General features: G+C 42.0%; 4 protein-coding genes across 4 annotated transcripts in view; 3 read left to right on the top strand and 1 right to left on the bottom strand.

Annotated features, from left to right (window-relative positions):
• Positions 1 to 1563: 1563 nt before the first annotated feature.
• ankrd33aa (ankyrin repeat domain 33Aa) lies at positions 1564 to 23985 on the top strand (the record flags this gene model as incomplete). The annotated part of the gene is made up of 5 exons (XM_080732689.1): positions 1564 to 1821; positions 3863 to 3995; positions 4434 to 4574; positions 6325 to 7138; positions 23901 to 23985. The coding sequence occupies 5 exons, from the start codon at positions 1564 to 1566 to the stop codon at positions 23983 to 23985; spliced, it is 1431 nt and encodes a 476-aa protein (XP_080588815.1).
• Positions 23986 to 26282: 2297 nt separating this feature from the next.
• Positions 26283 to 37625, top strand: acvrl1 (activin A receptor like type 1; the record flags this gene model as incomplete). The annotated part of the gene is made up of 8 exons (XM_080733091.1): positions 26283 to 26480; positions 30148 to 30347; positions 30546 to 30645; positions 30889 to 31035; positions 31550 to 31825; positions 32432 to 32629; positions 35003 to 35133; positions 37479 to 37625. The coding sequence occupies exons 1-8, from the start codon at positions 26408 to 26410 to the stop codon at positions 37623 to 37625; spliced, it is 1272 nt and encodes a 423-aa protein (XP_080589217.1). The 5' UTR covers positions 26283 to 26407.
• Positions 37626 to 45047: 7422 nt separating this feature from the next.
• On the top strand, positions 45048 to 64629 carry acvr1ba (activin A receptor type 1Ba). The gene is made up of 9 exons (XM_080733548.1): positions 45048 to 45170; positions 59876 to 60112; positions 60244 to 60498; positions 61210 to 61440; positions 62129 to 62296; positions 62727 to 62883; positions 63543 to 63667; positions 63988 to 64118; positions 64492 to 64629. The coding sequence occupies exons 1-9, from the start codon at positions 45107 to 45109 to the stop codon at positions 64615 to 64617; spliced, it is 1494 nt and encodes a 497-aa protein (XP_080589674.1). The 5' UTR covers positions 45048 to 45106; the 3' UTR covers positions 64618 to 64629.
• Positions 64630 to 69250: 4621 nt separating this feature from the next.
• The window catches only part of kmt2d (lysine (K)-specific methyltransferase 2D), a 42174-nt gene continuing 39335 nt past the window's right edge, over positions 69251 to 72089 (bottom strand). The window contains exon 55 of the mRNA XM_080733821.1: positions 69251 to 72089. This exon is cut by the window's right edge and continues 416 nt beyond it. The gene's annotated coding sequence lies outside the window, so the exon portion shown is untranslated.

Here is a 72089-nt window from a genome sequence, read left to right on the forward strand (position 1 = left end):
GTCTGCAAAGACCGAGATGCATAAGATCAAACCAAGAATCATAATATTTAGCCATTCCCTGGAATACAATATTCATCCTTTCTTGTCTGCGTAATTTCTTAACCCCTGTTTATACTTCGACTTCAACCAAAGATTTAGGTCAAGAGGTCCTTTTTGACCATAAAATTATATCCCTCGCGACTTCTGAAAAGCATTGGACCGAATGAGAGTTGGGAAATTTGCACGTCGGAAAACACAACTCACCGAACCGAACCGAAGTATAGGCAGGCCTTTAGGTTTCTGGTATTCTGGTTTAAGAGTTATGTTTCATGCTACTTGTTTGCTGAAGTCCTGTTTTATAATACATTGTGCTGTATATACAGACAATGGAAAAGGTGTGAAATTGCACACAACTGGACACTTCAGTGGACTTGCAAAGCAGTCCACTGTGTTATGGTGAAATAATGCCACAACAGATGCCCTCACCAGCCTGGCCTCACCAGCACCATATGGCCTCATCTCACCCATTACAATCACCCTGCTATTTCTCAGGTTCCTCTGTGAAATAGATTCACACAATCTTCATGGACTTTCTCTCCATGTGTTAATCTAAAAAATGGTTTGTTTATTAAAAAATCTCAATCCTAGGCTGCAGTTATCATGAAAAACCTTCTTCAGGTAGATTGCACAGTGCACAATCTCTCCCAGTGTTGCATAATGGGCTTACCTAACCTGTCAATCATAGGTGTTGCTCAGATCAGCCTCTTTGACAGGCAGGCTGGCCGTGAAACACCCTCATCCTCTTTAGTCATCATGGGTTATGGACCAGGCCTTCTCAGCTCATCTGGGCTATTTAAAATGCTGATATAAGTGGCAGCCACGATATGCTACTTTGATGGTTTCCTGCTCATGGCTAGATGAGGGTAATGTTCTTTAAAAAAAAATAAAAAAAATAAGAAAGAAAAAAAAAAATACCGTATAGCAGTGGTTCTCAACCTGTGGGTCAGGACCCCCAGGGGGGTCCCCCAAATTATTTTGGGGGGTCCCTAGATGAGTAACTTAATGTGCAACATTGTTTTGTCTCTCAACAGTAAACAAACCAACATAAAGTTTAAGTGTATACAGGGTATATGCACATTTCTAAAGTGACAATTTAAGGACTTTTTAATACCTCTAAAATGACATATTAAACATTGGACAAATTGTCAAATGTTACAAGCAGAAATTGTGAAAATAGCCGATCTACATGCTCACAACGCCTCGCGTTATGTAGATCTGCTATTTTCACTATAGAACGTGTTATACAAAATGTAATGCCTCAGCTCTTAGTGCTTGCCAGGGTGGGGGGGTCTCCAGTTAAAATATTATTATTTTGGGGGTCGCAGCCTGAAAAGGTTGAGAACCACTGCTGTATAGTAGTATTTCTGTGACTGATGTTTTTGAGACTGAAATTTGACGTAAAACCTCTGCTTGTGTCAGTGATGACACACGTGTCTCTGCAGAGCGCCAGCAGGATGTGGTTGAGGCCCAGGAGCCCCGTCCCACAGCAGGTGTGATCTCTGGCCAGGAGGGGGGAGGGGCTCCATGGCGCACGCACGCCATGACCCCGTATTGGGCGCCGGCCCGTCCGACGACTCCGAGATCTCGCTGGACGACTCCGACTCGGGGAGCGTGCTCTCAGATGACTCCGTGCTGCCCGACTACGAGCGGATCGAGAGGGATGCGGGCACGGCCAAAACGCTGTACGAGGCCTGCCTCAGGAACGAAGCCTACACCCTGCGCACCGTCCTGGAGAGAGGCGTCACCAGGGCAGAGGCCATGGAGCTGGACATCAATGGCAGGGTGAGAAACTAGACTGGCATTCTACATTTTAGCAGGGGTTTTCAAAGTGGGTGACGGGGAACCCTGAGATGCCATGACGGCAGTCCAGGGGTGCCGCGAGATAAATCGATAATATTTGGAATTTATTTGGACACGGTTTTCAGTCAGTTCTAACCAAAATGGCTATTATCTCAATGTTTTCCTCACAACATAATCTCTAAAATATGCTATAAATATAAGGTGCTGGGAGTGAAAATTATGAATATCACTGTCAGGCAAAAACCTTGTATCTCCAAGTTTCAAAAAGCCCTACTTCATCATACAAAAGTGTCACAACGCCTCGCGATGCGAGGCGTTGTGAAAGAGAAGATTTTGGACATACAAGGTTTCCACCCGATATAATGTAGGGGTGCCTCGGATGAAAAAAATATTCATGGGGTGTCCTGAGACAAAAAGGTTTGGGAACCCCTGAACTAGAGGTCACCAGGGTCAGAAAAGCCTCTGGTTTTGACACCCCCCCCTCTGGTGATTGGTTTATAATCGTCAGTGGGGAAGTGTTTCATTGCTGCTTCTGGTCAGACTGTATTAAACACATGCATTTCCTTTGGGGAAATGCTGTTTGATAATATCACAGATAACAACTACATTATAAAAGTCTAAAATAACCAATCTACAAGGTCACTGTGCATTGAAATGCGACATGTGTGCGCGCTTGTGGATGGGTTATTTTATTTTATGTCGAACAAGGATGTTTATAGGGTTTAAGTAGTTAAGAAAATACCCCCAGTTTTCTTTTCTTTTTTTTTTCAAATAAAATCCTAGAGGTCACAATGACATACTGTATCTCTGGACATCCAGAAGAGGCATCTGAAGTGCTCCTATGCCTCCATATCCCCCGTGGCGCCTCTGGCTTGGCCGGACGCCCCAACAAACACAATCAGCTGTGTTGCGTCAATGTCGCTTTACTAGCAACTCCTTCAAGTTGGATTGGGTGACTTCAGCAGGGAATGGAACTTACTGGAAGACATTAGGAAACCCCAGTTCCCTCCACTGGAGGGCGCCAGACTGAGTTCAGGTTCCCAGCCTGATCTCCTGTCCTCACCATTCTCCCTGATTTCCATTCCCTCACAGGGGGTCCTCGAAATCTTTGAGTGATAGAAACTTTGTTTCCTTCTTTTTTATGTTAACCACTTGAAACCTAGCGTCCATTTTCTGAGAACTTTAGCCCAAAATAGCAGATCTACAAGCTCACAATGCCACGCGCTGCGAGGCGTTGTGAGCTTGTAGATCGGCTATTTTTGGCAAAGAGCTTTGGTGTAGAGGGGTAAAAAGAGCAGACTAAATACAGAGTGAAAGGTCAAGTTTATTAAGTATTGACGGTTCAAGTCAAAAATACACTGATGATTGTGCTGTCAAACAATGACACTATATGGAATCTATGAAAAGGTTGTGGGGGTCCTTGCTTCATCTAACTCTCAACTAAGGGGTCCTTGGCCTGAGAACGCTGAAGACCCCTGTTGTAAACAACAAGTTAGAAGGACAGAGAGGGGTGATGAAAGGAGGGATATTAACCACTTCAACCCCAGCATCCGTATTGTGGGGAAAGCTGTCTGTGAAGCTCAACCAATACTCCAGCTAACACCACTCCAACCCTAACCCAGATGTTTTTCTGCCAATTTCCAATTGCACCTCATTGTCTAAGGGCCCTGCCTTTATACTGTCGGGCGGACCTTGATAGATAAATAAATAATGAAGATAACATAGTGTTCTCGCCTTTCAGGCGAGCCCACAATAACATTGTTGAAGTTGTTTAAAGCATTTGACATGATTTGTTTTGGGCCAATTATTGTCCTCTTGTGGAGAAATGATCACATCTCCCCACAAGAGGACACTTTAACCAAATTTTGGTTGAAGTTGTTGGTCATTTCTTCCCAACTTCACAACATCACAACAAGTCTTCTTCCATGTCAATAAATGCAGTCTATTTGAAACCACTATAACAATAGTACATTGTAGCCTCATCATGAAGGTCTTGTTTTGTTTCTAACTTTCTCTCCATCAGAATGGCCTGATGGTGGCTGTGAGCAAGGGCTTCGTAGACATCGTCGGTGGTGGGCTTCACACGTGTCCATTCATAGACGTCAACCACCAGGACAATGATGGCAATACTGCCACGATGATTGCTGCCCAGGCTGGTATGTTACAATCTACATCAGTTCCCAAACCTTTTCAGCTGTGAACCAAAAGATACATTTGGTGTCTTCTCCAGGAACCAAACTTAAATAAAAATAAAATAATATATTATGAATTAACCAGAACTATTTAATAGTGAAATTGTCTGATCTACAACTAAGTTCATTTTATTTTTATTGATGGATTTTTCTTTCTTTCTTTCTGAAATTCTTTTGAATATGGATGTGATTTTTTTTATATTTTGAAAGAATGAAGAAAAAAGTAGGTAACAGAAAAAAATGCTATTTACTAGCCACCAGATTCACGGCCCAAAAATGCCAGAGTCCCATTGTTTGGGAAACACTGATCTATTCTACACAGCCACCACATAATCACATAATATCTAGCTCGCCAAACTAATTCCAGTCAGCCAAGCTAACGCATCATTTTCCCCAACTCAGGATACATCACCATTCTAAACTTGCTCCTCAACTACTACCCTGAGGTGGACACGGAGATGAGAGATCCCCGTGGGTTCACAGCACTCATCAAGGCCGGGCTACAGGGCCGTGAAGAATGTGTGGCTGCTCTGCTAATGCATGGTAAGTGCTCAAGCTCGCCATGTTCTGACTGGCAGCCCGTGTCTGAGTTTTGGCCTCACAGATTGTGATCCGATTGCTTTTATGAACAAAAACACACTGCATTTTATGGATCAGATTTGAACCACATTCCTGTGTTTTGAAATCAAATTCAAATCTGATTTCTAAATATTTCCAATCCAATCCACTTTATTTGTGGAGCACATTTAATACAACAGCATTGAAGTGCTGTACATTCAGTATACAAATATAATAAAATAAATATTTGTCTCACACATTCTGGACACTGTTCAGACTGGCAGCCCAAATCCAGACCAAATCAGAAATGGTCCATTTCAGTCTGCCTCAAACTGAAAGTGTGTGGGTTTACACACGTTCCACGATGGTTTGACAAGGGTGGCTGGCAGTTCATGAACCTACATAGTTCCTACTGACCAAGATATCGCAGCAAGCACGGTCAGGAGGACCTGGACCAATCAGTGACATTTCGATTGGGGCCAGATCAAGTCAAACCATGACTAGTCAGATCTGGCCTAGAAAATCACCTGATTTCAACCAACATAAATCCTGCCCACGAAAACGGACATCCTGGATTAATCAGAGAGGGTCTGATCGAGGCCAGATAAATATCATAACTAGTCAGATACCGTCCGTATGTCCCAGAATATAACCTTATATGCTCATATTTCAACTAACATTACAAACAATAACAATAATATGTCAAACAAACAAGTCCATATGACGTCCTGGTAATGTCAAGATCAGATCTGGCCTAGTTCTGAACATCACCGGAGTCACGGGAGGACGTTATCAAAACGTAATCATTATGTCATTTGGCTTGCAGGGATGACTACCATGCACACATACATACCTTGATCATAAGTTCTCACGTTTTTGTTATTTCATTATTTATATAACCCTGGTTTATCTGGCTGTGATCCTAGTCTCACTAAATGTTCTCTCTGCATTCTTTGTATGTGATAACCTTGCTTATTGTAAGTTGCTCTGAATACGATTGTTTGAATACTTTATTAGTTAAAAACAACGGAGGTACAGTAAAACACTTAAGCTAAAAGGAGAACACAAAGTTCTGGGGACTCGTTTCCGTTGTGGTCCAATAATATTCAAGAAATAGCATACCTGCTAAATGCCTAAATTGTAAATGTAATTATCTGCACATTATAAGCCAGTAAAGCCACTGCTAACAAGCTGTGTGTATACATTTGTGTGTCGTTTCCTTAGTATACCCTGAGCCTTGATTGTTAATAAAGCTCTGAATTAAACATTATTGAGTCCCATATAACCAATAAGCGCTTCAGTTAAACAATTTACAGACATAGTCTGGGCTGGTTCAGTATACTGTTTTCACCCACCTAACAATTCTATGTTATGCTGTGAAAGGTTTGAATTAATCTCTATAATCACATGAACCCTAGCATCCCTATTCTGGGGGACATTCACTGAAGCGGGTCTACAAGCTCACAATATGTCTTGTTGCGATGCGTTGTGAGCTTGCAGATCCTCCGTTTTAGGTGAAAAGATTGGGTGTAATGGGAAAAAAGTAGAAGGAAAAGTATGGACCCCTGGGGGACACGAAATATATAGTGGATGAGTGGTATCATGCTATTCATGTGTTCCAACAATGACCACATGATGGTCATATATTGAGTTCTGATTTAATTATGTCACAGGAAATCAAGGAATCTTCTCTCATTCCTTATTTTCTCTTTTGTTCTTCATATTTCATGTCCAGGCGCAGACATAAATGCAATGGACCACGTCCGAGGGAGAGGCATAAAGGAGTGGTGCCTTAAAACAGGAAGGTATGAGACTCTGAATAGGATGCGGCGCATAGAAGCACATCCTATCGCCCTGCAGTTCTGCGACAGCTACGCTCCAGAGTGGCCTGATCTGAAGCATCTGGTTGCCAAAGCCACTGCCACCAAATCAGCCACCCAGAAGATCGCCCAGCGCATCAAAGACAGGCTCTCCTTCACGTTACCCCACGACCCCGTAGACAACGGCGTGTTCGACCACATGGTGCGAATCACCTCGAGCATCCACAGCCCCCTGGTGTCCACCGGCTGCCGTCCGCTCTGTCCGACCAGCCCCCCAGAGATCGGCAAGCGGCGGCTGGCCGTTCCCGAGATAGTGGCAAAGCACAGCGCCAAGGAGTTGGATTTGATTTCCGTGAGCCACGGTAACGGCTCCGTCAGCGCCGCCAGCCCCTCGGGGATGTCAACCGCCTCCGTGTCTCTGATGTCTTGCTGCCAGCAGCAGGAGCGCAGGGAGAGCGTGGCTCCCGGAGGAGGCTTCATGTCCCGGAAGAACACCGTCTTCCCCTCCGGCCGTATCCCCAAGATTGAGTTGACAAAGGCTACGGAGCCGACGCCGAAGAAGGAGAAAAAGAAGAAGAGGAAAAAGGAAAAGGGCTACCTGGAGCCACCCATCTGGAAGTATAAGGAGGAAAGGCAGGAGAAGAAGAAGGAGAAGAAGAAGCTGGAAAAGGAAAAGGAAGAGCAGGAGAAGAAATTAAAGGAGGCTAAGAAGAAATCAAGCAAGACAAAGTAAGGTTATCTGTAATCTACAAAGCGAGAGTGGAAGGTGGGGAAGCCGGTACATGGATTATAAGAGATGCGGGTCATATACAATACCTCACCATTATGGAGGTCTCTGGCTCTCTAATAACTAAATAATCATTTCTGAAGATGAGCCAACGACATCTGAGACGAATAAATGGATTTGGACTCTGGGATACAAAGAAGAAAGAAACTGTGATGGCTTGAACTTCACTGGGAATGCTGCTATGCTATTTTTTCCAGCATCTTCAGAAAGCCAAGACAATTTGTCCATTTGAATGAACATTTATTTGGGTTTCAGGGATCTACTGGGATGTCTCATGTGGATGTTCATCCAACTGTGGATTTGTAGATTAATTTATGTCAAAGTGGAATTTCCAAATATTTTGTGGAAAGATAATATTTCTGGGGCCATGAATTCTACACAATTTTCCATTAGAGTGCCATCATGGTATGTTCTCTCACAGACAATGAAACCAAAGCAATGGCGAAAGAATAGTTAATTTCTTATGAGTATCACTTTAAGTGAATAACTTAGATTCCAGGAATGGAGGCAAACTACCTCTAAATTCTACAAACTGTTAAAGGATATTATCACTCAAAACGGTGAACTGGCTTTTTGGCAGCAACTGTTTTATTTATTTTTACCTCTGTTTTTGTGAGGCTCAGGTGCATTTGCACTACAGAGAAATCAACTATATAATAATATAATAGTATACAATGCAACTTCTTGCTCAGGACTAACATGGGTAATAACACAGGACATTCTGTGTCAAGATGCTGTAAATTGAGCATCTAACTAAGCAAAAAGGTTCTTCTGCTGTGCAGTTTGCCTTTTGCACTGTGAAAGGTGACATTCATAGGAATCATCTAGTCATGAATAATTAGAATGATTAATATGCAAATGTGACTCTCCATAGATATTTGAAATATCTTACATGAAAATATTAAATGGATTAGAAGTATAGTCTAAAATAAATTAAACATTTCACTAACCACAATCGATGTGGCTTACAGTATGTGCTTTTCGTCTTTTATGTAACCTTGATAATGTAGAATCTGCTTCCATGATAAAGTTCCTGCTGAGCTTCTTAGTGAAGGTTGTAAAGAGTACTTGAAGCTTGACATGGGAGGGTTAAAGACCATGGCTTAATCTCTTAAGCCAACGCAGTGTACTTACATAATGACTTATTTCACCTGTACTGCGGTCAAAAGGGGGCAGAATAGATATCAATGTGTCAGAACTATGACGGAAGAAAGGAATGAGGATCGTAGAGGATACTTTGATGGGAAAGTTACGAATACACTTGGAAGTAATACATTTGCCTTCCGTCAAGATTATCTAATGCAAATAATAAATAAACAAATAATTATCAAGAAAATCTGTTCTTGCCTTTTAAAGATTTTAAAGAGTGATGCCATCTGGTAATTTATCCCTCTAATCACTAGGCCTGTCACGATTTACTAAACCCACGATTCACGATTCAAATCACGATCACGATTCAAGGTTGAAGATTCACGATGTCACGATTTTTTCACGATTTTTTCAACAAATTTATTTTCCAGAGAAATTACCCAAAAAATCCACAATTCTTACAATTCCAGTATTTTTTTTTGCTTTTAACAATACTGTTTTCTCTTATGCTCTTTTCAATACAGTAGAACTGTCAAATGACAAAAAACAACAATAACATTTCAGTTCACTTGTCTTCTCTTACAAGGAATCCTGTATGTTTTAGATGTTCTCTTATCCTCTATACAGTAGCAAATAGCAAATGACAGATAGTGTAAACTTATCAATTCTTAAATGTCAAATCCTGTTCTTTTTTTAAACAACACTCTTACACTTTTTTCAATACTGTATCAAAGAATGCATTTATTTTGTGGTACATATCAAGCCAACTGTACTGTAAGCCAGGCACAAACTAAGGCATAATAACAACTCTTACCCTCTTTTCAAAATCAATAATTCATCAAAGTCAAGACCTAGTGTCTCATTGTGGATAGACTGTTCAAAGTCCCTGACTTTCTAACACACCATTCCACCAGCTTATATATTGAATGTGTCAATTCTTGTTTACCATTCCACCGGCTTATATATTGACTGTGTCAATTCTTGTTTACCATTCCACCGGCTTATATATTGACTGTGTCAATTCTTGTTTTCACTAGAAACGTTGTTTCCACATTGTAACCAGTGGCAGAGACATGCATCTGTACGTAGCATTGTTGTTGTTAGCCCTTAGCACTGATTAGTGCTATGCTCTGTAGCAGCAAAGTAATGACACAGCGCACTCAACTAACTGCTCTCTTTGTCAATCGAAATCGCGGAGCTCTTCTCTGCAGCCCAATGGAGGCACGCTGGCAGCTGTGCGTGGGTGAGCCTTCCTACTGTAGCTGCCGCTGCCTGTGTCTGCCTGACGTTAGCAGAGACGTTGAAGACAGAATGGAGATTAAGTCGAGGGCGACCTCTGGTGGTCGAATCGCGATTCGTTTTTTAAAAAATCGATTTTCACCGTCCCCCAATAAAATCGATTTAAATCGATTTTTTCGTAAATCGTGACAGGCCTACTAATCACGAGAGTATACATGTAAAAGACAGAATGCCTGACAACTGTTAAGCTTGTTCATGTTCAGCTTATTATGAATATAATATGTTGTTCAGTATTTCAGTAGCCTACAGTATTTCACTTCCCATTGTTTTAAGGTGGGGAACTTGTCTTTATAAGGTCAATGCCAATATAAACACTCAAAACAATCCTTAAAAGGTCAATGATGGGACATGCTAACTCATGATTGTGAGGCCTCATCCTCATTCTACAATAGACTGGATCAGATGTTACATGCTTACCTTTAAACAAAGGTAAAAGTCTCAGCAATCAATTCATTTCTTACTATCCTCATGTAGGGCAACAGGTAAGGGTCAACTTCAGATATTTAGGCCTACCTACCAGTAAGACTCCCTAATCGGGAGATAAGCGACCGTCAGGTTGGCAACCTCATGGTGGCGCTAGAAGAGGGGCATGTGAGAAATCAGGGGCGGAGGTTGTGGAGATTTGCCAGCCAAGGAGTGAGTGTGCAAAGTTTGGCATGGATAGGGTCAATGGTGCCGGAAGTAAGAGTAGGGCCAAAAGTGTGACGTGACGGACAGACTGACAGCCAGTGGAGCTTTTCATAGTAACTTGCGACCGTCCTAGCCCATATTTAGATTATATCAGTTGCTTTTGAAAGAAATAATAATTACATGGAAATGACTTCAAAATGAGAAACTTTCACCATAACTGCTGAGAAAGCAGCTGTCCAGGTATTTAGAATCATGACATAACGTGGTGGAAGTAGCCTGATTTCAGACTCTACGCTGGAGCTTGAGTCTGAAGTTGTCCCCATTCTATTTGATTGAAAAGGGGAGGGGATTTAAAATTTGAAATTCCCAATCACAAGAGATCTGGTGGGAGGGGTTGTGTTTGACTTTTGCAAACAAAACATTCCCTCCTCCCCCTCCCCTCAATGACATGCACCAAACAGGTCATTGTCTTTGATGTTTCATTGATTAGAGAGAATCACTAACGAGCTATCGACACTTGTAATTGTAGCTCTTTTGAAGTTCAAAGGAGGCAATTAAGAACTCTGGTGAGCCACCCCTCCCTCCACTGTTTCTGTTGATTTTCAAAAGTTAGACGCACCCCTCCTCCGTATTGCATTGATTTCATTGGTCGGTTTCGGTCGGTTTCGGTAGAAAGAGACGCTTCATATGACAAATCCAGACCAAGAGAAGCAGTTCACTCAGAGAGTGGGCGGGTCTATTGGCTGGAGCCAGGCTATGGTGGAAGTGCCAGTTGTACTATACAGTATAGTAGTATATTGGATGTACTTGCTATAATTTAACAATAATTGAGGGTATGCGCGTGACATCATCATACCCGGAAATTATGTGGGAACGGCTACTGAGTGGCAAAAAACTACTTTCTGGCCTTGACAGCCCATACATCCAAACAGAAAAGTCTGATTGCATTAAACAATGTTAAATGACATTAAACTCATTTTGCCACTCGATTTGCCATTCACTTTATGCATGCGCATACCCTCTATATACATTTTAAGTTGTGATGGTGTCTGTGCCTGACTTTAACGTGGACACAAAATATAGTCAACCTGCCTGACAAAGTCAGAGTAAATCAGCTTTCTTAGTCCACGGGGAGCTCGCTCAGTGAGGGAGAGAGGGAGGAGAGTTGAAGCCCCTCAAATGTTAACTGTGAAATTAAATGTATATTAATACAAGTATTCTTGTATTTGTTTATATGGGGCTTGTGGGAGCTTTGGGGGCAGACAGGTTTAGCTGTTCAAACAGCTTCCCAAAATGTATATAGGCTACTGTATCGTAACATTTATTGTTTATGAGAATGCCAGATATAACATTATTTGAATTTCCAGCAATTCATATTATCTGTTGTTAAGGGTAGGTCTGTGAATGTGGCAGAGATAAGATATGCAACACTGCAACTAATATTTCAAGCACACTGCTCTTCTTCAGACTATCACTATGCCTCAGCCCAACACAAATTACATTCGTTCTGTCTCTTTTCACAACCAGAAGCATGCACTGGTGGCAACATTCTCAAAGCTGACAGAATACACAGTAGTATTGTCTGTCTACACATTTGCCAAAACATATCCATGCATTTTAAGACTGCTTATTATGCATGACATAACCACTTAAACCATTGTTGACCCGACCCGAGTCCCACAGGGGACTATACTTGGTCCGCTCCTTTTTCCCCTCAGCCTCCACAATATCTTTTCACAGAAAATAGCCGATCTACAAGCTCACAACAACACGTCTTGGCGATGTGTTGTGGGCTTGTAAATTCTGCTATTTTAGCTGAATGTTCACAACAGAATAGGGACACTATGGTTCATGTAAATAAGGGTTCTCTTTCTTTATCAATATTTTTCTTTTGAATAATAAATGCCAAATAATGGCTTCATTGAAACAGCGGTTTATCCTCTGTTTGATTACACAATAATAAACAGAAGAAAAGAGGGGGGAAAGCCTTAAAGCGAATAGGCTGGTGCTGCTGAAAGAACACAGAGAAAAAAAAACAGCTGTTTTAAGTCACAGATTAATGAGGAAGGAAATTTTAATGCTGATCAAGAAAAAACAAAAATGAACAATTTTGCTCTCTTCTCTACAAGAGAGAGCTGATGTGAAAACTCCCAGCTGTGTCTTCTTTGCACCCACGGGCCAAGAGCAGAGATTACAAGCCTGAGAACAAGGAGGGGGATTTTATACCACAGACATGAGGACGATCTCACTCAGTCTCTGGTGAATTTTGACAAAGAAGAAATCTCTCTGGCGGGGTAAACAGACAGTACCATATTTTGCTGCCGTCAGGCAGAAACCACTTATCTTCATATTTTTCCTTTTTGTGTTTTTTGGTAAACATGTATGCCCTACAGTACTTGATCATACTACAACGACGTCACACAAAAGCATCAGAAGTAGCAGATCCGCAAGCTCTAAACGTGGCGCTTTGCACGGTGCACCCCGTGATTTGAGCTTGTAAATCTGCTACTTTTGCTATTTTTGAATTGGAATCCTGAAGAATAACAGTTGTGTAGGACATATTCACCCGACAGAGACGATTTGTACCATTTAAATAGAAGGGACAATGCATTTTCAATGCACTCAATGATATGAGAGAGAGAGAGAGAGAGAGAGAGAGAGAGAGAGAGAGAGACAGCGAGAGCATTGGAGTATCACTGACCACAGATCTGTGTCATCCTCCATCACACAGTTGTCTGTTGTCTGGGTGTTTGTCCAACGCTGTCGAGAGGCGTCATGTTCTCTGGGAACAGTGTTCTGATCCATTCCCTGTGGGCATGGCAAGTACAGGTCAGCCTCCTTTTTGCCATTGTCCATATTCTGAGTTCTAACAGACAATTAGACCGTGCTACAAGAACCCAGCAGCACATTGTTAAAAGCACACTAGAGACACTGACAGTATATGGAGTACATTGGAGGGAATTTACAAGTAGGCCTAACAGTAGAGACAGTAAAGTTTTAGCAGATGAAAAAGGTTTAAAATAACTTTCATAACCAGCTGTAGCCTACCCCTATGGTACTGACACTGGAGACAATTTATTCATTAAAGTATACAAATATTTGTAGGGGATTTTTCTATTTTTAGGGGAAATAAGCTTATTCTTTTCTAGGATCTCCTTTTAGTAGACCTTGTAACAGTGAACTGTACCGTCATGAAACTGTACCTTTTTCTATGCAAACTTCTAATAAAGTCTTCAATCAATCAATCTATCAATCAATCAATCTGGATGTGGAATATTATATCCATCGTGCCTTTTCTAAAAGTTTTATCATTTGACATCATGGCATAGCCTCAAAGAGTGCATTCTTCCACATGAAGTGTGCTGTAGGGGTAGGCACCAGTCTGCAAGGGGAAGAGGAAAATGAGAGGTTTGTAAGCAACAGGAAAGCCGCTATGAGAACACACACATTCCAGCCAGACCCCGCAAGAGACAATAAGGGGTGGGACTGAAATCCTATTTAAAATCTTGTAATCTCGCCTCTGGATCGGGGAGCAGGCCAGAGTTTGTGCGTAGTTTATCGAAAATGGGACTTACGAGGAGCCGCAATTTGTGAAAGTTCTCAAAGCGGAAGAAGTCTGGTCATGTTCCAAACTTCTGTTTCGTGTTCTCGGGGTTTATCAGTGCAGATTTTTGGCACAGATACACACACACACTGCAGGCTGCTCGCACAGTGCGCCTTCCAGCCCCGGCGATATGGTCGCGACTCCCCGGTTTAACTCGAGTCATCTCGGACTGCTTTGAACTTGTCGCAGATGTCATGGATTAATGAGTCAACGTCTGTTTTATCCGAGAAATTAAAGACGAACTCCTCTGCCTGCCAGGACGTTGTTGGGAGCGCCGTGTGCGTAAAAACACTGGTTGATCCGCAGCTAAGAGGGAAAGGATGTGAGATTTCTGTATTTTTTTTAAACAGCTGTTTAGTTGAAGGCTTTTTGTCTCTTTTCTTTGGCTAAACTAAATGGTTCGGTCGTAAAATGCTGACGCGTGTAGGCTAAAAAGTGTTGTTCTTTTCCTTGGAAAGAATTAGGATACAAAAGGAGGATACGTCGAGACTTTTGACTGTCATGGGAGACCTACATTTGTCAACTTGAAAACGCGACTGGAAAAATAGGTAATGTAGCCACTTGTAGGCAAACGTGATTTGTATGTGTTTTATTTATAATAAGTTATAATACACAAAGTACTTTGTTCAATTTAATGTAAAATTACCTTTGGCAAAATGACTCGACCGTCGACGTCCACGTGTTTCCAGTTCAGAATGTGTGAGCAGTGCACACAGGTGATAATTAGTGAGTCAAATGGTGCTGAAGTGAGGTCTACCTCTAGTCCTCTACCTGGCCTGTCTGGAAGAGGCGCCAACCAAAGCAAGCTGAATGTCTTTGAGAATCGGATTAGAACAGAACTATATACCGGTAGGCCTATATTATATTATATTATATTATATTATATTATATTATATTATATTATATTATGTAGGTCTATATGTATATTGCATAATTCAGAAATTCTCTTCTCCTCTTAAAATGTTGTTTTAAAACCCTTCAGGAGGAAAATGTTAACATTAAGAGTAAGACAAGCCACTTGAAGCCAGGCATGATGCACTTGAATGGATATTTTATTATAATGTAATATCCTGTGTTCTTATTATTACCACCTGCTGTAAGAGGAATGATGATGATGATGATGATGATGATGACCTGGTTTGCTGGACAAACATTCATTTAATTGAAATATTTGCCAAGATGGCTAAGGCTGTTGCAAGGCTCAGGTTGCTTTAAATCTAAGCTTGCACACAAAATGTGTGTGTGTGTGTGTGTGTGTGTGTGTGTGTGTGTGTGTGTGTGTGTGTGTGTGTGTGAGTGACAAGCAAGGCATGGTGTTTGAGGAATATTAATAATAACATTATTGCATCAAAACACTCTATACATACCCCATGTATGTATGTACTGTACTTAGGCCGTTGTTACATAGGCCTACATACATATTTCATACGGAGATATGGTCTTCCTGCTAGGCCTTGGGCATGTCGCACCTCCAACAACGGTGCCCATGGTGGAATATGGGGGAAATCTCGCTTTTTGCCCATCATATCGACCGGAGGGTTAGCAACTCACTCCACGGAGGTTAAGTTTAGGGTGAGGGTTAGAGTCGGGTGTCGAAAAGATGACATGTAGTAACAGCGACACGCTCCCGGAATATGCATGGCAGGGGTGTCCTCTTTCCTGAGCCAGGCCTAAACCTGACCGCCTCAATATGCATGGCAGGGGTGTCCTCTTTCCTGAGCCAGGCCTAAACCTGACCGCCTCTGACTTCTGTGACATCAGATCTTCTCTCAGGTTAGCCCCATATAGAACCTCACGCGTCGCTGCATACCGTTGTGCTCCGAGATGAGGTCCTATAAAGGTGGCACAGCGATGGCCCGGACCGCCTCCACATCAAGTTGGAAAACACTCGAAACGAAATCTTATCCAAAAAGTAAAGGTAGTTCCGAGCTCCCAGACTATGGTTTTCCAACACACGGTACATAAAACATGCACCACAGCGTTGGGAAAACGGTTTAAAGCGCTTATTTAGTCTCATTAAATTCAGAAAAGCCCCCAGACTGTTGCCTAACACGATTTGCAAATGCTCTCTGGCTACGCGAGACTACAGTACTGGCAACAGTTCCGCTTGAATGGGAAAACATTACAAAACTAACAATTTAAGCAGTTGTTTCATGCCCTGGTTCATGTTTTATGTACCGTGGGATGGAAAACCATAGTCTGGGAGCTCGGAACTACCTTTACTTTTTGGATAAAATTTCATTTTGGGAGTTTTCCAACTTGATGTGAAGGCGGTCCGGGCCATCGCTGCGCCACCTTATAGGACCTCATCTCGGAGCACAACAGTATGCAGCGACGGGTGAGGTTCTATATGGGGCTACTCTCAGGTCTGATTTCAACACAGCAAGCAAAACCAAACAGCTAAATAAATCATCTAGATCCATTTGGGATGTTTTATTTTTTAACAATCAAAGCATGTTCATTAATCATTATCTTCTGCAAGTCTGACTTTCACAGCTGTAACGGGCTGCACAAAAACAAATGGACTTGTACAGAAAACATCAGTCCTCCTGTGTCTCTCAGACTGAACTTCCAGTGCATGTGAGAGCATGCTCGCAGTAGCTGAGGCATAAAACTAAAAGCCCAGCTTTGTCTATGCAATGAAGATGCAATCGGACATACCGGTCTGTCATCACAACAAAGCAGCCAGTCACAACAGTCAGAGGATTAAAGATTTAACTTGTATTTGACTAAACAATATACATGCTGTAAAATGCACAATAAATTAGAATGTTTTTGGAAGCCTTGCCACCTGAGACTAGAGATGGGATTCATGGTTCTTTGAAGTGAGCCGGATTCATTCGCGAACGTCCCACCTCTACCTGTGACGCACGATTGTGCAATTTACATGATTTGCTAAACCACATGAACCTATTCTGGGGTGAACATTTGGCAAAAATAGCAGATCTACAACCTCCCAGCTTGCGGATCAGCTATTTTCAGCAAAGAGATGTGGTGTTAAAGAACGCTCGCCCCCAAACACGCTCGCCCCGGGCCAAATCCAGCAACCTCGGAACAGTCGCCACCAGGTAATTCTAAATGTTACGTCAGTAGAACTATGACTACTAACTAACTATTCCTAACCTTAACCTCAGTAAAACGAATACAAGAATACAGGAACCGCTGGGGCGAGCAGGCCGCGAGAGATATTGGGGGAAGGTGTGATTTGGAGCAAGCGTTCGTTTTGTATTTGGTGTAGCGGGGGAAAAAAGAGGGAGTCTAGTATATTATATACAGTATATTAAATGTCATATTATATATCATTATAGATTGTAGAACGGCTATTTGGGGAAAGGGGTTTGGTGTGTAGAGGGGGAAAATGAGGGGGCCTAGTATGACCCCCGGGGTACTTGTTTCCAGAGAAGGAGCCAGATGAGGCCCCCCTCCCACCACCACTAAAACACCACACATCATCCAGATGGAATGAGAGATCTTTCCCCCCAAAGTCAGACCTATGTAGATGAGAGGAAGAGATGACAATGCTTCTCTTCCATGATGGGTCAGCCTCTTTTCCCATGGGTCAGGCAAGTGTAGCATTGACAGATAGGAGACAAACAGGAGAAGGCAGAGAAGGGAGGAAGTGTGTTGGAGACTAAAGTTGTCAGTGTATGATATAGGATGCGATTACGGCCCCGCTCTGCCCCCAGGATCCTAACGGAAGATAGCGTGGAAAATTTAGAGCCGTTATGCTCCTCCATTGAGAATAAGGCAATTGTGTGGGAGGAGCTGTGTTTATGTTACTGCTCCGCTGGGCCCACAGATTAACCACCGCTGACATGAACGCTACATGATACAGGAAATAGCCTACTTAGTCTTTCTTGCTTGGTAAAAATATGTCTTGTGGTTTTAGTATGTTAAAAGCTGACTCAGTTTGATCTGTTCTCATAAGCTTAGCTGACTGTGGTTGCCCGATAGTCGACCTTTCATTCTATACTATCTTTGTGCTATACTATAGTAGATGTTGCAAGTAAAATAATATGCACATGTGATCTTAAATTCACCTAAGGCCTACTTACCTAGATAAACGTAACTCAGCAAGCACATGGTGATATGATATCTTGATTTGACACCTTGATGTAAAAATGGGAAATTTGATTCGATTGTCAGCACATTCTCACCAAAAGTAGAACATAAAATATTTTTTGTCATCAAACATTTGTCCTCTGCGTGTATCTACCCTTCAACTAGTAAGCTACTGACGTAAGTTGTGAGTGACTAAATATATTTCTGTAATAATAGCTTCCGTTAGTTCGTTCTATTTTTTTCCAGGCACATAAAAGTCAAAGGCGGACCTTCCTGATTCTCTGCTGATGTGTGGAATTTCAGACAAATACCCTTGTGTGTTTCATGAGTTAATATGCACTGTAGGAAACGTGTGTTTATGGTAGTTTCTATGGGAGCTGTTGACGGATATACATAATGATAGGGTACAGAAGACCCACACACCATTGAAGATGCACATGAATATGCCCAGATGGAAAATTTGCATAGCAACAACTATGTTATTATTATTATTATTATTATTTTATTTTTTTAATATTAGTTTTTGGGCTTTTATGCCTTTATTGATAGGACAGTAGACTGACAGGAAATGGGGGGAGAGATGGGGTAAATGTGTCGTCAGAATCAGGAATTGAACCGGCAACGCCGCCAGGCAGCCATGCCTATGTGGCAATGCCAATGTGGTATGCGCCTGGACCAGTAGGCCAGCGGGCGCCCCAGCAACAACTATGTTTTAATAATTGTATAAACCCTATGATGCTTATTGTGACCAGTGCTCAAGTGGCAAAAAAAAGAAGGGAAAAAAATACTGGGCCATATTGTCTCAATACTGGGCCATATTGATACCAGGTGTTGATAATAAGGTCATCAGTCAGTAAACTGATTAGCCCATAATAATACATCACTACATACTGTCATCTATTACCACAACCACATACACACGCAATAAACAGATCCGATCATAAGAGCAAGCACTACAGTAGAATCCAGGAATGTCGTAATAGGGCTTAGCAGTGGGTGTGGTTTAAGGCAGCATAGAATCAAGCCACCCAGGATCCTGGTGAATCATGACCATAAAACCTTTGATTCTGTAAAAAGAAAAAAATTGAATATTTAATTATATGATTTTCTACATTTAATAAATAATACCCTTTGTTTATAGTGGTTTAGATAGAGGGGTTTTATAGAGGGGTAAAAAGAGCAGACTAAGTACAGAGTGAAAGGTCAAGTTTATTAAGTAGTGATTGACATGAATCCAAAATACTATGATGATTGGGTAACATGTCCTTAGGTCGAACACCCTTTGGTCCGACCACCAAAACCTAACCTTAATCGTAACCCTAACCTCAGTAAAACTATGCCTAAACCTAACCCTAACCCTAACCTCAGTAACCGTGACGTGGGTGACCTGCCGACGCTGGTGAGTAGCTAACCTGCCGACGCGGGTGATTATCTAACCTGCCGATCCAACGGGAGTTCAACCTATGGGGCAGTCCCCGATTATTGTGCTGTTAAACGATGAAACTATATGGAATCTATGAAAAGGTTGTGGGGGGGAGGGGGCACGGTGGCGCAGTGGTTAGCGCTTCGCCTCACAGCTAGAAGGTCCTGGGTTCGATACGATTCCCGCCGGGGGACGCTGTGGGAGCTGGGGGCGTGTTTCTCCCTCTGCGTCATCAGTGCCCACACCCTAGGTGGGGTCGGCGATAGGGCCTTTCTGTGTGGAGTTTGCATGTTCTCCCCGTGTCTCCTAGGGTTGATACCCTCACAAAAACATGCAGTAATCCTGGTCTCAATAATGCCTCCCCCTGGCAAGGCGGGGTGCTTGATGGAGGGGAAAATAACTGGTTGGAATAACGTGTTCCTTCCACGCGCTACGTCCATCCCGGGGAAATCCCCCCTGTCAGGTGAAAAGAAACAACTTGGACTACTCATGCATTGAAGGAAGCATGAGGTCAGTCCGTTGTCTCCCCAGGCGTGGCAGAGGGAGAGCAGAGCCCAGGATTACATAGGCAATTGGCACTGGGTGAAAAATGGGTTGCAAAATCGTGGGATAAAGATTATAAAAAAAAAAAAAAAAGAAAAGGTTGTGGGGGTCCCTGCTTCATCCCTCTCTCAACTAAGGGGTCCTTGGCCTGAAAACGTTGAAGACCCCTGGCTTAAACCCTATATACTTCAGTTGACCGGAGTCCCCCAGGGGTCTACACAAGTATTCATGCTCCTGTTTTCCCCTCTAAACCAAATCTCTTAGCCTATTCACAGAATGTGTTCACCTGTTATGGTAGGGATGCTCGGGTTCATGTGGTTAACTGTTGACTATTTGCTCACATCCAGGGGCGTCACAAGGGGGGGAAAAGTGGGACTGAGTTACTAGGGCCCAAGGTGGAGGGGCCTTAATTATTTCATACTTTAGCTATTGAAAAATAGCAGATATACAAGCTCACAGCGCGGCACTCGTGCGAGCTTGAAGATCTGCTATTTTTGAAAAGTCATGAAAATGTGTGCAAATCTGTTATGTATTTTTTAAGCATTTGTAACTCAAATTATGCTTCTGGTTCCCTGGAAGTAAATATTTTGAGATGGGGGTCCGTGTTCAAATACATATCATTTTGGGGGTCCTTCACATGAAAAGGTTTGAGCACCACTGACATAGAAACATAGGTTTTTCAAAAAACCTTAGAAGGATTTTTCAAAAATAGATCTACAAGCTTGTCTGAGTGCCGCACTGTGAGCTTGTATATCTGCTATTTTTCAATAGTTAAAGCACAAAGTAATGCGTTCCCAGTCTAAAATGGGTCCCCCTATAGACGGGTTTCTGGTCCACGTTACACTGATAAAACTAGATGCGTGCGCAGGGTCCGTACCAAAATTAGCCAATGAAACCAGCGCTCCCCAAAACAACAGGTTTGGCGATTGGACGGAATTGATTACATGATACAGTCAGCTGTGCATTTAGTCTCAATGTTTGTAAACAAGAAACCCGTCTATAAAGAACATTCATGGGGAGCCCGCAGTGAATCCTTGTACCCAGGGCCCAGAATTTGGTGCGACACCCCTGCTCACATCAACGTACGTTGTCCGTATAAAAGTGAGTAAGGATCATTATTCAGGATGCACACTTGAAAAGATCAAAGATAGAAGCTAATTTGTCCTCGAGTATCAAGAAAAAAGTTTGACAGAGGTGATATCAATCTATAGCATCATGGTTTCAAAAGTTGAAAACCAATCTTCCTTCCTCTCTGCTCTCACTTCCTCTGTGTCTTCATTGTCAACTCAAGGTGATATAAAAAATAATGCACTCAGAATTGAATGTACATTGCTAGGATCTAATAATGTACAGCATAGTAGATTGTTGTATTCCGTTGATTGTTGTATAACCACAAAACAAACAAAAAAAAACATTTTTTTAAAAATTCTATTCACTTTATCAGTTAAACCACACTAGATTATGTGATAGTTTGTTATCAAGTTTGGATTTTGAAAGCCGTACGTGACTTGAATATGCTATTTACTTGCAGAGTTTACAGTAGGCTATGTCATTATGTGATTATCACAAAAATAACACTCACCCCACATACCATTGTGATTACTCAGCTATTTCATATTGCACAGATTACTGTGTTTTGCCATGTTATCATGCATGAGTTGAGAAACTACATTTTCCCTTTTGACAAGTCCTAGATCACCAATGTTTCTTTTAAACGATATTTTGTCAAACGCTACGTCATTTTCCAATCATTTGATTTAAGTTTAACCTGTAAGCAAGCAAATATGCAAAAGATATGGATAAAACGTTTAAATTAAGCATTTTAAACTTCAATATGAAATGAACATTTAACTTTAATCATACAATGAACAAGCAAACAATAGAAAATACACAAACTGAACTTCATTTTATTTAGCCCTATTCCAAAGTTTTCAAAAAACGGCTGATCTACAAGCTCATAACATGTCATAATGTGATGCGTTGTGATCGTGTGGATGTGCTATTTTGGAAAACACATCGGCTGCATAATTACCAATATAATCTCCATATTTAAACTTTTTATGTTTTGTTGTAAATTATTGTCCTACTTGGTCATACTACAGCGTCACACAAAAATAGCAGATCCACAAGCTCAAAACCCAGCGTGAAGCAATGCGGTGTGAGCTTGTAGAACTGCTACTTTTGCACCAAAACAAAAAGTTACAATCCTGAAAAGTAACAATTTTGGTTTATGAGGTTTCCAACCAACAGAGACGATATACTTTATGGTATGCGCTGCCTGCAATGTGTCAAATAATGCATGTGCAGAGTTAGAATTGGGCTTTCTGTCATTGTACTTTGTCACGTGAAAACACCCATGGCTTTAGATGTTTCTGTAATCAATTAAGTTCCTATCATTCCTGTGAATACGACACCACTTCCACCCCCACCAACCCCATTCTATTCACATTTTTATCTGAATGAACATTATGATTATGCAACATAGCACATCGCTGTGTCGAGTCGCAGCATACAGTTAGGGCTGTCACAATTATTACATAATCGTCTAATCGCAATTATTTGACATAATCGTCATAATCGTTTCCATGTTGAAAAATGTTCATATATCTTTTTTTTTAAGTCAAAAATAGTGGAAATAGCCGATCTACCTTGTAGATCGGCTATTTCCACTATCAATGTTCTATTTTAAGTATAAAGTTGTCAAATATGTCAGTAATTTCTTTGTATATTTAGATTATGTGTAATGTGCAACTTCAAAGCCTAAAAGCCAAACAGAAATCTATTTGTCAGCGACAAAAACACAATTAAATCCTTAATCGCAATTATTTGAGTGACTGTAAAATTAAAATTAATCGTCATGTAAAATGTCATAATCGTGACAGCCCTACACACAGTGCACTGTGAGTCCACCGCTCTCCCAAATCCCTCCTGCTCGTGTGACCCTTGGCAGCCGGGGCCCAAACAATGTGCAGACCTGAGTCTCGCTAGCCAGCCAGCGAGGGTGCGGCCCCTCAATGGCAGGAAACATATCCATCAATATTTACTCTGTGAGCTGGGCAGCCTAGGATCAGACAGGCCTGGAGCCTGGGTTGCATGGGGCTACAATATACACTCTCTCTCTCTCTCTCACACACACACACACACACACACACACACACACACACACACACACACACACACACACACACACACACACACACACACACACTCTCACACTCACACTCACACAATCAACATAAACTCTAAGTGGCTGCTTGGGAAGAGTGCTGTTACAACTTAGAGCGGCCTTTCCCCAAAGCCTTCTCCCACCCACCGCAATTACAGTGCAGGCAGACAGGCGGGACCCTGGTAGAGTGTTGTTCTAGCCCTCATAGCGCCCTCCGCTGGACTGTCATGGTGCTACTGGGTGCCTGCTGCTGTCTGTGTCTATTGAGTTCTACATTCCAAGTCCAATATGACACAGACACCCTGACCCCGCCACCACCCCTTACTAATATACCGGTAAACCACACACGGTAGGTTATACGTTGACAATTCAGATAGATTGCCCCTAATGACTTCTTAAATATTTTAAAACTAGTGTCTTTTTTTGGGGGTACAATACTGTGTAGGTGAACATTTTCCAAGGAATTCAAAAACATCACACCCAGTGTGAAGTGAGCAGTGCTTTTTAATGTTAATTTCATTAAGTGTCCGACAAAGCTTGGCCAATGAGCCAAGTGTACTGTAGGTCATACTTGTACTTATATACAAACAGACTGAGCCAGGTGTGGGAGCGGATAGCAACGCTCAAAAATGGATCTAAAAGCTTGAAGCCTGTCGATTGGCTATTGATTGATTGATTGATTGATTGAAGACTTTATTAGAAGTTTGCATAGGAAAAGGTACAGTTTCATGACGGTACAGTTTCATCGCAGCACAACACCACCATGCGACGAAGCATGCAATAGGGCTGCTTAAAAGTGGTTAATGTCTTCTGACATCGGGTCTTGGCATGTTCTTTGTACTTGTCATCTCTTGTGTAATGGCGGTTTTGTGTCCTGCTGTGTTACAGACTGAGATGGGGAGCTCCACGCTGGTTGGAGTACTGCTGGCAGGAGCACTGCTGTGGAACTCTGCTGTCCATGCAGGTGAATTAAAACACATGTACTGTACACACGCGCGCACACACACACACACACACACACACACACACACACACACACACACACACACACACACACACACACACACACACACACACACACACACACACACAGGTGTAAAGACAAGAAGATGTGTGCAACGCACCCAGACAGCAGAGATGGCAGTTGCATAAAGGCAGCCACTTAACCGTAAATAAATACTGTGGCATTCCACCCATTCCTGTTAACCTTTAATTATGCATTTCAGACAAGTATGCAGCTGTCTGTTTGAAAGGCTGTATCCCTTTTTGTGTGTGCTACAAAGTTACATACATAAAGGTTTTTGTTAGCACGTATCTACGTACGTGTGTGATGTGTGACAGTGTTGCTAGTATTACTTGTTTGTGACAAGTAATACATGATTGACTAGGTGTGACCACTTTTGTCTGTGTGCGTACCGTACACGCTTTTTCCCTACTGTGGGTACATAAGAGAGACAGGCTGGCACACATCTGCTAGCAGAAAGGAAGTGTGATTCTTCCTGCTGTGCCAGCTGCTGAGTTCAGACATTCCTAATTCTTCATTTCCACCCAAAAGCACCTTGATATTCCTGTTGATATCTCAGTCAGGTTCCTCGTTAAGTCGACAAGACTAAAGGGATCTTAGTACCTTAGATGCTTCTGAGAAAAAGGGTATTCTACAAAGCGGGATGATGAAAGGAAGACAAGAAAATATATTCACACGGTGGACATTTTGCTTTTACCTCACAGTCGAGGGTGGTGGGGGTGGGTGGGTGGCCATCGCTCTCTCATTCTATCTTTCCTGTCACACACTCTCTACCTCTATCTTTTCACTTTTGTTTCTTGCTGAAACCTTATTTTCTTTCTTTCTTTCTACACACACACACGCACGCACGCACGAACGCACGCATGCACACACGGACGCGCGCGCGCACACGACACCACACAAATTCACCAAAAATACCTTTCCTGGCTATTGTGGCTAACCAAACAGCCGCTGTAGCCTTGTCTTTCTCTGAGATATCATGCAGCTGGCAGGAAATGTAGTGAACATATCTCTCTCTATTACACTGGGGTTTCCCCTCCAGGAAGTCAAAGGTCCCATTACTTGTACAGTGTATTATACGCCTGATCCATGTAAGAAAGCTGTGTAAAGGAACTGTTTTGACTTTTGAACTCATCTCTTTGTAACACCATTTTTCTTGACTTCACCAGATCAGTCATCATTGGTGTCATCGTCAGAAGGTAGGCACTGTGTTTGTGTGTGTGAGAGAGAGAGAGAGAGAGAGAGAGAGAGAATTGTGCCTAGCTGTTAAAGGTAGCTACTAGTTAAAGGTGTTGTAAGTGATATCTTTTCTTGTTACAGATACAGGGTTCTGTTCAGTTACAGGGTTCTCTTCAACTCTTTAGTAAACATAACTTTTATTTAAAAAATAGAGCTATTTATCACTTATAAATAAAAATAAAAAGACTCTTACAGCACTTTTAACTTAAGTCAAATGTATTTATACAGCACATTCCATAAACTAAATAAAATAAAATACACTGAATAGGCAAAGATCAAACATGACAAAATATATTAAATAGGAACATATAAAATAGAAGATACGTTAAAAGAAGAATGCATTTCAATAAAATAACACTAAAATATGAAATAAATGAATGACCATATATGGAGATCTCTGTGTCAGTCCTTGTCCCTTTGATGCCCATACAGTAGATTGAGCTCCCTGATGTCATCAATATTAAGCCCATATCTTGATGCCCATATATAGACATACTGTGTCAGTCTCATGTGGTCTATGATGTCTGTCATCTCCATATTTTGGAAAAGTTTAATGTATAATTAAAGTTAATGGAGAATATTAATTCACAAATAAATGTATATAAATTAAACTATAACGTTGTATCTCTTAGCAAAATGCACCCCTAGGTGTCCCAATGAAGCCGGTCGATTTGACATATGGCCCAGGTACGTGCCACCTGGGCCAAAACTGTGGGAGGAGTAGCGCGGCAAAAAAAGGTTTATTTGGAAATTGGAAAGATGGGTGGGAAATAAAGTCTGACAAGTACTATACAGTCAGTACAGGGGCAACCACACTAATAAGATGACAACACACTTTAAGCACGTACAACAATATGTTTTAGTCTGCTTTTAAAACCCTAATTTAAGTGGTAGAGAACTCTACGTATTTTGCTCCGAGTGCAAACACTGAGGGTTCACATTGTCCCCATCATGTCTTCCAGTCCCCGGAGACGATGACAGCGACAAGCTGCTGTGCACGTGCGAAAACGAGAAAAGAACGTGCGTCAATGGGACCTGCCGGGGAGACATCTGCTTCTACACCAGGGTGCACGGCTATGAGGAGCGGGGCTGTTTCTCCCAGGACAATTACAGGGAGCAGTGCTTCACGTCCATGGCCAATTTCTACGTCCACTGTTGCAAAAAAGACCATTGCAATGCCTTCACCACAGCGCCTCCAGATCCAGGTCAGTGCCTAAAGCAGTGGTTCTTTTTCCACCATATAATGTTTCATCCATGTTGCATCAGAACCCTAGTCACATTCTAACTCGCTATCTAGCGAATGGCTGGTCCTTCTGGTTCCTCGTGCCAAATCTGAACTGGGAAAGCCTTCCAGTCCAGGCGCATACACACATAGACTCTGATGCCTGACAGCGTGTCGCGGGTTCGAATCCCAATCCCAATGAACTTTGCTGCATGTCACTCGGCATGCAGCAGTGGCTATGGGTTAGAGTTACCGTCATAGAACACGGGAGGTTCCCGAAGGGTTCCCAGTTTGATCCCGGATTCCCCCAGAGTTAGTGTTGAAGATCCTTGAGCAAGACTCTTAACCCCTAGTTGCTCCTGGTGAGCAGGTTGGTGCCTTGCATGGTTTCCTCTGCCATCGGTGTATGAATGTGTGTGTGAATGGGTGAATGTAATGCACAATCTCTGTAAAGCACCTTGGATAAAGGCGCTATATAAATGCACCATTTACCACTCCCATGTTGAATGAATGAATGAACTTTAAAATCTTGAAAGCGTTTGAATTGCAGCCCACCTATCTGACTGTTATGCAATGTTGCAATATCCTCACGGACCCGGCCCACACATTGAGGATCACTGACCTAAAGCCTCTCATTTAGATAAGAGATGCCTTCAATTTGTAGAGCTGAATTAGTACCATTGTGGGCCCCATTAGAATGGACCATGTGCATAAATCAGCATCCTGGATATGTACCATTAGGTCTACCAGGGCCATCATCCCATTCCGAGCATGCAGACTTGTTGTGTTCCTGATTGGAGGAGAAAGAATGATGTTAGTCTTCTGCACCTATTTATTTTTTTAATCAAAATGTGGCACACAGGCCCGGCCAGCTGGCATATAGCGGTCCGGGCACCTAGGCTCAATTTAACCTGACAGCGCGTTGTAGGTTTGATCTCGATGGCAATTGCTGCGTGTCACTTCCCATCTGTTAAACTACTGTCCTATCAATAGAAATCCACCAAATAAAAAAAAAAAAACACAGTTTTTCAAAACATATTTCAGGATTTGTCAAAATGTTTGAACATAAAAATGCTGATCTACAAGCTCACAACTTCCTCACACTATTTTGCCAAGTGGAAAATAGGGCATAAGTGATTGTGTTTTCTCATCACTCCTCTATGAAAAATCAGTAAATGGTGCCCCCTTGTGATCAGTTGCTGTAAATGTCATTTCAAGCCCACTTTTTGGACTGAAGCCCAGTCTATAATGTTATACCACTCTGTTGTCCAGTTCTAAAACAAGATTACTCCCTACAGCTTCCTCGAGATAAAAAAGAGGAAATGTTTAAAAGCGTTGTGTTTGCTTGGCCCTAGCCTTTTAGTAACACTAGACAAGATCTATTAGATGGTGTCCTATGTTTGGGTGCACCACAAGTGTTCTTGTGCATTTATAATTTATAATTTAGTCCCCTTGAGTTTTTATATCTGTATTTATCACTGAAGATGTGTCCTCTGCATTTAACCCATCAAAACCGGGAAAGCATCTGTGTCATTTTAGCATTGGCTGTTCAAAAATAGCAGATGTACAAGCTCACAGTACGTCACTTTGTGCCACGCTGCGACCTTGTACACCTGCTATTTCTAATGTTGAAAGTGTGAGAACTACTGATTTAGAAGGCATTTGTGGAATCGGCCTCATGTGTTAATGGGTTTTTAAGCGAACCATTGGGAGCAGTGGGGAAGTGCCCTTACGGTGTCCGGGGAGCAGTTAGGGGTTAAGTGTCTTGCACAGGGACACTTGGACACACAGACTGGCGACCTTCTGATTGCCAGACATTCTCTCTACCCACTCAGCTAGATTTGCCATCGATTTGAGTGTAATTGGTGTGCAATTCTTCCAGTCATTTATTCCTGCACTGATTAGTCTTTCTGGAAGAACAGCATACAGGATTGACTGGTTTCCTATGTTGTGGTGGTGGTGGCGACTTCTCCCATCATCTCTTTTTCGGAAAAAAACATTCTTATTCTATCTGATAGGGCAGAGGTCTTCAACCTTTTCAGGACAAGGAACCCCTTAGTTGAGAGAGAGATGAAGCAGGGACCCCCACAACCTTTTCGTAGATTCAGTATAGTTTCATTGTTTGACAGCACAATCATCAGTGTATTTTGGATTCATGTCAATTTGTGTTTTCAGATATTTAACCACTTGAACCGTCAATACTTAATAAACTTGACCTTTCACTCTGTACTTAGTTTGCTCTTTTTCCCCTCTACAAACCTCTTTACCGAAAATAGCTGATCTACAAGCTTTAGATCTGCTCTTTTTGGCTAAAGTTCTCAGAATATGGACCCAAAAAATGCTAGGGCTTAAAGAAAAAAGGTTTCTATCACACAAAGATTTGGAGGACCCCCTGTAGTAACTTTGAGGACCAGTACATGAGTAGAGGTGGATGAGCTGGATGTCTTTACAACAGTATAATTGTAGGTAAACTTGAGACTTGAGTTGTTGTGCTTTCACCTGCAGACAATCAAACATGCATGCATATAGTTGTGTGTTGTTTAGACCTGTCAAGTTAATAGAAATAAAAGTTTACTGTACTGTTGCAGTAGAAAGCTGTGTGAATGTGTATATAAATTAACACCTACCTACCACTAACCTACTCCAGGACCATTCGGCAAACAATTACCTGTACTTAATCAACCATGCCTCGTTATACTAATAAAATACAATGTTCGATAACAAACTCAACATGTAATTTCACACAAACAAACTTGATTAAACTACTCACCTGCTGCAGGTGATTCAATTATAGCAGGGTATATTCCTTGACCTTGACTCCTTTCCCCAGTAGTAGGGTCGGGTTGACTGTCCCAGAAATATTTCATTAGTGCACCTGGATTTATGTAGGTCTCAAGCTGCAATGATACTGAGCAGCCTGACTATTTTTTTTTTTTTTTTTTTTACTAATTGCCTAATAGAGCATTTTTGCAAAACACTTTATATTTCTAAGTGGTTTTGTTTTTGTCTAACCTAGCCTCATTTCATAAAGTAACTCATCCTGCAGTGCACACACAGTCATTTTATGTACACTAGCATTTGAGATTTGCGGGTCAGATGGAACAAAAAAAGATAATAATTTATCAAGCTAACTAACAATGCTCTAATTAAGCATTTGAGGGATGGGGGGTATATTTATGTTTTGTGTTCTACCAAATCATACCTTCCCCCAAAAAGAAGGGATAAAAAAGAAACACATTTTTGCACCATCGCGCAGCGCCCCTTCATTTGGTGCCAGAGGTGATCGGCTATATGAGTTATTCTGGACTTTTTCAATTTCGAGGACCCCCAGTTTGATATCCATTATGCCCCATGGACCCCCATTTAAAAAAAATCTTTGGGACCTCAGTCTATACTGTCAAATCCTCAGTGTTAATTTAACTCTGAGAACAAATGGAACAGGTCAGTTTGGTTCCATATGTCCTCTATAGTAATTAGTTACAGACCTGTAAGGAACCATTTGGTTCCACTATGAATCATTTAGCTAGGGACATCCTGAAACCCCCGCAAGGACCCAGTGTTGTGAATCAGTGGCCTGTACCACCTCTGCTTAGGGCCGAGCCAAGATGCTGTCTGTGCTCTCAACTAACTGTATGTGTATGTTTGTCCAGCTGGAACGCTGCCTCCCGAGACGGGGAGCCTGGTACTGTGGGTAGCAGTGCCTGTGCTGGTGCTGGTCATCGTAGCGGTGGGCGCGTGTGGCCTGGTGCTGTGGCTTCGAACACGGCGGACACACTGCAGGCTGGGCAGCGCTGACGACCGCGACCTCACCATGATCAAGGTGCCAAACGGGGATGACCCTACATATGGGGTGAGAGCCATTAGAGAGACACACTGCACATTAAACACATTAAAAGGTTCATAAAAAAGACAGGGTGCTTGGAACCTCTCTTATTTATGCCTCACTTAATAGGTGTTTCTCTCTACCTCTCTTTTTTGCTCTCTCTCTCTCTCTCTCTCTCTCTCTCTCTCCTTTCTGTCTGTCTGTCTCTCTCTCTTGAATCTGTAGGACATCTATGATGAATTCTGCACATCAGGCAGTGGGACAGGACTCCCCTATTTGGTGCAGAGGACCATGGCCAGACAGATCTCGCTGGTGGAGTGTGTCGGTCAGTTGGTTTCTTTACAATCGCGTTCACCGGTAGATAACCGGATAGTGAATCGACCACATAAGACACGGCATCCCCAGTCCGCTTCCATCTGCAGACCTATGTTGCATGCTCTTATCGCTCTGCACTGGGTTTCCTGTCTCTTTTATTCTATATAGATAAAATAAAATAAATGTAAAGACTCATATCAGTGCCTTATGAGAAGCCTCAATGATGTTTTTGTTAACCTCCCCCACCGTGCAGGTAAGGGCAGGTACGGTGAGGTGTGGAGGGGAACATGGATGGGGGAGAGCGTGGCAGTGAAGATCTTCTCTTCCAGGGACGAGCAGTCCTGGTTCCGAGAGACCGAGATCTACAACACTGTACAGCTCAGACATGACAACATACTCGGTACTGAACCCAAAGAATTTACTCTCATGAGAATATACTCTCCTGTTTCTTATCAACCATCTATTTATTGATATCACTAGGGATGGGACGATATGAAAATGTCATATCACGATTATTGTGACAAAAGAAATGGCGATTTACGATATTATCACGATAATCAAAATCCATTATCCTGGGGCGGAACATTTGCCAAAAAATAACAGATCTCGTAGATCAAAGATATTTGATAGAGAGTGAAAAAAAGACTGTATCAAGTACATATATTATAAGTACCTTTTACCAATTATAGAGGGTTCAAGTGGTACCAGACATGCAGCTCGGCAAATAAAAGGTGAATTGATCCCAGTGCATGACGGAGGACGATATCAAGATAAATGAAATCTCCACAATACGATTATCGTTTTTCTTTTTCTTTTTGTTTCACGATAAACGATAATATTGCTTATCGTCCCATCCCTAGATACCACCCCAATGGAGGTAATGCTGTGACATGAACACTTTGTTGTCTCTTCAGGTTTCATAGCCTCCGACATGACGTCCAAGAACTCGAGCACCCAGCTGTGGCTTGTCACGCACTTCCACGAGCTGGGCTCTCTCTATGACTTCCTGCAGTACAGCAGCCTGGACCCCGAGAGCTGCCTGAGGATGAGCCTGTCTGTGGCCTGTGGCCTGGTGCACCTGCACACGGAGATCCTCAGCACCCAGGGCAAACCGGCAATCGCCCACCGGGACCTGAAAAGCCGCAACATCCTGGTCAAGAGGAATGGCCAGTGCTGCATTGCCGACCTGGGTGAGAGAGCTGGAGGGGGAGGGGGGCAAGGATTATTGTAGGAAAAATGTTCATCGTTATTGTTGTCATAGAATCCGCAGTGATCCATTGGAGTAGGGCTGTCACAATTATTACATAATCGTCTAATCGCAATTATTTGAGGTAATCGCAATTATTTTGCATAATCGTCATAATCGTCTCCATGTTGAGAAATGAACCTTTTTTTTATATAGTTTCAAACACTTTGAAAAAGTAGTGGAAATAGCAGATCTACAAGTTCACAACGCGTCGCATTGCTACGCGTTGTGAGCTTGTAGATTGGCTATTTCCACTATCAATGTTCTTTTTTAAGTATAAAATTTACAAAAATATCAGTAATTTCTTTCTATATTTAAGTTATGTGTCATGATTGCCAGGTGCAACTTCAAATCCTAAAAGCCAAACAGAAATGTAATTGTCAACGACAAATACACAATTAAATCGTTAATCGCAATTATTTGAGTGACAATTAATCGTCATGTGAAATGTCCTAATCATGACAGCCCTACATTGGAGGTTGTCTTGAAATGCAAAACATTCCTCTGAATTGTTGTGTTTCTTTTTGCTCTATATGCGCTTTGTTCTCAGGTCTGGCAGTAATACACTCTCAGTCCAATGATTATCTGGATGTGGGCAACAACCCTCGTGTGGGCACCAAGCGCTACATGGCCCCCGAGGTGCTGGATGAGACCATTCGTATGGACATCTTTGAGTCCTACAAGCAGACTGACATCTGGGCCCTTGGCCTGGTCTTCTGGGAAATCACCCGCAGGACCATCGTCAATGGTACCACAACACAATAGCCAGTGGGAATGTCTTTTTATTTACATTTTCTTTTTTTATTATACTTCACTGACCAGAATCCCTTAGGGGTAGAAAATAGCCGATCTACAAGCAATGTGTCAAACACATTGTGAGCATCGTATATCTGCTATTGTCTGAAACGCATATACCACAAATCTAACAGAAACACACATACATACATTTGTACACATATTGTAAATGCAAAATCTATTTTAGCTTGACAGCAGCACACAAGTGCAGAAAGGAAAATAAAGAAATTGCACCATACTTTTTCTCGAATTCAAGGCATAGCTGTTTTTTTCAGGATCTCTTGGTTTATGTCAGTGGTTTTCTAAAAATGTATTCACCCAACTACTGTAAGATCCGAGGGAGTGAGTTGTTCCAGAGGTACTTTTTGTGAATCTCTATATGGATGCATCTTATCCATGCATTCAAGCAGACGATGTTGAAAAGGTGTGATCTGTGTCATGGTGTCTGCATGTCTCTGTTAGGGTACAGTATGTGTAGGAGGCAGTCAGCCCCAGCTCTCTCGGCGCTCCAGTGTTTTCCTAGCCAGCTTGTTCGCATGCAAGTCTGTGTCTGCCTCTACTATCCTCTTCAGTGATTAGCTCTTCAGTAATTATAAACAGTCTTATCTGGTGTCAGCACTCGCTCTCACATAGTCCAGATGCTCGTGAACACACACACATGCGGATGAACTTGCACACCGCAGAGACACACGCACACAAACACAGACTTGTGCATGTTCATCAATACATGCAGCAAAATTATATAGACACACACACGCACACACACACACACACACACACACACACACACACACACACACACACACACACGCACACACACACTCAGCAGAGCTTGTAGGGCTCCATCCCAGTCCAGTCCCCAGGGAACCAGTATCTTTCCCCGCTCTCGTTCTGTCCGACAGACTTTACAGAACTCCCACTTCAGCCTATCAGGAGTTGTAACGTGTGCTATTTCAGTCCTGCACGCTGTGAAATCTACGTTCTGTTTATGCACACTGAGGAGACATACATAAACAGGTCAATGCTTATCTAATGCTTTTTCTCAGTTTGATGATTATTCTCTCAAGTCTTCATATTCCGTGCAGAACTCGCTGACACAGTGTCCACATTTATTCCTCACCAAATCCTCCTCCCCAGGACCTCCTGAAGTCCTGAAGACACATTTTTACTTCGTCATACCAAGTTTCTACTATCCTCGGATCGGCTATTTTCAGCGTGTGACACCAATGTGCAACGGAGTATATAAATCAAGCATAAGCCAGTTCAGTCAGACAGTTGTGTCAAGATAAACCATGTATTGCAATGATATTGCATAAAATTGTGATACTACAGATTATCTGCATAAACTTGACACAGAAGCTGAAATCAGTAACTTCCCTGAAGCAGAGCATAATATACCAAGTTAATACATGATGAACATAACTTTGAGCCATTCAATGACATAAGTTAAGAGACACAGATGTAACATTAACACTATGTCCCTTTAGGGCAGGGGTGGGCAACTTTAATGATGGCGAGGGCCACTATATTTCCACACACACTCCAGAGGGCCACAATGCATATTGCATACTTTGTCATTCTACTATGTCATACAAAAGAAGCAAAAATAGCAGATCTACAAGCTCAAAATGCGTTGCAGCGCGACGCATTTTGAGCTTGTAGATGGGCTATTTTTGCTTCTTTTGAATTGGAATCCTGAATTCTTTTCTGTTCTTTTTTAGTTGGAATCCTGAAATGTAACATTTTGATTTAATGTCAAATGCATTTAGTTATATACTCATGTTAACTTTATGAACTTAAATACAAATACGTTGGACATAAAATAATAATAATATAGGCTACTAACATAGACTGAAGTAATTAAAGCGGGTCATGTTTGATATTATAACAGCTGAAATAAATAATATATCAGTATTTCCAACCTGAGGGCCGCATTAAGTGAAGGTGGGGGCCGCATGTGGCCCCCGGGCCGCCAGTTGCCCATGTATGCTTTAGGGGCTCTGTAAAATCCCCAGAATTCATACATACATTCATACATTCATACATAGCACATTGTGAAGAACTAAATGCCCCAGGGAGGTGGATGGAGTTTGATCACTGACACGGTGCTGTGAGTGTGTAGTATGAAGAGTGAACAGTGCTGAAAAAGACAGTCTAGAATGTACATTTAGGATTGAGGGCGTATTTGTTACCTTGTTAGCGACTGCCGTGACTGCCTGGACTATCGCAATGCTCGATTAATTTGTTACAGTGGAATGTTCTCTATTCCGCACAGAAAACAAGAAAACAATGGACACTGACTAATTGATCTTTTATCTCTGTTTAGGAATCGTGGAAGAGTACCGGCCTCCCTTCTTTGATATGGTGCAGTCGGATCCCAGCTTTGAGGAGATGAAGAAGGTGGTGTGCGTGGACCAGCATAGGCCCAGCCTGCACAACAGGCTGCACTCCCACCCGGTGAGCCATCGGAGGACACAAACACTACACATTTAACCACTTAAACCCTATATTCCTATATTTAACCAGGGTTGCCCAGGCCTCTATACTAGGTCTACTCCCCTTTCCCCTCAATACCAAATCACTTAACCGGATAATAGCTGATCTACAAGCTCACAACGCCAAAGAAGGTGGGAGAACCAAGACTTCCACACTTCAATTGATTTCCTATAGGTTTACGCCAGGGCTCCACTGCAGCCATCGGGCACCGTGCCGGCGTTGGACGGCGTCAGAAAATGAACCGGGGGGCGAATTTTGAGGTTGGACGCCGTCATCGAACGCAGCGCAATGTCTGCAATAAAGCACCCTTCATTGATTAAAAAGGGAACATTCCCTGCGTTGCCGATGACGCAACACCCGATGGCTGCAGTGTAAGGCCTGGTGTAAGGAAACCACAAGTAGGACGTGAGTCTCTTATTTCCAATGGAGAAGTGATCGTGAGCACAGATTAGTCACTGAAGTAAATATTGGACCCATGCCATTCCATACAAGCCACATGTTCCGAACATTCTGGTCTTTTTCAGACAGACAAATTAGGAAGAAATTTGTTGGAGACCTGCTATGTCAGCAACATAACATACTCTCGTGAGCACAGCACTGATCATAGGACGTTTGCAAGATCTGACATTCATGTGGAGTGACCGTGCCCACTTTGGAGACCATTTTGTAAACCATTTTAGTGGCGAGGCATGGGATTGGCAGTCTTGATAATATATAAGGATTTTGGCAACGTGACGAGTTGTGAGCTTGTAGACTAGCTATTTTCATCAAATGTTCACCCCAGAATAGGGACACTAGGGTTCATGTGGTTATACTCATGCCATTACTCATTGTTAACCTTTCCTAACCTTTCGGGCCCAGACATTTACAAATAAACACACTCGTCTGAAATGCATGCACACAAAATCAAACACAAACTGTAAATACAAAATCTATTTTAAATCCCATAGACAAAGGGGAAATGCCATCACTCTCATTAGACTGTACAGTAATGGCCAGCAATTGAACCATTCTCTAATGGTATTTTATTAACGATTAGTATTCTAATATTTGATATCGGAATTCATTTTAGTCGTGCATTTTAATGCCCCGCTCACACATGCATCCACAGGACACAGCTGTATAATTTTGCAATGTGTATAACATATTCATATATATATATATATATATATATATATATATATATATATATATATATATATATATATATATATAACATATGTTTCATCTGTACGTCTCACACATAGACAAATACCAAATATATTTTGCATCACATACACTGTAAAATCCTGAGTGTTAATTTAACACTCAGGACATCTGGCTCCAGTATACAAATGGAGCCAGATGGAGCAGTACAAGTAGCCTTGGGAACCAACCCAAGCCACGGGGCACATAGGTTAGGAGGATATCTCCTGTTTCTGTTGCGTGAGGCGGCTTGATGTACAAGTACACCCTCTGGACCGTATGACGCAGGCACTTACCCCTAATCCAACCCTTGATGCTGAGTGCCAAGTAGGGAGGCACTGAGTACCATTCTTATAGTCTTTGGAATGACTCGGCCTGGGATTGAACCCAAACCTCCCAGTCTCAGGGAGGACACTCTAATCACAAGGCTACTGAGCTGGTAATGGACCCCGTAGCGGTAACTAAATTAGCTAAAAGATTGATAGTTAGGAACCAAATGGACCCTTAATGGGTCCGTGTACAAATGGAACCAAATGGACCCGTTCCATTTATTTCCATTTGTACACTATGAGTTAATTTAACACTCCGAATTGTACAGTGTTGACAGAGAGAAGCGCCACCACATACAATACTATATGTTTTTGAGCGGTGCAAACCGTTCCTATAAGTGGCTGTGCGTGTGTCCGTAGCCTTTTTCCTCAGCGTTTTTCTATAGTAAAATGTGTGTGGGTAGCATCATGTTTGTCTAGTGATGTCATATGTAGTATGTCTGTAGCCTTTTTCCTAGCATGTAAACCGCTCCATAGAGTGGCTGTGCGTGTGTCTGTAGCCTTTTTCCTCAGCGTTTTGTCATAGCAAAATGTGTGTACAGAGCATCATGTTTGTCTAGTGATGTCATATGTCGTATGTCTGTAGCCTTTTTCCTTAGAGTTTTGCCATAGCAAAACGTGTGTGTGTAGCATAGCCTGTACATCCTAGACTCAAATCCTAGTCTGAAGATGTTATGCAAGCATGACCACCTCTCACTTCACATTGGGTGCGATTTATTTATTTTTGGCCAGTATTTGAAACACTGCCTAACATGGACATTCTTTATTATGTATGTATGTATGTCTATGTAGATCCTGACCGCCATTGTGAAGATCATGAAGGAGTGCTGGTTTCAGAGCCCGGCGGCGCGGCTTACTGCCCTGCGGGTGAAGAAGACCCTCTCCAAACTGGACCAGGATAATGACTACAGCATAGAGAAACTCAAACAGGACCTCTAGACCAGTGATTATCAACCTTTTTTCATTTCAAGGACCCCCACCCCCACCCCACACACACACACACACATTTTGATATGCATTAGGCCACAGACCCCCATCTGATAATAGTTGTATCGCTCGAAACCCAATTATAGTTATAGACCTGTAATGCTAAATTCACACCAGCAGTGGTACTGTATTTCGCCGCCACCTTCTGAGAAAGCGGAGAGGTTCAATGCATTGTCTATGAGGGGAGCGACCAGCACTTTCTCTGCCACGGCAGGGGGTTGGAGCCAGCAAAAAGGGAAGCGTCAAAGTTGAGAAAAGTTAAACTGTGACTGTGACGCTGCCACTGCGTGGCAAGACAGCGCGGCAGACAACCAGAAACGCCCTTATGTGCTCTGAAATAGGCGTGGACAAAGGCGTCCACACTGAAGAACGGACCAGCATATTGTATTTTGCGAATGTCTGCACTACGGACATTCGCTCACAGCTGCTGTTGTGAATTCAGCCTACCGATCCAATCGGTTCCTAGCTGTCAGTCATTTAACGTGGGGGTCCCTGGACCCCACATTGAGAACCACAGCACTAGAGTAGAGCAGTGTTCAAACAAGGTTCAAACAAGGACACAAGACTGTCTTTGTGCCATCTTCATGCCGCACAAGGTGCATATCATTAGCCCATATTTCAGTTAGAGAATGCTGGCTGCAGCGACTGTGTTCTATTAAATCCATACGCATTCAGTCCCACTGTCTAGACGCTCCAGCCCTCAGGGCCATTCTATTTGTCCAGCCTACTTTTGATCCGCAATAACTCACTGCCTTAAACCAAGGGTTTTCAAACTGTTCATGTCATGGTGCCTAAATTGAGTGTCAAATGATGGACGCCTATTTCAAATGATTCTGTCCCTGATATGAAAATATATTTTTGGTTTATATTATCTACATTTTATGCTTTTACATGAATGTAGATACATTTTTAGTCATAATTACTTTGTACGTTTATAATGATTTCAATTGAATTATACTTAAGTTAAATGTATCTTCTCCTTTAACTGGGGGCCCCCTAATAGTCCCTCAAGGACTGCTGGGGTTCCCCGGACTGCACTTTGAAAACCACAAGAATCCGAGGCCAACGTTATCCCTCGGATTCCAGTGAAAGTATTCTGCAATTTCTTTTCTTATTTCTTTTTTTTTTCCTCCTGCGTTTGTTCTGCTGCCAAGCATTTGGATTGGACAGTAATCCACCTGAAAAGGCAGAGGCCTAATTGCTGCTGGACTCTATTTTCCCACATATACAATACGTTTGACAGTAATGAGGTAAATTCCACTTTGAAGAGTTGAAGGGGAGGACAAGCCCACACAGTGTAATTGCTTATCTTCCTGTGAAAAGACGAGAAGAGGAGGAGTACTGTACATCATCCTCCTGGACTCTCTGAAATTAACCCATTTAGGTCTGAACACATTATGATGCAATATTTTATGCTTTAACTATCAAAAAATAGCAGATATACAAGCTCACACCGCGGCACCGAGTGCCGCGCTGCGAGCTTGTAGATCTGCTATTTTTGAAAAATCGTGAAAATTTGAATTTTGACCCGATTCTATAAGTGTCTTTTGAATCCTTCTAAGGTTTTTGAAGAAAAAAAAATAGTTTCTGTCAGCAATCTGGCCAGCCATCGTCAAAGAAAAGGTCCTTTTCACTTAACTGGAGCTCAGTTAGTCTGTTCTTGAGAGACTACTATGTCAGTGGTTCTCAAACCTTTTCATGTGAAGGACCCCCAAAATGATATTTATTTGGCCACGGACCCCTATTTCAAAATATCTTGTTCCAGGGACCACCCAGAAGCAAAGATTTAGTTACAAACGTTCGCTTTGAATATACATATATCCAAAGATTTGCACACATTTTCACGGCTTTTTCAAAAATAGCAGATCTACAAGCTCACAGCGCGGCACTCGGTGCCGCGCTGTGAGCTTGTATATCTGCTATTTTTCAATAGTTAAAGCAGTCAATAATCCTAGGCCTAAATGGGTAAATTACATCTGCAGCGTTAATTTAACTCTTACAGTGTACGGAATGGAAACAAATGGATCTTTAAGGGTAACTACATTTGCTAAATGATTTATAGTTAGTAATAGGAACCAAATGGGACCTTTTGTTGTTCTGTAACTCCCAGAGTGTTCCATTTGTACATTCTCAGAGGTTAAATTAACACTCAGGATTTTATTATAGTGTAGAGAGACGGTAACCCAGAGAGTAACCAAAGGGATTTGGTTACATTTGTACAGCCTTGGAGTAACAAATGGATAAATTAACACAGTGGATTTTAATGAGTGAAATGAAAGGCCCTGGTGCAGTGTTCTAATCCACTGGTTCCCAAACACTGGGTCGGGACCCATTTGTGTGTCGCGGACACGTTTTTATGGGTCCCTTAATTTTCATGAATAAATTAAAAACATCATTCAAAGACATAACCCTAACTAAAAGAAAAATCTATGAAATTACATAAATTAGAAGACACGTGTAGTGAAAATAGACGATCTACAAGCTCTCAACGCGGTGCGTTGTGAGCTTGTAGATCTGCTATTTTCACTACTTTGGGTCACGGGCAAACAACCAATGTATCTTTTGGGTCTCGAGCTAAAAGGTTTGGGACCCACTGCTCTAATGGCTCTCTCGCAGAAAATACTGCAAGCTCCAAGCATATTTAGATCTTTGTAAAACTAGTAACTAGAGATCTACACCTCCTATGTATACTGAGCTATTTAGTTGTATATATTCTAAGAACAGTTATGTTGTAGATTATTATATTAGTATTGGATTAATTGTAAATATGACACTTTTTTATATCTGAGATATTTGATTATCTTCTATATACACATGACATGTTAATTTTATAGAGCTTTTTTTTACTTTTATATAAGCCACATATTTACTATTCCCATTTAACCCCAACCCATCATCACGCTGTTTAGAAAATCACAATCGATTGAAGGGAAACAAAACAAACATCACATTGTATATATTGAATAAAGAATTGTATTTCTCAAATGCTATTGCTCAAGGCTGTGTTGAATTTGAAGTTACAATACTGTATATTCGACAGCCAATACTGTATGTGCAATTCTCACATGTTCCAATGGAGGTCATCAGAGAATAGTTAACCTGATCTATCCTGATCTTACTTGTCAAGTATAGTGTAATTCTGCAGGACTGTAGGCTACTTAAGTACATGTTTTTAGTATATTTATATTACTTGAGTATTTGTTTCAATACAGCAATGCATTGATATAGAAAACGATGTACTGTATGTAGGGTTAAAGTGGTTGAACTGATTTTAAAACTATAGGCTCATTTTGGGGACTCCGGACCCCACTTTTAGAACCACTGCTCAAAGGCCACACACACACACACACACACACACACACACACACACACACACACACACACACACACTTATAACTAGTAAGACACCTCAGGGTGACAAGCGACCTCGCCCTAATATCGCGCCACAGTGATGTGGAAGTCAGGGGTGAGGACATCAGGGATCTCCATATATGGGCATAAAAGGGATTTGTTCCCCCTGGCATCACAGGGATCTCTCTAACAGGGCATCATTCATATTGATGACATTAACTCCATATGGGCATAAAAGGGATTCTGTTAGTGTGACTGCTGTGACATCACAGTGAAGCCAGAGCATGATGTCAGAGCAGGCAGAGTGGTTTTCCTGACATCACAGTGACATCAGAGCATGATGACATCATGATGACACATCTTTACGGTCTATGGGTTTGAATTCACATTTGAATTCATTCTATTAGCTTTTGGTGCTATTTTGAAAACTGGTGGGCCAATCTACAGTATATCTAACTTGTGTTTGATTATTTTTGTGTGTGTGTGTGTGTGTGTGTGTGTGTGTGTGTGTGTGTGTGTGTGTGTGTGTGTGTGTGTGTGTGTGTGTGTGTGTGTGTGTGTGTGTCCTTAGTAAACTAGAATTACTGACAAGACAGATGCGACATAATCCAGTACACAGCCAAATGTGCGTATTGTGAATACAGTGTTACACACATTTGGCAGTGTACTGGATTATGTCACATCTGTCTAGTTTACTAAGGGCACACACACACACACACACACACACACACACACACACATTTGTATGCATGTGTGTGCGTGCGCGTGTGTCTGTCTGGTTGTTGAACAAACTCCAGAGATATAATACTCCCTGGAAGCCCCAGCCTGTCTGGTCAGTAGGATGAAGGGCTGGTTATTTTGAGGGTTGTTCAAGTATCAGAGAGGCCAAACAACTCCCTGTTGAAAACACAAGTCCCTTCTCAATTGTCCCTCTCTTTCCCCCCCTCTCGCCGTCCTCCTTGGAATAGGCCTATTCCTTCCCACAGAGGGGTCACTCCAAGGGGCTCGGGGGTGAGGCGGAGGGGATTTGGGACAGCAGACTGTGTACGGCTGAGGAAATGTGGAGATAAATTGGACGGGGCCGATAATGGACAGATATAAAGCTGCTGTGGAGACTAAGCAGACCCAATTAGACTTTGGGATTCATAGGGCAGGCGGCAGCGGAGAGTAGCCTATACTAGCAAGAGGCCAGGTGATAACAGCAGGCACTGATAAAGTCCCAAATGCACCCCATAACGGCCTATCTATCTGTCCTCTTTCTGTCAGAGGGCGCCTTCTGCAGTGTACCACATCTTCCATCAGCGGCATAATGGACGCATTCGATTCAAGTAGGCTAGCCTATACCTGTACAAAAAAACAAGAAAAAAGTATTGGCGTAGTGGCGGAAAGTAACTGAGAACATGTAGGTCTACTCAAGTACTGTACTTAAGTACAATTTTGAGGTACTTTTACTTTAGGCCTACTGGAGTATTTCCAATTTTCAGTAGCTTCAGTTGCTTTTGCTTCTAATCCACTACATATCAGAGGCAAATAGCCTATATTGTACTTTTACTCCACTACAGTTAGGCCTATTTAAAAACTTTAGTTATTTATTATTACAAAACATACATTAACCACTTCAGCTCTATTTAAACCTTGGCTATTTGAAAATATATTGGAAAGATTTTTACAGTAAAAACATTTTACACATATGACAAGTTGTGAAATGGGACATTCTGCTTAATTTTACTTGGTACTTTAAGTATATTTTGATTTCAATACTCTTGTAGGCCTACTTTTACCCTAGTACATCTTGATTACCGGACTTACTTGTAAAAGACTGTTTCTACATTGCAGTATACTTTTAATTAAGTTAAACATTTTTTGTTCTTTTTCCACCAGGTATTGGGCGATGAGAGTAGATTATGCCACCCCCCCCTTTTATATAACTTTTTGTTATAAAAGAACATGTGATGTTTGACTTAAAAGGCCAAGTTTTCCACATGTAGGTCGAGCAAAAATTAGAATCATGAGTTTCTCTTCATGGTAACTGATTACAGTTAATTCAGCCCTGGGTAAACATTTCAGCCAGTGAACATCTTAACAGAGCTTATCCTTTCTTCCCTACAGGATGTGTCCTTGTGAGCCTGAATTTTCCGTCTTCTTTGGTTTCCCTTTTACAATTATCTCTGAAGGATCTTCTTCTAATCGAAATCCCATCAAATTAATATTTTATTCATTTCATTATTAGAGTAGTAGAGGGCAAATGACATGATGATGATGATATGCTACATGTTTGTCTCAACCCTCTAAATAAAACCATTTGATTGATTGATTGATTGATTGGTTGGTTGGTTGGTTGGTTGGTTGGTTGATTGATTGAATTATTAACAGTTTGAAGATTAGATTTTCAATGATTGTTGAAAGTAGGCTACAACACAAAAAGCCCTATAGGTCTTGTTTCAATTGGGGTCGTGTCGCGACTCGCCCTGTGCAGTGTGCATTCAATTCATTAAGAACTAGAAGCAGTGCTCTTCCGAGCACAGGTCTCCACCAGGCCGTGCGTCCTGGTGGTGCTACTGTATAATAGGCCAATGTAAAAAGGGTGGCATATGTTCTTCACCTTAGATCTTCCATGGCAATCGGACGCTGCATGCATGATTTCAAGCATTGTGTTCCAAAAATGTGTTTTGCTAAAGTCTACCTGCTGGTGGCGCTATAACAGGACAATGTTAAAAAGGTAGCATTTGTTCCTTGACCTAGTGGGAATATGTGTGGCAAATGTCACGGTAATCGCAAGCTGCGTTGATGATTTGAGGCATTTTGTTCAAAAACGGAGCAATCCTGCAAACTTTGGAAGCTAATATTAGCCAATCAGGATGGAATATGAAATATCAGACGGATTGGACTTGATCACATGACTATAGAGATACTGTGTACCGATTTGCATGATTTTTGGATAAAATCTCAAGGAGTAATATCCAAAAATGTGTTTTACATAAGTCGACCCAAAGGTGGCGCTATAAAAGGCTGATGTGAAAAATGCAGGGCAAAGGTTTATCCTTAGCCTCTAGGGAGTGCGCTTACAAAGTTTGAAACTGATCGGTGGAGTTATAGGTAAAACCACAAATCGGGCTGTTATAGCGCCACCATGAGGCTGATTAAAAAACAATTAAGTGGCATTTCTTCCTCGGCCTAGTGGGAACGTGTGTGTGCGATTTCATGATAATTGCACTTTGCGTTTGTGATTTGAGGCATTTTGTTCAAAACGGCTCAATCCCACAAACTTTGGAAGCCAATCTTAGCCAATCAGGATGGAATATGCAAAATCGGACAGATCCGTGTCGATCACATGACTGTCGAGATATTGCCTACCGATTTGTAGGATTTTTGGACAAAATCTGTAAGAGTAGTGCACATAAATGTGTTTAGCAAACATCGGCCACTAGTTGGCGCTAGAAAAGGCCCATTTGAAAAATTTAGGGCAGAGGTTCTAGATTGGCAATGGGAATGTGTGTGCTCACTTTGGCAGCGACCGGGCCAACGGCGACTGAGATTTGGCGCTCACAAACTGCGAGGACGCACGGACGGACGGACGCACGGACGGAGAGGAAAACATACTCTCCCCCATGCCTTCGGCTGGTGGAGACAATAAATACATAAATAAATGCTAAATAAAGCTTTATTATTAATTGGTGTATTATTATAATACAAATAATAACAATAATAATAAATAAAATGTATTCGGCACGAGTGTGTACACGGGTCACAGGATTTTGAGTAGAAACCCCCTGAAGTGTTAAGCAGAATTATTGTTATTATTATTATGCCATTTATGGGACGCGTTGTTGTTGGCTCGTTTTGTAAATCCGTGCTTTCTGGCGTGTGACCTCCCCTTTAAAAACGCACGCACGCCCCCTTTAAACGACGTCACTGGCCTGGTTGGCTGGCAGTGTGTGTGATCAGATGTGTGGTGGTGGTTGGTTTGTGGTTGTGTTTCAGGTCGGTCGGCGGTGTTGATAACGAGGCGGCTTTGAACGAAGAGAGAAGGAAGAAATAAAACGCATTTCACGTGTAAAGAAGATGGGAATTCAAGAGAAGAAATGACTGTGAAAGCAACGAGCCTCTTGCTGCTGGCCCTGGCGGGGCTGCTGGCCGTCGGCGACGGTAAGAAACCATAGAAGTAACCTCGTTTTTGCACAGGCTTTTGTCTCGGTGTGTTTTTCTCTCCTGGAAACCGAGCGTAGACCGAGCGGGGCGGCAGCGCCTCTTGTCGCTCATCATCATGGCGCTCGCGCTGCAGCTGTGTGTGTGTAGTGTATGTATGTGTATGTGTATTGTGTATGTGTTAATGCACTGTTGCACAAACTGTGGGTCGGGACTCACTCGGGACCCATTTGTGGGTCGCGGACACATCATTATGGGTCCCTTCGTTTTTTGTTCCCTAAAATTGTTATTTATTTATTATTTCGAAACATGTTCAAAAAACTATTCCCTCAAACATTTTTTGAATGAATTAAAAAACAAATTCAATGTCTATTAATTTCATGAAGAAATACGAGGATACATCTAAGAAATTCCATAAATTAGAAAACCAATGTTTAAATAGTAGTGACAATAGCCGCGTTGTGAGCTTGTAGATCTGCTATTTTCACTAGTTTGGGTCCCAGGGCAAACGTCTAATTTCAACGCTTGGGAACCACTGTGTTAATCCTATATGGTGGCTAACGTTATCCAAGCTAAACGACTGCTGATTGTAGCATAAATCAGACATTTAAGTCCCGGGTCTTTCTTGGCCCTCGTTTAAACGTGTTTTAATCTTGTTTGCTATGGAGTCTCCGTCTCAATAACGCTCAATATGTGTTTTTGTTTCATGTATTGTGGAACAATGAGAAGTAGCGGCAAAAGAGTGTCATTTATGCACAAAACAACATGTCTGTTTGTTTGTTTGTTTGTTTGTTTCGAGGAGGCACACGCCAAGCAGCTAACAGGACTGTTTGGTTTCAGTGGCTAACTTCAGCTAGCTGGCTAATCTGAACTCCTCGGCTGTAGTAAGGCTTTATATTTGCTGTGTTGAGACGTAAACAGAAATGCTTCCAAGTACATTAACCCAATGCAACGTTATGCTGGATAATATCTAGATAATAAACGATACTACTTGCAAGTTGACGACGGGTTGCTATAAATAAGTTGTCCGTATCTTTGTTTTTGGATACAATTATAATTTGTTTTCCAATTGTGTAGTCAAGTGTATTGAAAATATTATTAACAGTGCAATATTACAGCACACAAACGCCTGCCGTCTCCTCTTTGTTATTGTTAAAGTTATCTGTTATGCTTGGTGTGTACAAAACAATCTCGTGTCGCCTTGTTGTAGCTGTAGCCTATATCTCTATGGCTGATATCTTGCCCAATATTATCAGTCACAATATTGCCCTGTGTTGTCAACGTCGCATTGAAGGGGGGAAAACCACTCAATGAGGCCCTCTTCACTGGGACAAAATGTGGCAGTTGTGGACCCCCTCCACTGGGTGTCCATTTGTAAAAGGACCAGAGAAAGGGGCGCTTTAGTGGCCTCCAGCAGAAAGTGAATGCTGGCATAGGGTGACAACAACCATGCATTCAGCCGGCCGGCCCAGACACAAGTCGGAGTTGAGGTCTGGCTTCATTGTGATGGAAATGTGGCAAGTGGGGTCCTTTCAGGCGCCAGTTATGGGGCTACCATAGTCTCATTCCCCACTGTCTGTCTGCACTGAACAGCTGATGTTCAAACTCCACAGAATAAATGAATAGTGAGAGAGATCTGTGATAATAAGGCATCGCCAGTGTCTCCTGATTTTGGGAGGAAAAGACAAGCGACCAGGTCTATGAAATGTCCAAAAGATGTGACTACGGACCACATGATTATAACACACACACACGCACACATGCGCGCACGCACACACAACTACTTGAAAATGGTCAATCTGGTGCATTGTGAGTGTGTAGGTCTGCTATTTTCAAAATAATTTAGGAAGAATTTGACATGATGTATTTTTTTTTCCAGATGTGGGTCAGTGGACAAATGCATATTCATTTTGGGATCCTTACATGAAAATGTTTGAGAAAGAGAACCAACAACAACATTTAAACAACATTAGGAAGCAAGCCCAAATAAGCAACTATGCTTTAGAAACGAGCCCAAACTACCAATATTTACAAGCAACTTTACAGAAAAACAATCCCAAAGGTCTCTTATGATAAGCGGACAAGGCAACAGTGACACTGGTGTGGGCACGTTTTGCTTCTGTAGGCTCTGTACTTTCTCCAGAGGTTCATCTCACTTTTCCATTTAGTCTTAAAGGATTTTTATTTGAGACACGGGGACATGACGTTCTTCTGCTCTTCCTGTGATCTTAGCATTTGAAGCTGCCTTGCCTTGTTGCAACTTGCCACCGGAGAGGAGAGAGAACTGAAAATGTAAAAAAAAAGAAGAAAATATTAACCCCATCGGCCAGTGTAAATATCTAGAGTGTTGTGCCATCCATCTTAGTATGTATGTTGCGTCTCATTGGATGAGTCATCCTCCTTCCAAGAATCTTGAGATAAGAAGTCCTCCCCCACGAGGTTTAGATAAGGGCACGGTACACCACCAAGGTTGGACAATTCATCATGTTAAGATACATGGGGAAAATAAATGCACTCGCACAATAGTGGACTTGTTTGTTTGGCTGGGTTACTTACTCCACCTTAACAGTGAAGTGTGAGAGAAAGTGTGTGTTGGGTGGGGGTAATATGTGGCTCAAGGAGACAGGGGTGATGATGGGTTTGTCCAGCTGGTCTGGGCTGCTGTGCAAGGGGGGCCCGTGAGTCCGTCTGGAGCCACAGTTTCACACCACATAATGGATTACACCGTGACGGGGCTGAAACCAGACAAACCCCAAAGTATTTAGGCGGACACAGATTTCAGCCTATTGATGAGTTTATGACGGCATGGGAATGCTCTCTGCTCATGCGGTTTGACGGATCTATCGTGTGCTGTTGACAACTTTTCTGATACCAGGCCATACATGCCTGTGTGACGCAGTCAGGAGTCAGGACGGAACAGAGGAGTGGTGCAATATGAGCACTGTAAACTACATTGAGTGCCGTGGGGCAGGGCGCGTCCCTCTTATTCTCTCCCTCTCTCTCGTTTTACTCTCTGATATACAATAGACCTGGGTGCATTATCAGAATTGAATCTGTACTTTGTTATCTGTGGACCCACTTCTGCTTCCGTTTGCCCTCTGTCACCCTGGGGAGGTGAGGAAGACTTTCCAACGGATTGTGTTTTGCTGGGTCAGAGGAAGCTGTTTGGTTGAATGCTCGGGCTATCCCTCAGGTTCTTTATGTTGTCTGGCTGTTGTAAATTCCAGCCACTGCTCCTGCCCATTATTTGTCACCCCCCCCCCCCCCCCCCCCTCCTCCTGCTCATTATTTGTCACCCCCCCCCCCCCCCCTCCTGCCCATTATTTGTCACCCCCCCCCCCCCCCCCCCCAATATGTCCCTATGTAATTGAAGAAGGTGAGTATAACCAAACAAAAGTCCCCATTTCCCTATTTAATCATATCATTTTATCTGGTGTGCAACTCTGCCGGAAGTGCTGTTATACATGTCAAATTGATACATGAAAAAATGTGGGATGGACAAGATGCATTTTAGTCAGATTTGGAACGTGTACAGTACACCAGTCTCTAGTACCCCAGATCTGAGCAAAGGGAATGTACTGGCAAGGATTGCAAAATGTATTAATGTTTGTATGAAGAATAGAATTTTTAAAAAGGAGGGCATAAATAGATGGTTGTGTTTTTAATTGGCCACATCATGGTGAAGAAGCGAATGTTGCTCTCAACTATGCTTCAGGCCAGGGGTTGGATTATGTCCCGTCTCTCCAAATATTGTTGTTTTAGCTACTGGAGCTGTTCACACTTTTATCCACAGTTTAGCGACAAAGACATCTATGATTGAATGTGAACACATTTTGGTTGTATAGCCCATGTTCCACCAATTGGTGATGGTGTCATTGTTATTGATGACATTCAGTTGCCAATGTATGATCATCATGGTTTCAGTCCTAAGAAATACAATGTGTGTGTGCTTAGTTACCAGTGGTAACTTACCAACAGCATTTTGGGCTGCATGGCATTGGGCCAGCATTGGGTCAAGAGTTGTCTCACCGCCCCAAACACATGCATACCCCCATAATGACCAGTGTGGCTAATGACCTCCGCTGGCCCGGAGGCATGGGGTCCTAATTGCTAGTGCAGACAGCATAGCCTCGGACTGACCCAGCCCCACCATTAGGCCTGCTGCTGGACCACAAGGCCTCCCACCACAGAGCCAGCCGTTTTCACCTTTTGCTTGTCCCACTTTTCCTTGCCGTTTACTTACTCTGGCCACTGACTTTGTCTTTGGAAATTTGGGGGAGACTGTGTTCTCATCAACGAGAAACTTTGGAAGTGGTTGCTGGAGTCGGTGTGCAAGGGCATTCATTTTGTCAGCACTGCACAGTGTAAAGCACAATGAGGATTTGCATGACACACAGCTTTTTCTGCCATCATTTAAATGTAATTAGGTTAGAGTTGCTATTGTCACAGTACACCTAGACAGATCTGGTAGCTATGTGAGTTAATGTCTTATAGAGGTAAACCTGATACCTGTCCTCCATTCCATGTCTCTCTTTGTACAGGTTTGATTTGTTTGTTTTGGTTTTTGACATCTATTAAAGGCATCTTCCTACCTATTGGAATGTAGATTAGACCTGCTCTGCCTCCTACTTCTGTGCTGGAAGGTGTGCGGTCTACCTCTGTTCTACATCCAATGCAGAGATCCAAGGTTTGGCAGTTGATATTTAGAGTTGCTGGCTGAGTGCTGCTACGGCTGAGTGAAGAGTTCTGAAGCTTCATTTGTTGGGATTTTAATACGAAATTCAGATGGGAATTGGGATAGTTCGGGTTGGCTTTTAGCCCCTTTTCAAAGTGTCTTAATAGCCACCAGTAACACACACAGTATGGAAATATATATAGGATGGAAAACAAAGTCAAGATTGTATGCAATGGGCAACTGTGAAGACCAATGAGGCATATACTCACTGAAGGCAATATCTTTAGGTCTATAATTTATTTATGTGACTGCACTTTGGGATGCCATTATTTTTGTAATTATTTGGCTACAGAGTGCTGCCATTCACTGCGCTTTAAGAGCCCCGGAAGCCACGATCGTGTCATGTTGTGGAAATTCACTAAATCCGGATGTAGATCGGGGTGTTTACTTTCACACGAAAAAAAAAAAAAAATCAAACCGCAGCCGACCGTTGCGGCCCAGCGAAAAAAAAGCGTTTCTTGGTGATTAAAGCGTTTTTTGGAAGTAGATTCCGAAGCCGTTTCTTTGCAGCAGCAATGCATAGGAGCCTATGGAGATTACACGCTTCCTGATGATGGCGGCCGAGTTACATCATGGGATATAAAGTTATTTTGCTAACCAGCCGCCACAGCACCCGTTTACCCGGTAACCAGCTAACACGTCCCTGGACATAATAACGGGGCCGTGGCGTCGCACCGCCGTAATTCTTATCACGTTGAACACGTTCCTGGAAATAATTGGCATCAGAAGTGTTAAAGAGAGGGGAGTATTCTTTTTGTGGCTTCAAAAGGTTTTCTGATTATAATCAACATACTTTGGGAAAAAAAAGTTCATGAGCTGGTCCACAATTCTCAAAATACAAGAAGGCGTGAGAGGATAACATGCAGCAAATGGCCTCGGTTGGGATTCGAACCCAGGCCAGCTGCAAGAAGCACTAGCCTTATTTATGTGGTATGCAATCTTACCATGTGAGCCACCCTTTTTGCAAAACACAAATAAATAGGCTCACATTTCATGCTTCATTCACTTTCACACATCACTAAAATAGATGTGGGCAGCCGGCCGCACCCCCAACTTGACATAGGCCTTAAGGCCTATCTTAACGTTGTTTTGAAAGAAAATATTGGTAATATAGTATTACCGTATGAAAACAAAGCTGTGAAGCTTTGCAGAAAATGTCCAACAAAGCTTTTCAAGTTTAAAAAGTGGCATTCTGGTCAGCACTCCTGCCAACGCCATACAGATTTGATTGTCTCAGTACCCATTCATACAATGTCTTCATCTATTTTGTCATTATGTCAGGCAGTTCTTCCAAATAGCTCACATGCTTCTAGGTTGTAAAATTAAGTGGCACGAGAAATACATTTGAAGGGCAGGATCTACGAAACTGAATATTTACCCGTAATACAAATAGTTGAAATTTCCGCTTTCTTAAAGGTTCTTGGTAGAAAGCGATATAGCCTATTTATATAAATACATTTATTTTATTTGCTTATCAGCCAAAATAAGACCATAGCGTACCAACCAATGTGGGCAAAATGTGTAGGTCATAAATTAATCCAAGGCAACCAGCCATCTCAAGTGTCTCATTATTATTAACTGTGGTAAACTTGCTCTGTGCTTGTATAGATGAACGAAAAAAGAGACGGCTTAAGCTATAGCTGGGGTGTTCTGCCGCCGATTCCGTATGCCAGTTTGAGAATTTGAACACCTGCTCTAAGCCTAGCTTGAGCCCATGCATTCACTGATATGCCTTTGAATTCATACATGGCAGGGGCGCAGGCACGACAGGGGGTGGGCAGGATGGGAGGTAGCCCTGAGGGTAGTGGTTGGTAGAGATAGTACGAGTGGCTCAGCCCCAGAGGCTTTACTTTAGAATCACATCAGTAATCTGACCCTGAGATGCAGACAAAGGTAATGACTTTCCTCTTTCCCCAGCATTGATTAGGGCAGATGTGTGCGCGTGTATGTGCGCGTGTGTGTGTGCGTGCGAGCGACTCGTGCAGTCTGGTGGCGTCTGCTTGTCTTGATCAGCTCTCAGTCTGGTATCTGTATGGATCTAATTTCAGCCAATGCATTTTGGTAATGGTGCTCTGCACCCGGTACACACACACATGCATGCAGCAGCGACTGTCTCTCTCTCTCTCCCTCTCTCTGTCTGCGCTCCCTTAGCCCCCGGAAAACCACTGTGTTTGTGTAACCTTGCCCACCCCCCATCAGCACCAAGAGGGCCTTGGAATATTTTCCAGTGACTTCATCTTATCACACTGGAAGGTTCACCTCTGTTGTGACAGCGTTGCTCCATGTGAGTAGGTCTGAGTAACACCCTAACAGTACACAGTCATGGAGGTCAAAGGCTGCTTAAAGATAACACTATTGTGGTTTTTCGAGCATCTCCACTCTGCTTTCTTCTCCTCCAAATCAGGGAAGCGCCGGTTATGGGAATGATGTTTTATTAATCCCTTCCTCGCTGTGTCTGCCATTTCCTGTCTCAACACGAACGGAATGATAGGAACTTCACACTAGCTAGCAGCTCAAACCACTTCTCTGTGCGCTGCATTCTCTCCTGTTCCCCTTTCCCTTGTCCCATTATCCCTCCCCCCCCCCCCTCCCCCCCCCCCCCCCCCCCCCAAGTCAAAGTCTAGACTTGGGCTTTAATGACGGCTACAGCTGGTCACTTGGGACAAAACCCTATTGCTGTGTGGGGGTTGCCATAAGGTCCCCCCTTAACCCTCAAGTCCCAATTTGACACCCGCACCTCCTTTCCTGTCTGGCCATAGGCAGCCCTAAAACAGAAGTGGGGGGTTGTTACTGTTACCCCCACCCCCTTCCTGAGTTTTGGCCCCTCCCCCTTTATGCTTCTCGCACCCCCCCACCACCCCTGCGGCTCCGCTGTGCTCTTTGTTCAGACAGGGCCAGTCCAATCCCTCCACATGTCGGCCTAATCTCCACACAAAGGCCCAGTGTAAGGCCACCAATTATGTGGATACAAGAGCAGAGTTCACTCAAAAACCACACGCCGGGCCTCTCCTCAGATCCATGTGTATTTAGGCTAGATATTAGTCCCGCAAGTCGGGCTTTGTAAATCTTTTTTACAAGAGATGCTGAATCCTGTGCGATACGCTGAGCACTGTACAAACAACATGGCATTTGAGTAAATGCTAGTGGGTGATGATGATTCCTTTATTTGCACATTATCCGAATGGGTGATGTGTGCCAGTGTTCTTTCTCTCAGAAAAGTGCTTTCAGTTTCCGCTTATTTCTGGCAAGCCATTACGATGAAATCACATCATGTTCTTTGGAAGTGTGCTGCTGCTGGTTTGTGTGGAAGCAGCATACATGGATGGGAGTAGTTGAGCTCAGGCCATGAAGACAGGGAGACTTGCCACAATCCAAACTCTTGGTAGACCACAAACTATGCACAGCAGACTTGAGGAAGGGAATGTGTGTTTTCAGCCATGTTTGGTTTCCTTCCTGGGCTTCTGTCTGTCTGCCTGCGTACCATCTGTCCCACCACACACACACTCAACACACACACACATACACAGTCTCATTGCTCCTGAATGAGATCTGTGGAGAACGTGTCTGTCTTCATGTTTGTTATTGTTCTGATCAGGCCAGAGTTGTGGTGATGTTTAGAGCAGGGGTTTTCAAAGTGGGTGACGGGGCACCCTGCGGTGCAGCGACGGCGAGATCATTAATATTTGGAATTTATTTGGACACTTGAAAAAATATTTAGTATCATTTTAAACTTGAAGTACAAAGTTATATTCAGTCAGTTCTAACCAAAATGGCTATTATCTCAACGTTTTCCTCACAACATAATCACTAAAATATCGTCACTGTTGGGCAGAAACCTTGTATCTCCAAGTTTCAAATGTGTAAGTCTTTTGGTAAAGCAAAGCCCTGCTTCATCATACAAGACTGTCGCACAAAACTAGTGAAAACAGCCGATCTACAAGCACACAACGCCTCGCATGATCGCATCGCATAGTACATTTTATAGATGATAAATAATATGCTATAAATATATAAAGGTGCTGGGAGTGAAAATTATAATGTAGGGGTGCCTCGGATTAAAAAAATATTTATGGGGTGCCCTGAGACAAAAAAGTTTGGGAACCCCTGGTTTAGAGCTTGACGACCGTTGCCAGTTTTTCGTCCGATCCTGACCACTGATTATCAATGTTTTGACTGATATTTTGTTTTAAAAAAAAAGTAAAATCATAATCAATTTGAGAAATGTTGATGATATTTTGATTAGTTTCCATTTAAGAACCCCCTTCCCCCCCAAAAAAAGTGATTATTTGTTTGTTTTTTTATTACTGGTGAAATATCCTCAGCAATCCTTGCTATATTTTGTTGTGGGTGCTCTTATAAGTATTGGGAGGAATTCTGGTAATCAACGTGTCTACCTGCCCTGGCCTGCATGTTGTTTTGGTTGGGAAAGTTAGACCAGGCTGTGGCTGCCTGAGACAGAGCTTTACATTTGAGACGAACAGCCTGTTGTTGAGAAAGTTGAACAAAAACGCCATTACTGGAGTAATAAATACCTCCGTCTGTCTTTTATTGGGAGAGTTTACGTCACAGTAGGAGCGCGTCAAATGGCATGGCACTAGTCAAGGAAAAATGTAACGTCTTGTTTGGTTTTTGGTTTTTACACGGATGCCAAAGGTGAATTATTAAAACGACCGATTTAACCCATTTAGGCCTGGGATTATTGAATGCTTTAACTATTGAAAAATAGCAGATATACAAGCTCACAGTGCGGCACTCGGTGCCGCGCTGCGAGCTTGTATATCTGCTATTTTTTTTAAAGTCGTGAAAATCTTTGAATATATGTATTTTTAAAGCAAACGTTTGTAACTCAAATTTTGCTTCTGGGTGGTCCTTGGGAACTAAATATTTTGAGATGGGGGTCTGTGGCCAAATACATATCATTTTGGGGGTCCTTGACATGAAAAGGTTTGAGAACCACTGACATAGTAGTCTCTCAAGAACAGACTAACTGAGCTCCAGTTTAGTTGTGAAAAGGACCTTTTCTTTGACGATGGCTGGCCAGATTGCTGACAGAAACATAGGTTATCGGGTCAAAATTCAAATTTTCACGATTTTTCAAAAATGGCTGATCTACAAGCTCGCAGCACGGCACCGAGCTTTGTATATCTGCTATTTTTCAATAGTTAAAGCATAAAATAATGATACACAAAATGTGTACCCGCTGTAATAACGTGCCCTCTTAACACAATGCCAACAACGGCTCCCTTTTTAAAAAGCCTTGTTTGTGTTTGGTGCAAGGATATCACAGTGTCCTGTTACGTTTTAACTTGTATATCATCACATATATAAATATATCACAATCCCAATCATATCCATAACGTGACTACTTTATGGTAGGGGTGGGCGATATGGTGATAATTATCGTTGAGACGATACAATGTCTCCACAATATGCCTTTTCAGAGGTATCGTATATATATCGTGATACAATTGAGGGAACTTTGTAAATACAGAGATTCATTGCAGAATTCAATTTAAACCTGCATCAAAATAATCAGTTCTCAAACTTTAAAATGTCAAGGTCTCCACTTAACTCTGACGGTTACGGGTCCATTTGGTTTCATTTGTATACTGTCAGAGTTAGATACTTGTAAAGTTAAATTTAGACCTCCCAACAGGAACCCAGAGAGTCTCGTTTTTGTCAAGTAACTTGAAAAATAACCATAAAAACCAACGTGAAAAAGAATCGTGATAAAATCGTTTATCGTGATACAGCTTGGGAAAATATCGTGATATTGTATTTTTCCATATTGCCCACCCCTACTTTATGGAATGCAGCAACATTTATCGTGAACCGAGATGCGAGGTGTCAATCCATAGAAAGGAGATTGCAGTGTTTATAGTCTCTCAGCCAGAGCTTGTAGATCAGCAGTTTTTGACTGGTTGGATACAGTTACCAGTCTGACAGTGTTCTCTGTTTCTTCCTGCTGTGTTGATCCTCTTCAAATAGCACAGCATGTAAGTTCTACCCGAGGAGGAGGATCAGTACTGCCTGCAGTAACTTTTATTAAGAATTCTGTAAACATTACAGTACAGTAGTTTCCGTGTGTCTACAGTGCAGTGGTCTCGTTCCACGACTTTGCGCACCAGTTAAAGGACAACTTTAGTTTTTTACAACAAGGGTTCATATTTTAGATTGTAATTAAAAAATATAAAAGATGAGTGTTAAATTGATTTCATTTACTTATTTCTATTGTTTTAGAGATTCTTATTTCAGTGGTTGGGGGCATGCGTACAAGTGGCTAAATATGTCATTTTACACAGAATGAGCCCATTCCCAAGATACAACGCAACATTTCATGGTTGGATGTGTCTTATGGGGGCTAGAAGTGTTACTGTAAATAGCAATAAAGAAACTGCTGGCTTATTGTGTCTAAAAAGACATATTTAGCCACTTGTACGCATGCCCCACATTTTAGCACGGTAAACACGATAAAACAATAGAACGAAGCAAATAAAATAAAAAATAACACTCACTTTTTATTTTCTCTAATTACAATCTAAAATATGAACCCTTGTTGTAAAAAAAAAGTTGTCCTTTAACGTCCCCTGGACAACGTCGTTAGTCTGGAGTCCTGAGCGATATATCGGCCAAACCGACGTATCGGTCAGGCTCTAGTGATGTTCATTATGTGATTTGGTAGATTGGGTAGCTTTGCATCTGTCTTCCCCAAGGGTTTTTCATGGCTTATTATGTCAGTTGTTGGGGGAACAAGTTGAGAAAATACAGTCACTGTTGCCTCTGCCAGATAACAATCGGCCAGGCCATGTGTGAGGAACGCATGCAATGAGATTGCTTCCCAGAACCATGCTGGTGTCTGTGGAAATTTGGGTTCAGTTTTTTGACATGAGCTGATCAGGGTTGCCACTGTCTGGGCTCAATCCACACGGAATGATTCGTGTTCATGTGCATAGTAGAGATGAAATAATAGGCCTACAGTTTGACAGGGAAGATCTTTTTTTACTTGCCCAAATATATTGTGTAATAATATCCTGTGTACTTCTCCAAAACTATTGCGAAATAATGACGTCAAACAAACACATCATTGAGTGTAAGAAACGTGTGTACACCCCATAATCACACTAGCAAGGAACTTGCTAGCATCAGAATTACTGGCATCAGAACCTGAAAAGTCCCATAATGTTGCCGTTTGTGACCTCCTGTGTTCCAATCCAGGAGGAGGATTGTGGACTAGACGTGCCATTAAATATACAACTAATAACGTCGCTATTAAATATACAACTAATAACGTTTCCTCTAACCTTTTTAAATCCACAATTCCAGTATATACGTTCCTACTTCCTACTCTTAATGTCTGTCCACTGTAAACGGAAATGCCTTAAAAACGGAAGCTCTACCCGCTCTGTCGACACTTCTGAATCAGGACGGTCTGTTGGCATAGTGTAGCTTAATCCAGTCCCACTCTGCTTTTTCTTTTAAGTGAGACTGTTTGCTCCATTAGGCTGCACATTAGTGGGATGTGGCACAGGGCTTGTTTTTCTCTCTCTTTATCAGGCCCTGTCTGCTTCACCTCTCTGTAATCTGCAGGAAATTCCATCTGCATGCGAACCGTAGGGGACTTGGACGCGCTCCACCGAAAGTTCCTGCCACTTTCCCGCTCGGCTCCAGGGGAGAGGCATTTACAAAAAGAGCCACATTTATACACAAACGCTGGTTCTCTCTTACACACACACAGTTAACCATCACACGGATTAGACCTCCCTTGACACTGATGAACTCTCCCCCCTCCCCCATCCCATAATTCCAGTTACCGCTCGATGGACAAGCACAGACATATCATCAGCAAACACGCACACACTACATGCAAACATACACCCACACACCACAATGCAAACTCCCACAGTTCCAGTGTGTGGGAACCACCCCGATGACACCAGGGCTTGTGGTTTTGGACACTTGGAAGTTGCTCGCAGGCGATGGCGCAATCTTTGTGTCAAGTGTGAGCGCGAGGCGTGATTCTAGTAGGAGAGACAAAAGCCTGACTGTGTGACGGCTAAATGGCTCCCAAGGAGCCAGTGGTGGAAAAAAAAAACGCATTGAGATCTTTTGAGAGAGGAGCTAGCTCAGGACAAATAGGAGACGAGTGAGCTCATCTGGTCACAGTGACCCACAGGAAAAGACAGAGGATTAGTGGAATCCTCCCTCTCCTGAAAAAACCTTTTCTTTATCTCACCGCCATGGATTGTCAAGGGTCCAACCAATGCTGAGCTTTCTTTCTTTCTTTTTATTTCTTTTTATTTTAAACAATGACAGAAAATCCACCCTGTTCTTTGTCTCCTCCTGCGTTTTTAAATGAGTTGCCACTTGTTCTGCGGTCTTGTCCTCGCTAGGTCCAGAGGGTGATTAGTGAGTGGTCCAGGCTTTGTTCTGAATGAGGATCAGCTCTTAGCCCTATCACACTTCACTCAAAGACTCTGTTATCAGCCAGGCAGTCAAGTTCATCATTTACCACTGGTAAACTGGCTGGGGTTCTGCTTTGCCCAGTCATTACGGCCTCTTAATAGACCACAATGGAAACGAGTCCCTAGGACTTTTTTGTGATTGGCTTTTAGCCCAAGTGTTTTACAGTACTTCCATGCTGTTTAATTTTTTTTACTACATTTTCAATCAATCTATTCTGGAGTTCTGTCCTTGGAAAAGGCTGCCCCATCCACAGTAACCAATTAGCCATCCTTGCCTGGCCTTTGCTTCATAGTTTATTTGTGAGTAGAGAACCCAGGAAGAAGTAATTTGTGTTAACCTTAGTTTGAATGAGAAGCATATGCGCCATGACTCAAAATCACATTTCACTCCAAATCTAATCAAGTTTGCAGCGCTGTGCCCTCCTAAGTTGCTCAACCTACTCTGTTTCCGATTTAGATGTAGCAGAGTCGCACAGACTTACTGACTCTAACCTCATTTAAGCGTGTAGATAGACCACCATTGTTTATTATGGTGGCAGCAGGAGTCCCATTGAGTCAGCTTTAATAGGTCCCCATGCAGGAGTGTGTTTTGTGTTTTAATAAAATCCTGTCTCATTAACAGTGGCAGCTCACTCTCAGTCAGTCTGAAAGAGAGCGAGAGAGAGACAGAGGAGAGAAACCGAGCAGAATGCTGCATTGGGGATTTGGCAGTAGCCCTCTCCCCTTGTTGGGTTTCACTTTGTCTGTCCCACTGGGCAGGTCCATCTCCACCCAGTGTGTTTGGGTTCATCTGCAGTGGAGGATCTGATTTCAGGGCCGCCAGGGCTGTCTGGCTGCTGCTAAACTCCAGGCTCTGTGTCTGCACGCCATACATGCCGTGCCACTGAACAGGACACTGAATAGTTTGCATGATGCGGGTTTGGGGTTTTTGGGTTAACGTGCCACCTGCTGGACCTATTTGAGAACTATACAGCATTGGAACTAATATGATGAATCATTATTGATGAATAATAACCCATCAGAGAACTGATGTATTTTAATCTTGTAGCCAAATGATAAAATGCTAGCAGCCCCTAGAGGTCATGCTGGTCCTTACACATTTAGATTTTGAGATACTTGTGTGGATACTGTGGAAATTGTGGCCTGTGGGGTTTGCCGGAGGAAAGGACAAGGCTCACACAAATTAGGGTCAATCTTCCAGGGTTGAGTACAGCAAATTCCATAGTAGTTTTCAAGATATATTGTTTAGGAACAAAGTGTTTGATTGAACCAACAGACAAAAAAAAGAAACTAAATGGCATAACATTTCTAAAATATAAAATGTCCTAAAATATGAGCTATTCAGAAGACATAACTGAATTGCATGTTTTAATATAAGTGTTGCTCAGCATGTGTTGATCACAGAGACTACTGCATTGTTGACTTTCTTTTACATGCATTTTTACTGCATTTGCTGCTCTGTGTGATTGTGCTTCATTCACTAACATTATCTCTCTCTCTGCCTAAAGCTTTGCGGTGTAACTGCACCAACTGTGAGAAGACGGGCTATGAGTGTGAGACAGACGGGGCCTGCATGGCCTCCACGTACTACGTCGAGGGGAAAGAGCAACACATGCGCATCTGCATCAACCAGGACAGCCTGGTTCCTCCCGGACAGCCCTTCTTCTGCCAGAGCGCCGAGGGCCTGCTGAACACACACTGCTGTTACGCCGACTTCTGCAACAGTGTCGACCTCAAGGTCCCCGGTGAGGCACCCTGCAATAACATCACAAACACTTGCAATCTGAACGGAGAGTTCATTTTCCATCTGTTTTTGGAGTGAGTCACCTTCATAGTTTGTTTGTTCTAACAGTCTCTCTCTCTCTCCCCCTCTCAGTGCCGACAAAGGCAGCGTCTGCTTCTGGGGGCTCCTGGGGCCCGGTGGAGCTGGTAGCGGTGATCGCGGGGCCGGTGTTCCTCCTGTGTGTGCTGCTGATGGTGGGCGTGTTTGTGTTCCAGTACCACCAGCGAGCGTACAGCCACAGGCAGCGGCTGGAGGTGGAGGACCCCTCCTGTGACCACCTCTACCTGGCCAAGGACAAGACCCTGCAGGACCTCATCTACGACATGTCCACCTCTGGATCGGGCTCCGGTCAGTGCTCGCAGAGTGGAATAATGTTGTCGTTCAGAAGGCCTGCTGCAGCCAAGACATTATTGGATCTAATGCTGTATTACTGCATTTTGATGCAGCACGAATAAAGGCTGATAGTCGAAAACGGCCTACAATAATAAGTTGTAGACATATAATTACGTAGGCCTCCTATAGAATTTGATACCTTGACTGAAAAACATCTTAACATTTCTTGTTTATTCTTATACTGAGGCGCTGTCCACTGTTTTTGTGCGTTTGGGTTTTCTTTTTTTTTTTTGCCTTTTGGAAAACTCCCAGGGTGTGAAGATAATTTAAAACGTAAAAAGTTTTGTCTCCCCCGTCATAAAGATGCACCTTTTCTTTTTTTCTCCATGCACCGTCTTTGCATCTACTTTGATTACATCAGGTTTGCATGATATTTGGTGCGGATGTGATCCGGTAGATAAAGACGGATCACACAATGTATTCTGATCTCTTCTGTACAGTAGATGCTTTTATTGAGTTCACAGTACATTTCTAACTGGACGATATGGGTTATCATAGGACTGGTCAGGTCTCGTGTAGACAGGCTGTCACGTGTACGTGTGGACAGATTCTTTTTATAACCGTGATTGTGTAGAAAGGATTTCTTGCAAAGTGTCTCATCATTCATGAAAGTCAGTAGTAAGCAACCATTGCCCTGTATGTGTGTGCGTCTACTGCCCCCTATAGGTCTGCCTCTGTTCGTGCAGCGGACCGTAGCCAGGACCATTGTGCTGCAGGAGATCATAGGGAAGGGGCGTTTTGGTGAGGTGTGGCGGGGGAAGTGGAGGGGTGGAGACGTAGCAGTGAAGATCTTCTCCTCCAGAGAGGAGCGCTCCTGGTTCCGAGAGGCGGAGATCTACCAGACCATCATGCTGCGCCATGAGAACATCCTGGGCTTCATCGCTGCAGACAATAAAGGTCAGGATCTTATCTTCCACCCCCAAATAAATAAATGACTCCGAGACGCTAATGCTTGGGACCATATGCAGTTAGATTTTCTCTCGATTCCTTCTCTTCATCGATTCTGTACAGTACTAGACATGATTGTATAAGGCAGTGGTTCTCAACCTTTTCAGGCCGCGACCCCCAAAATAATCATATTTTAATTGGGGACCCCTCCACCCTGACGAGCACTAAGAGTTGAGGCATTACATTTTGCATAACACGGTTCTATTGTGAAAATAGCTGATCTAGATCCGATGTAGATCTGCTATTTTTACAATTTTAGCCTTTAATATTTGACAATTTGGCCAATGTTTAATTAGTCCTTTTAGAGGTATTAAAACATCCTTAAATTGTCACTTTAGAAATGTGCAGAGTACCCTCTATACACTAACTTTATGTTGGTTTGTTTACTGTTGAGTGAGAAAACAATGTTGCACATTAAGTTAATCATCTGGGGACCCCCCAAAATAATTTGGCGATCCCTCTGGGGGTCCCGACCCACAGGTTGAGAACCAATGGTATAAGGGACCGTGTTAAACCTCTTATTCATTTTTACATCTATATCCATATCTATATCAGCTCTTGTGCTTCATAAATTGCTGTAGTCAGTGTTCAGCTACTGTGTCCTCTGACTTCCTCATTGCCCTTTTGTCTCTGTCAGATAACGGCACATGGACGCAGCTATGGCTGGTTTCAGATTACCATGAGCACGGCTCTCTTTTTGACTACCTGAACCACTACTCCGTCACCATCGAGGGCATGATCAAACTGGCGTTGTCAGCTGCCAGTGGCCTAGCACATCTGCATATGGAGATCCTCGGCACTCAAGGTGAGCTCAGCAGGCATAAGAATTAGCTTATTTGCCAGCCAGTACAGCAGTACTTATCTTGTTGATACTTGTTCAATAGTCACATCACATCACTGACAACAGGACTTGACATCCACTACATTGCAAGTCGGTACAATGGACAATATACTTAGACAGTGTTCAGTGTGCACTCAGCTTTCAAGCACAATGTGAAATAAAACGGTTATTGTTAAGTATGTCCAAACCCCATGTACTATGAGCCCAGAAGAAATGCAAGCCAACAACTGTGGTGGCAGACATCCAAATTATATTTAACAAAATGCTGTAAATGTATTTTCAAATATTCATGTCTCTCTGAGCCTAAATGCTTTTTTTCAAGAATCAAGGGTCACTCAGTTATACAGATACAAATATTTTCAGTTGAAAATGTCATTTCTGTTTTCCTGTGCAGGTAAGCCTGGCATCGCTCACAGAGACCTCAAGTCTAAGAATATCCTGGTAAAGAAGAATGGCATGTGTGCCATAGCAGACCTGGGCCTGGCCGTGCGCCATGAATCCATCACTGACACCATCGACATAGCACCTAACCAGCGTGTGGGAACCAAGAGGTACAGCTTTCTCTCATCGTCCATAGGCTGTCAAAATTCTTACATCATTTATCGCCTAATCGCAATAATCTGAGATGATCACAATCATGCATAATCGTTTCCATGTTGAAAAATGTTCATACTGTATATTTTCGAGCATTTTCTAAAATGGTAGACATGGCAGATCTACCGAGGTGTTTTGAGCTTGTAGATCGTCTATTTCCACTATTCGTGTTTTTAAGTATAATCATTGTCATATCTTCCCTGTGCACCTTTGTTTAAGAAGTCTAAAAGCCAAGCAGAAATGCATGTTTTTAATTCAAACGCATTTAAATCATTAATCACAATTACTTGAGCGACAATTAATCAAGTAAAATGTATAATAATAATAATTAATTATAATAATGGCCTTAATTGTTCACCTTCTCACAGACATAAACACAGATTACTGTGTGATCTGCCAAATTCTGCATAGTGCCGTTTTACTTAGTGCCATATTAGTGCTTTCATCACATAATTGCATGTTTTGTTTTGTTTTTTTGTGGCAACGGTAGAACATTTCATCAAGCCTGACTAGTTGATGGTCTTATCTTGCAAAATCAACAAGCTCAGCAATTTAACTGTAATTAAAAGTACTCTATTAATAAATGAATGTCCTCTTTGTGTCATACCTCCTCCAGGTACATGGCTCCAGAGGTGCTGGATGAAACCATCAACATGAAACACTTTGACTCCTTTAAGTGTGCCGACATCTACGCGCTAGGATTGGTGTACTGGGAGATAGCACGCCGTTGCAATGCTGGAGGTAAGCGAGACTCATGCATACACACAGTTTACCCAGGTGTTGCCGAAATTAATCTGGATTGATTGCATGTAGTAATTTCCATGAAGTACATAATATTCTAGTATGCACATTGATAATGTTTAAATTCCGACTGCATCAGTCGAACCAGTTTGGCCATCAGTTGAATGGAGAGTTTACTAAAACCAAATTGCTAAGCCATGTATCTGATAAGGCTCTCTTAAGGAAATGGCGCATGTCTCCTTTCATGCTGTTCTCACAAATCGTAGACATATTGTTTCAGTCATGAGTTTTTATTCAGCTTCTGTTGCTTATAATGGCAGGTATCCACGAGGAGTACCAGCTGCCCTACTTCGACCTGGTGCCCTCTGACCCCTCCATAGAGGAGATGAGGAAGGTTGTGTGTGACCAGAGACTAAGGCCCAACGTGCCCAACTGGTGGCAGAGCTACGAGGTATGCATCACTCTGGATTCACGTCCAATACAACTTACACTTAAAGTACCATGCATAGTAGTACATAAGGACCGCAGGAATACACAAGAAACGGAGGGGGAGAGAGATTTCATCCGTTTCATCTCCCAGTACGTAATCGTCCGGATGATTTAGGTCCGTACACGGACCCTTACGTACAGCTCCCAACTGGACGGACTGAACGTACAAGATGTATCCGTAGTCAGAAGTACCCGCGGCCACCGTTGTCAATCGTAGGCTCCGTAGTGAGGAAAATTACTTTCCTCTGCTCTATGAATTGTCATAATATAAGCTTGGTGCTTTATTTTTATGGCCGATGTATACAATCTTATTGTCTCTTCCCCTTCCTGTGCAGTCGCTGCGTGTGATGGGGAAGATCATGAGGGAGTGTTGGTACGCCAACGGAGCAGCCAGACTGACCGCCCTGCGCATCAAGAAGACTCTGTCTCAGCTCAGCGTGGAGGAGGACGTCAAGATGTGAGCGAGGGAGGAGCGAGAGAGAGAGAGAGAGAGAGAGGGGTCAGGGTGGTGGTGACAGCGAGGCGCGCTGGAGACGCTCAACCACACCTACACTCCTATAGGGGCCGCGGAGGAGGAGAAGAAAAAACACAAAAAAACAAATAAAAAAAGAACACTTAAAAAAAAAAAGAGACAAAGACTGCAAATGAAAACCCTGCCAGTTTTAAAGCCACACTCCAAGTTGTGACAAGGCCTACCTCACCTTTTTAGCCAAAACTACTGAGAACCACCCTCCCTTCTTCCTTTTCTCCATCCCTTGTGTTTTCCTACCCAGCCCTCCACCCCCCTTCCCTCCCCCCCTTCCTTCTCCATGGGCCTCAACACTACAGCACTACCACTGCTAATAGCATCACACCCACCGCTGTCTTCTCTTCATCTCCCATGGCAGGAATTATCGCTATTGTACAATGACAGGATTCTTTTTCTTTCTGTCCTTTTTTTACATCTGAATTTCACGAATTAGTACCTCGATGGGACTAAATCGTTGTCCTGAAGACTCCTAGGTGTGTTTTGTGGGTTTTATGTTAAGTTAAAAAAAAAAGAATAATGCAGATCAATTAATATCCTGTCCTCCAGGCAAACGGGGGGTGGGGGAAGGCTGAAGCACTGTTCTACTGGGATCTTTCAGTCAAATGTAAAAAAGACGTCATATGTTTTGCTTACTACTGCATCTCTAAAAGAGACCACAGGCACGCCAGTTGCCATCTGGGATTGCTTGCAGCTTGTGCGACAAACATCCCTTATTGGATACTTGGCAAGACGAGCGCCAACCACTCAAACCCCATATGGGTGACCGGAGTCCCTCAGGGCTCTATACTAGTACTAGTGTTTTTGCCGTTTTTTGTTATTGTGGGGACCGCTTTTGCTGAAAATGGCAGGGCGACAAGCTTGCTATGCTGTCAAGCTTGTTGTTGACCTGTTGTTGACCTGCTCTATTCTGTGAAGGCCTTTCCCACAATAAGGATGCTGGGGTTTAAGTGGTTTTAATGGATGCTGTTTTCCCCATTTTTCGAACAGCCCCACAAACAGAATTGTGTTGCACTCACTGGTAGCGTCTGCATCACATGATGTGAGCGGCCGCCTGCAGCTTTCACATGTTTGATGTGGGTTCACTTCTGTTGTTTTAATTTGAATTGTGGCAGGGATTACTAGTATTTGGGATGATTTTATTTCTTATTTATTTGTTGATAATTGTTTTTATTGTCATAACTGATGAACACACTGTGAGATAAGATGTGACAAAAGCCGGTGTCTGATTAATGTAACTCCGTACATCTTCACTGTACGTTAACAAAGTAAAAAAAAAAAAATAGGGGTTCTTGCATTTCTTGCATCTCAGTAATAGGCAATGGCATCATACACACTGAGCAAATAAGAGGCGTATGAAATGGCAATTAAATATACAGTTTGTTAAATATAATTTTGCGTTTTATGTAAAGATGACACTGCGGTTGTTTTTCTTTCGACTCTTGACATTAGATACTACTGATGATGGGTACATATGATTTGTATATATACTTTTTTTTGTTGTTGTATGCCACAAGCACCAGATTGTTGTTTTGACCAGAGACTTTGAATGGTACTACACAGACATCTGTTGTTTTCTTGATGCGACTGCATGGTTTCTCCCCTGCTAGGCAATGGACTGTCATCTGCTGGATTTCTTTTTCATTTTGCTACTCCACTAGCGGTTTGGTGGTACTACTGATCCCAGTTCATTTTGCTGCAACTACTTTTTGTTTATATGTTGGAATTTGCCTGTTGCGCTCTTTTCAGAGCTCAGTAAACCAAATCTGTTACTATGTCTTCTGGGTGGTAGCTATCCTTTTAGTTTTATTTTGTTTGTTTTGTTTTTTTCATTGACACTGGAATATTAAGGACCGCAATGTAATCTTCCATTCTAATCTCGCCAATGGGCTTTTTAAAAAATAAAGGATTTGTGATGGCTGTCACAGTTCGATCAGGGCAAAGCATACTGTTGGATGTGAAATGTGATTCAGAGCCATTGCCTTCTGAGAGATTGACACTGTAAAGTGAAACCACATGTTCTCATGCTACACTGTGGTGTGCAGCCATGGCTGCTTGCAACGCTGTGTTTGCAGACAAGATGATGAAAGTATTACGCTGGCAGTTTGTCATTCTTGGGCTCTGCACTATTCTGTCACATGGATTTGGATGGTTAATGTTAGCATTATGTAACGTTATTAACACTTGAACCAGGGGTCTGTACAACCAGAATAAATGTCATGGTAATACCTTGTTATGCATGCTGTCTCAAACACTGGGACCTCAGTCTCTACTGAGGTGGTGAATTACAGTAGATTGAGTCTAATTTATACTTGGGTGCACTGCGTTGTCCCCGAAAATATTTTCTTTTTCTTTATCTTTTTTATTTGGGTAACAACGTGACTCGCAACAAAGTATAAATTAGGCTTTTAGACTTGTCTTTTCCTCAGCCTACTTATTTGTCTGTCGTCTTGTGTTGTTTCCCTTTTTTTTTTTTTTTTTTTGGATTGTTGGGCGTGAATACCCCAGTCAAGTTGCTGCTACTGTAACATGGGTAGAAACGTTAAGCAGGCAGAGCGTAGCTGAGACGGTGCTCGGATGGCAATGGAAGACTGTAAAGTGAACCAAATGTCAAAATGCTCCTGTCCATGTTTGGTTTGTTGCCATGGGTATTTTACCATCAAGACGTCCTGTTCATAAATAATACTTAAAGGTTTCAAAAACTCATGTCATGCAAATCTTTTCTGATTTTGTTCAAATGTGTACATAGATGATATACAATAAATACATTTTTTTCTTATTGGTGGCTTTGTCCTTTAATTGGTTTTCCTGCTAGATTAAAGTAGTGTTGGGGGTCTCTGATGGAAAGACTTTGATTGAATGCAACCTTTAACAACACAAACCCTTGTGTATCTGTTGTGGGTCAAACAATCTGCAAAAAATGTTGATCTACAATCTTGTAGTTGGGGTGATTTAAATTTTCTTTTTAAGCTGTAAAGTACCACTTGCAGACTCGGAAATCCCCTTTGTTCGTTTATTTCTTCTGTTATATCTGTAAGTAAATATCTTGTTAACCAAATGGGTAGAATTAGCTAAGTGTGATCATTGATTTAATTGATAGCATATGCTGCATGCCATGAGTGTAAAGTGGTATTTTCTCAAACTTGATTCACCTAATCAAGAGGAGCTGTGGTCATAATACACAGGCAGCACTGTTTGACAATAGTCCAAAGTGAGAACTGCAAATGTACTTTCTTTTTGGTTGATTAAAACTGCTAAAGATCGCATCATCTGAAACGAATACATTAATAACTAAAAGGATATGCATTTTAATGACATTACTCTTAGGCTAAAAAGAAACATCTTTGTTTGCTTTCAATGAAAGTGTAAATCTGGGTGCAGAGAAATTTCTTCTAACTGATTTAAACACCTTAAAATCTCAGTTGTGTCATAATGAACCCTGATCATCAGAGGGTGTATCAGTAGATTCAGTCATTCTGTCAGGGGGAGAGGTGTTTGCTGTGCTGTGGATTGTCATCTTTTGACCGGTCACCTCCTCCTTCAACCTTAAATATAACTTCAAACTTCCTTTTAGTGTGAAAAGCTTGGTGGTACAGGGGAAATGGAGAAGCTCCATAAGTCAAAGGTTGTGGGTTTGAATCTTGGTCCTAGTCAATCTTTATTTTTGGTCTTTGTAAGGCGAGGAGCATGGAGGCAGCCCACCTCCCTCCTCACACACTCTTTTAGATCTGGTAGGAGAGGGAGGAGCTGAGGAAATAGAATTGTACATGCAATTATTATTTTAATTAAGCATTAAATTCTTTTTGTGATTTATTTTTATTGCTCTGGTAGGAGAGGGAGGAGCGGGAGCTCTCTTCTGGAGGGAGGAGCTTAAGAAATGTTCATATTAAGCAGTGTATTTGTTTGTTTTTTGTATTTATTTCCCCCTTTTTTGACAACTGTTTTTCATCTTTTATTTGAGTTGAGGTTTTAGTTTTCAGTTTGATGTTTTTTTTATTGAGGCATTTGAACCAGTTTGATTTCTTTGTTGTTTTGGTTGTTGTTGAGTTTTGAACCTAGAACCTTTGGTTTATAAACCTTTGACCTTATTGCATGTGCCACACAGGCACATGGGAGAAACAAGTGAGAATTAAATATTTCACCTGGTAGAATTTAGATAAGACAGAGACATTGTGGAAATTTGCCAAATGCTGATGTTGAACTCTCAACTTTTTGCTTTGAAAATTGCAAGACATGTATTTTTCCAAAGTAACATTGCAAGCCCAAAAACTCAGCAGCCCCCAACATTTAGATACAGCATGAAAATGTTCCAAAAGGTAGATTTTAACCACTCCTTACTGCAAAGCATCTTTTGAAGATCCGTAATAAATAATCAATAGCACATTTTTTTTCTTCTTTTTTTCTTAATAGTTTTTGTAAAATCTGGCCAGCCAGAGGCCATTTGTCACCTGGGGCTGTGGACTTCAGGGATCAATGAAAGAAATAAAAATACCATTATATTTAAAATGCATTTTATTTTCCTTTACAAGAAATAAAAGCAGACAAAGAAATAAGATGATGGGTAGGGGGAGGGGAAAAGCTGTATATAAAGAGATGCAACCTCTGGCGTCATCAAAAGAATATGTACAATTCAAAATAACATCCATACAAAACATGCCACATACAATAAAAATGATCATTATATTTATTCATATTCCCTAAAAGTATCTCTGCTGTACAGAATGCAACATCTTTTTAAAAAGTAGGTTAGGTTAAAAAAAAAAAAAAAAAAAACTTCAACTTGAGCAAACTCTTTATTAAATTATAAGATATGCAGAGAACTTAAATTAAGATCGAAAGAAGTTAAAAATTATTCAGGCTAAAATCCAGTGAGCGGCAAAATGTCGTGTCATGGTCTTCCCTTGCAATATAAACATACCAAAAAATATAATATATATACTGTATATCACTGCCTCGGACACTTGATCAATGTCTACCACTTTAGAGAAGTACTCCATTATATACTACAAGAGTGCAATCCATTCTCAGGTAAGTATGGGATTAACTTTGAGTATTACATCAGAACATACATTAGGCCAAGTAATTTCACAAGGAATACCAACACATTCACTTCTATTGGGAAGATACAAAAAAAAAAAAAAAAAAAAAAGAGCAAACACTAATCAAAACAGTATCATCCTAGGGAATTCAAGATTTTCCATTCAAACTGTATATTTAATCTAATTCCGATCAATTAAGGGACACATTTTGGTACTCAACAAGCAGTAGCATAAATAAAATGGGAAAAAAATAACACATGAACAATATTACATAAATACACAAATACTATGCACCTTTGTACTGCTGCTGCTTTACGCCATAAGTGACTTTCATATCTAATAACCATGACTTTCCACACAGATTCTTTCTCATTGTTATCTTGGCTTCTCGTCCCAATCATTTAGAGAAGACCAGACATTTTCAAATACCCATTTTGTTTTTATTTAACAAACTGTCTTTGAAAGCTTATAGCAAAAACACTAATAGAAAAACAGGTAAATGCAAAAACACTCTGGTTCATATACATATCAAGATATTAGTTTGCCATTTTACATATATTTATATATATACACACAGCTTCATCTTTATGATAAAATGATATCCAGTGGTTGAATTTTCTCAATTTTATTTCTCTACATTTTTTACTTTGATTAAAAAGGGGTTGGATAAAGAGTTTGCTGTCCCCCCCGCCCCCCAATGTGTATATATATTTATATACAGTTTGTACACTTTTGCATTTTTATCATGTGAGGTCTTAGGTTAGAAGGAAGAGGAAACAAAGTAATAAGGGAAGGTGGAGTCTTAGTAAAGCTCCCTTCTTAAAAGATTTACTTTGTCATTCATCTTTCCGAGAAATGAAAACAAATGCCCTTATCTTTACAAAAAAACAAAAAAAAAACAAGCCAAGTCTTCCCCTGCCACTGGTTCAGCCTCAAGAAGACGGTACCAACCACTAGAAAAAGAAAAACACACTAAAGAGGGAAGCAGATAGACTGTAGGCTGTACTCGCGGCAGAGAAAGACTCATTACAGTAAAGTTTAAACAGTCCATTACATGGTTTAGAAGATGACATGATTCAGGGTTCAAGGTTGAGAGAAGATTGAGATGTAGGCATACAAAGCATTAAAAGGGATAGTAGTCGGGCATCCACCGGCTAGTTTTAATCAACTGTGACCTGAACACATGAGACACCGAAGCATACTTTTCCTTCACTCGGTCAGTTGGACTCGATAGTCTTTCCAAGACTACAGTATCCATCTGTGATCCTAAAGCTGTGGAAGCCGTCGCTCACACCAATAGTTTGTTGTACGCGAACCTAGAAAAAGGTGGATGCTATTGTGCTTTCACACACCAAGAAGCATGATTTCTAAATGCATAAATATAAATGAGAAACAAAAAAAAGTCTACATGAAAATCTAAGATGATCTGATGGCATTACAGGACTCCTGTTAAGCTTCTGATTGTGATCTTAATGCAATATCTTATCAAAACTGTCATATATTTCCTCTGTATAAATAACTTGTGAGTAATAATAATAATAATTATTATGTTGGCTCATTATTGTAAATCATCATCAGCATAGAGTAGATAAGAGCAAACCTGCTGCTAAAGTTTCCCTGCTTGTCCGAGAAGGCCAAGGAGTGATTTATGCTTCTGCAACAAAGTGTAGTGTGGCGCATCGCTTGACAAAAACATATTTTCAGCTGAAAAAGTGCAGACGGTGATGCATTTTTTCAGTTATGAAGACATTTTTTGTTGCGCAATAAATCACAAAACATTGTCATTGATGCATATATCAGGCTTAAGCCCTGTAAAAACACCCCCTCCCTCCCCTCCCTCCCCATTTTCCACAGTAGCAGTTAACAGTTTTTTGTACAAAGCAGTCACTTCCCACTAAATCAATGAGGTAGACTGGGTCCAACTAAACCCACCTTTAGACTCCAGACACTCATAAAAACACCTGGCGCCTCTGGAGCCAGAGGTCAATAGCATCTGAGCTTATCATATCATACATCTTAACCATCGATCATACATAGTTCTATGCAGAGCCACATCAGGATTGTCTAGCGAGCCGATATCTGTGTTGTCTTCATTGATGACTGTAAGGGAAAGCGTCTTTTTTTTTTCTTCTTCTTCCTGGGAGGTAAGGGAGGAAGGGAGGTAGGGGTGTAGGAGAAGAAGTAGGTCCGACTTAAAAATGCATTAGTTCACTTCTTAGTTATTTAAAATGGCTTTTTATTTTCTCAAAGCTCTGTGCGAACTCTGCACTACGAGTACTGATATCGGACAGAAAGAAAGGAGGATCAGATTTGGTAGATGAGGATTGTTTCCAGCCATAGTAAGCTTATTGAGAGGGTGCAGTGGAGA

Source organism: Nannobrachium achirus (genome assembly GCF_963921795.1).
Source record: "Nannobrachium achirus genome assembly, chromosome: 9".
NCBI lineage: Eukaryota > Metazoa > Chordata > Actinopteri > Myctophiformes > Myctophidae > Nannobrachium > Nannobrachium achirus.

What these genes read in the sequence shown, in the direction of transcription:
- acvr1ba (XM_080733548.1), top strand. Translation starts at nt 45,107, where the DNA reads ATGACTGTGAAAGCAACGAGCCTCTTGCTGCTGGCCCTGGCGGGGCTG. An exon ending in CACCTCTGGATCGGGCTCCG is followed by an intron (nt 60,499 to 61,209) that starts GTCAGTGCTCGC and finishes TGCCCCCTATAG; the next exon opens with GTCTGCCTCTGTTCGTGCAG. An exon ending in ACTGGTGGCAGAGCTACGAG is followed by an intron (nt 64,119 to 64,491) that starts GTATGCATCACT and finishes CTTCCTGTGCAG; the next exon opens with TCGCTGCGTGTGATGGGGAA.